General features: G+C 31.5%; 4 protein-coding genes and 2 long non-coding RNA genes across 6 annotated transcripts in view; 4 read left to right on the forward strand and 2 right to left on the reverse strand.

Moving 5' to 3' along the window:
* The window catches only part of LOC128184470 (uncharacterized), a 6,160-nt gene extending 4,638 nt beyond the window's left edge, over window positions 1–1,522 (forward strand). Inside the window, exon 4 of the long non-coding RNA XR_008243736.1 lies at window positions 1–1,522. This exon is cut by the window's left edge and continues 1,588 nt beyond it. This is a non-coding gene — a long non-coding RNA (uncharacterized LOC128184470).
* Window positions 1,523–22,039: 20,517 nt separating this feature from the next.
* LOC128183892 (multiple epidermal growth factor-like domains protein 10) lies at window positions 22,040–23,598 on the reverse strand. The gene is made up of 4 exons (XM_052853112.1): window positions 23,528–23,598; window positions 23,082–23,143; window positions 22,697–22,858; window positions 22,040–22,590 (listed from the first exon to the last, which is right to left on the reverse strand). The coding sequence occupies exons 1-4, from the start codon at window positions 23,596–23,598 to the stop codon at window positions 22,040–22,042; spliced, it is 846 nt and encodes a 281-aa protein (XP_052709072.1).
* A 7,284-nt stretch (window positions 23,599–30,882) lies between these two features.
* On the forward strand, window positions 30,883–34,067 carry LOC128185317 (uncharacterized). The gene is made up of 5 exons (XM_052854944.1): window positions 30,883–30,933; window positions 33,257–33,488; window positions 33,639–33,755; window positions 33,871–33,961; window positions 34,052–34,067. The coding sequence occupies exons 1-5, from the start codon at window positions 30,883–30,885 to the stop codon at window positions 34,065–34,067; spliced, it is 507 nt and encodes a 168-aa protein (XP_052710904.1).
* An 8,678-nt stretch (window positions 34,068–42,745) lies between these two features.
* LOC128185318 (uncharacterized) lies at window positions 42,746–44,915 on the reverse strand. Its single transcript, XM_052854945.1, has 3 exons — window positions 44,843–44,915; window positions 43,543–43,714; window positions 42,746–43,430 (listed from the first exon to the last, which is right to left on the reverse strand). Exons 1-3 carry the CDS (start codon window positions 44,913–44,915, stop codon window positions 42,746–42,748), a joined length of 930 nt encoding a protein of 309 aa, XP_052710905.1.
* A 6,747-nt stretch (window positions 44,916–51,662) lies between these two features.
* On the forward strand, window positions 51,663–56,458 carry LOC128185319 (uncharacterized). Its single transcript, XM_052854946.1, has 8 exons — window positions 51,663–51,731; window positions 51,858–52,092; window positions 52,174–52,290; window positions 52,622–52,724; window positions 52,837–52,916; window positions 53,004–53,078; window positions 53,495–53,557; window positions 56,382–56,458. Exons 1-8 carry the CDS (start codon window positions 51,681–51,683, stop codon window positions 56,456–56,458), a joined length of 801 nt encoding a protein of 266 aa, XP_052710906.1. The 5' UTR covers window positions 51,663–51,680.
* A 1,157-nt stretch (window positions 56,459–57,615) lies between these two features.
* On the forward strand, window positions 57,616–60,680 carry LOC128185769 (uncharacterized). Its single transcript, XR_008243840.1, has 2 exons — window positions 57,616–57,678; window positions 58,969–60,680. It is a non-coding gene; the product is annotated as an uncharacterized LOC128185769 (long non-coding RNA).
* The last annotated feature ends 6,136 nt before the right edge of the window (window positions 60,681–66,816 follow it).

Here is a 66,816-nt window from a genome sequence, read left to right on the forward strand (position 1 = left end):
GACTTGATAAGACATTTCTGAGTAAAATAATGGGGAACTGTTTTCTTTTTATGATAAGTAAGATTGAGTTGAATATTTATAGTGTCATAACTATATTTTACATTCTGTACATGCATATGCCAGGTCTTATTTCAGACCTTAATAGGATAGACTAGAAGAATTTTTATTGAAAGTGAATTTTAAGCAGGAGACAATGAAAGAGTATTTTGAAAGGGCTTTGCTGGCAGTAAGTTGCAGATCTTGATACCCAAGTAAGAGAAAGGTGGTGTCTCTGACCGATCCTTTTGCTCTTGCTTGTGGGCGAGTGAGGCTTCCCTGTCAGTTTCTTACAGATGCAAGAAAGAAATAAGACTTGATAAGACATTTCTGAGTAAAATATTGGGGAAACTGTTTTCTTTTTATGATAAGTAAGATTGAGTTGAATTTTTATAGTGTCATAACTTTTTTAAATTTTGTACATGCATATGCTTGATCTTATTCCAGACCTTATTAGGATAGACTAGAAGAATTTTATTGAATTTCCATGATTTAAATTTACCATTTTGCCAAATTTTGATAATCAATTATTGTTTGCATTGAAAGTTTGTGTAAATTAAAATTACTTTAGATACGTTCCAAAATGTTAACTGAATAGTCTGGTCATTAGAATATGTATTTTTCTTTTCTGTATAATAAATTTTCAATATTATAATGTAAAACCTAAGGAATTTTTTTTAAAATCACATGAAGTGTTTAAAATTAGAGATGCACATGTACATCCTATTATTGAACAATTTGTTCATTCAATTTAGTATAATTTGGTATTTGTATGCATCATATATATAAATATATAGGGTTTTTTTCAATGCTATTACATATAATATGATTGTTAATATATATCTTCTCTTAAATGGTTTTCATGGAAACTCTTATCTATTTGCAGTTATGAACTATAGAGTATGTATATAGTATGTATGTTTCTATGAAAACATGCTATTTTCAAAATACATGTACTAGGAAAGAGAATTTGTGTGTGCGTGTGTATGTATTTTAGTGACCAGTAAATAAGTAAAAAAAAATTGATTACTTCAGTATTGTCAACTTTCAACAATTGCTTTTCTTTATCCACATGCATTATATAGAAAAACTGACTTTGTGTTGTAATTTATGTTGTATATGAAAATACGCAAGTTAAGCTAGAATTTGTTATTTGCAGACCATGCAGCAATTTTTATGGGTCTGTTTCAGTTGTGTTTTTTTTTCCTACTAGTCCATATAGAATCCATTATTTCCATTTAATGTGTATTAGCCTGCATTTGCTTAAGTCAAATGTGCATTTCACAATTCCAAATTTGGACATTTTACCTAAGTATTTTTTAAGAACTATATCAGAAATTGTAATGGCATCCATTCCATATGTATCTGATCATGACGTACGTATATATTGTAATTTTCTAAATTGTGACTTTTATGCTTAAAACTTTCCAATGTTTTGCTCTGTAAGAATACATGTATTTATTTGTTTACATCATTGAGACTTTGACATGCAATAAAATCGAATCTTAAGTGGACTTGTGTGTGATTTTAATTTTCAAAAATGATAGCAAAAACAATTTCAAAGAAAACAACTGGATGTTTGAAGTTATATAAAGATGTATGCGGTGGTATAAATATTTAATTAAACGAAAATAATACTGACGTAAAATATATACAATTCCAGTTTATATTGGCAGGTTTAATCAAAATATTATCGTCGCATAAACAAGAGGTATAATGTAAGTTGATAAAAGCGTTTATTTGAATGTTTTAGGAAGTTTAAGATATCCGTATATAATTTAATTTTTGACAGTTTATAATGTAAAATGTAAATTAAACGAGAACAAATAATGAATTAAAATTCTACATTAAATGCTAATTATTTTTAAACGTTTTCGGGCACACAATATGTAATACTACATACTTAAATTTTAAATAATCGTAACGTTTAAATTGCATTTAAGGTGAAATTAAACGCGACTTTTCGTGCAGTGAGAAGTAAATGCATATTAGATTTTACAGTACAGTTTGTTATTTAACGTTTTATATTTAAAGACTATCAATTTCTAAGAATACCAGGAAAATAAATTACCTTATTATAGTTTATTTAAGACATTTTTTAGAATTTGGGATTAAGCATTAAACATGTGTAATGTATATCAAGATTTGTACATGCACACAAATATTATACAAGTATATTTAAATTGAAAAATTAAATTAAAAAAAAATAATAATAATAATGAGAAGCAAACACATTTGATAGCAAGTTCAATATTTATTAGAATAATCTTTATCACTTTGTTTAACAATGTTTGATGAAAAAAATAGCAATTTGATGGAATGATTTTAAAATGGAAATAAAAAGTTTTATTAAGAGCAATGGATTTGTAGATTTGTGAATTTTCTTGTAAATAAAGTGACAATGAATGGTAAAAATTAATGAATTAGCACAAAGTTACAATTTCTCTATTAATTATTCATTTTTTCCACAAAGTAAATACAATTTCCTAATTAATGTAGGTGTAAAAAATGCAAGATCCACCACTGCAACTTTGTTAGAGTTGTCCCCCTTGCAGATATTTAGAATAGTGCATTTAATTCTTTATGTACGACATTTATTTATAATAACTAGCTAAAACTATTTAACAACAATGACTATTGATAATATTAAATCACCTTTCAAAATAATAAAACTACCTATCTTTTCTCAAAGTAGTTTTATTCTACGTGTTTCAACTACATATTCCTTAAACACCCAATGAAAGACTTTCAAGTCGAATTCTCCGATTGTAAACAAAGTGTGTACAATGTACAAATTCTATCTATGAAAGTAAAAATCACTTTTGATTTTAATGAGCACGTATTTTTTATCATTTGCTCGTTTTATATGCTTACTGTACATTAGAAACGTCATACAGTTGCAGTACCCTTGACATTTTCTCATAAACTAGGTCCCTACTTGTTTGCATGGTTGTTAAAAAGTTGGCGTTTTAAAACTGTAGAAAAAGAGATACAAGAGTGAAAAAGATGTTTAAACTAAAGTTTTGTATATACTTACACATGATATTATAGCGAAATGATATCAGGATATCTCATATGCAGACATCAACACTCATCATGCTGATCAGTTCATCACAAGCTGACAGACGACAATTTCTCCTCTTCCCGCGATAAGTCAAACGGTATTATTTCGATGACAGCGCATTCCTCGCTGATAATTATTTTCGTTGGAAAAACTTTCTTTTGACTTTTTCTTTTAATTACACTTAAAATATTTATCAGCGAGGAATGTGCTGTATAAGAAAAAATGCATCTAATATTGAAAAAAGCCGAAATTTCCGGGAAAACTACTAACATGTATCGATTTGACTTTTGTAATGTACGTCTTATGTCCGGTTTGACCAAAAGTTAATACACATGCGATTAGGGTAAGTGTCAGAGTTGACAATGGGTGGTAGATTTTTGTTATAAAATTAATGTACTTCATTTTTCACCCAGTGAATAGGCCATATTTGGTAGAAAGTGGTTTTAGTTCTTTGACCTTTTTGTTTTCGTATAAAGGTCAGGTCAAGGTCACTACCTTTTTCTTCAACGTAAAGGATGATAAAATAAGTGTAGCTCTTTGTAGTTCTGTAGACATTTGTTCAAGATTTGAAGATTCTATTCTTCAATGAAATGATAGAATATCAGAATGTCTATCAGCTTATAATACTAAATTGGAATAAATATTTATACTAAAATTGATATTGCTTAGCCCGCATTTCCTCTAATTTTCTTAAATTTTGAAGGATTTTTGATTATTTTTTTTATGCTTCCAATAATAAAATATTTCTGATTTTTATGTATTATGAAGAATTTTTATAAAGACATAAATTGACAGAAAAGCTAATATTTTGACCATTTAATAAGAGAGAAAAACTAATTTTAGTGATTTTTTTCACAAAAATCAATGTGTAGAAAGGGCGCTTTAAAAAACTTATAAAAATGTAATTTGAGAGGCAAATCATATTTTAAAAATATATTCTGAAACCCAAGTATCATATAATTATTTCAAATTAGTAAAAAAAATCCAACAATAATGTTATTGCTTTTTAAATGCTAAAACAGACTCAGTAATCTGCAGCAATTCTGAATTGCGAAACATGTGATATTTTCCTACGCCAATATTACGCCAAAAATATAGTCCTTGTTAGATTCTAAACATTGATTACTTTTTCTATGCCAAGTTGTATGATAGTAAAAAAGGAAGATAAATACACTATTTTAATTTCTGTTCATCTTGATTTAATGAACAATTAATCAAATTTACGTTTGACAAGTCAAAAACCAGAAAAGACTCCTTCCTTAAGCACCCTTAACAAAAGATATCTAAAAACTCGTTTAATAACAGATTTCCAAATGACCTTGACCTTTATGTCATTTTGTTTGCCAAGGTAGATGCTTCCATCCAAAGTGGTCCGAAGTCTCTATGATAAGTAATGAAAAACTTTGAAGTGATTCTATGGAAATTTAGATACTTTCAGTGACAATAACTGCTAGAAGGGGGCCTCAGATCCTTTCGGTATGAATAGATTGGACAACCCTCTAATTGTACTAAAGACATTGGTTAAAGTTCCAAGTCTCTTTCTCTTATGGTTTTAGAGGAGTAGCTATAACAAGGATTTCCTTTTCAAAGGGCAATAACTCTGTAAGTTCTGGGAGTTTTTTGACACAGGGTCAATATGTACCAAAACTTCTAATGAGCAATTACATAAAGTTTGAATTGTTTTGATAACCCTAAAACAAAAAAGTTATCCGAGGTAAATAGAAAAAAACAAGACGAGGAATAAAAAACATAAAGAAACAAGAGGTCTTTCACCTGAAAGGTAGAAACACAGGGGCCAAGCCCGTTTTAACATTAATTTCAATGTAACCATAAATAAAGAAAGGGGTCGAACTCTGACACAGATAAAAAAAAACTAACAGCTCGCTTCAAAAGACTAATAAATCAATTATTTTTATAACACTTGCAATATGCATGTATTATTCAGAAAGGTAATGTCTGAGATACACTCATGCCGAATTTCAAGTTGATGGGTCTTAAAATAGCGGAGATATACGTCATTATTCTCTCGAATTCGCCAGGTTTTTTTTTACTCGGACATTTACCGGTCCAGGGCTCACGATGGGATTTTGCCTATGGCAACAGCAGCATTGCAACAAGTCGAGAAACATTCGCACTAATCTTTTAAAATCTCACATTAAACTCACGCTACTAACAACCTTACATTCCGATAAAATTCCTTAAAAACTCTCAGAACTGAACTTTTATTCTGCACCCACATCGACTTCTGACAAAGCCGGCCATTTTGACGGTCCCAAAGGCTTCGAGAAAGAAGTACTTTGATTGGATAAAAATTATCCAATGAAAAAGAGGTTTTCCGTGAAATTCATTTGGCGGACTATTTTGACTGCAGACATGTGTCTCCTGCCATGGTAAATACATGTACGAAACAGAAACATTAATACATATATAAGTATTTATACTTTATTATGGGTAGCAAATACAGAAGACTTGTTATTTATTCACATATTATTTAACTTACAAAAAAGGCACGTAGCATTGTTTTTCGGGGGGGGGGGGGGGGGGTCTTACATTGGTTTAAACTTAACATGCAATGATAATAATGTTAAACATCTAAAAAAATCTGTTAAATCTTCAAAATCATAATTTGAACGATATGTTGGGTAACAAAACTTTTTTTAAAGAAAAATGACGGCAGCTTTTGGGTGGGCGGTTCATATTCTATAGTTTCATTCCTATTTACAGTCTAAATATATACTGAAAAAAATGGGCGTCCCCAATGCTCGTTGCCCACAAAAGGATGTACAATCTATATAGCCGCATCTATTCATATATATATGCTTGAATGTCAGTGACATTAGATGAAATCCATACTGTTCAACACACACAAATAGCTAATTTGAACAGCGTACTGTCCTTGTTTTCAGAGGGTGAGAGTGGGTTGTAATACATGTAGTAGTAGAGATGTTGAAATACAGCTCATCCGGATCTAAAGTTTTTAAATACATAAATTCATGTGGAAAACAACAGTGTTCGCATTGAACAAAAATGCTACCTACATGCCAAACACTGAGTCAGACCCAAAATGTATATACACTTCAATTTGTAATTATCCATGCACTCTTATTATAAAAATAAACAAGTAAACAATTTGGACTGACCATTTTGAGTGTATAAAAAAATTATAACTTTTCAGTCAGTCTGCATTAGTAAACAATATACAACACAGCACTTTTAAGAAGTATAAGTAACAAGATGTGAAGGACAACTAGCAGAATAAATGACATTCATTAGCTACAGATCTTTTGATTTGTTCAATAATTCTGACATTGAATTGATTCAACACTTCCAATAACTAAGTTAAGCTTCGCAACAATTTCATTTTTCAAATCTCTGGACTTAATTTGGCAATTGTATGCTTTACAAAACAATACTAGATCTTTTTTTACCAAAGCATTCCATGTATCCTTTGTTTTTTTGAAATGATAGACTTGAGCAAATTGTGTGAAATAACTTTTTCCTTAGAGTCATCATCTAAAATAAAAGCCATGTCAACCTTTACTTCTTTAGGATTTTTTTGTGATCTAACAAGAATTTGCTTTCTATGTGCCATTTTTTCTCCACACTTTAACACAAGAGAAAATCTTTACGAAACTGATTGAACATAACCAACAAACATTTATCAGTCAATTCTTTATACAACTGCTCAATTGCACCAACTGTATCTATCATTTCTGCTACCAACATTGGTATTAGGACTTGTTCTTTATTTAAGTCTTCAGGCATAGACTTTGTGCAGACACATTTAACAAATTCCTCAAACAACTGTCAATTTTTGCGAATCACAGAACTACAAAACTGAAACGATTTTTCACAATGAATGTTTACATTGTTACATACTAACAAATTAAGGCACATTTTACAGGTAGAAACAAAAAACTCAAAAAGTTAGTCAGATATATTTGTGAGACCTCGAGTTACACTCTGCTTTCGACATGTTTCAATTAGAAACTGGGGAAATTGAGATAGAGATACAATGTTTTCATTTACAGACATGTTATCAAGAATTTCTAATATCAGACAATATTCTTTATATTTCACCTGGTTTTCAAATTTCAACTTGTAGCAATGTGAGCGTAAGTGCTTGGTATACTTTTGCAACACAGTATCCTCCTACATATCGTATTTTCCCATAACTCTCTTCTGTTACATTTCTTTGAACCCTTTGATTACTCACTGTGGTACATTTTGTACTTGATATTTTCTAGCTGTTTTAAATTTCACTTAATATGAACTTTCTGATGCTAGCTGTCAGATTAAATGAAATATGCGACATAACTTGTTGAGATAAAGTTCTTTATAATCAAAAAACATCAACAAAAGTTTGGTGATCATGACGAGCCCTATAAAGTTCAGCAAGTTTGTCTGACTTTATGGCTTGTTGATTTTTATCTATCTGAAGTGTTTGAACAATGTCCATTAGAATAGAAAATCCCTCTTCACAAAAACTTGTAACATTATAAAAAACACTCTCTGAAATGCCAAGAAGATTGAGAACCTCATTTGTTTCCTTTTGAATCGGTGTTACTGGGTTTTTCACCACCAACTGTACATGTCTTACTGTATCTGTGGTGTTGAAAGAAGCAGGTAATGCAATGGCGGTTTGTGTCTCAGATTGATGGGCACTTGCTGAATCCGCATGTAACATGTCTAGGACGGTATCATTGTACAAATCCATATCCTCAAATTCAAACTCCAACTCAGGAGGTGTTGCATCCATAGGCACTGAGGTTTCTTCTGAAGAGTTGGAAACATTCAATCTGAAAGCAGTAAAATAAAGCATTAATATCACTGTTCTGTATAGCAAATCGCACATTTTGCACCTTTCAAAATACATAATACACCATTCAATTTCTACAAGTAATTGGAATCACAAAACAAAGCTGCATTATTTGCAAACTTTAAATTGTCATATCTTGAATATTCACAGAAAGAACCTTCAAATTATATTTTTAATTTATTACATACTCCGTAATAAATACAGGTTTTAGCATAGGTGATACAGATGACATCACACAACTTGTATTGGCCTTTGGGGCTGATGCATATCCATATCACACCCCTTGCAAAACTGGTCTGCCTTTTTCGTGTTGGCATTTGTGCATGTTTACAGACAAAAAATAAAACATTTGTTACATTCGACATTTTTATGTGCTGTTGAAAACTAGCAATGTTGTGGAGCAGTTAAATTTTAAAACCTGAGGAAATTCCATTTCTGTGGCTACATGTTTATAAAAACAATTAGATCTCATATTTTTATTTCGTACATGTACAGACTACTTTCATATAATTTTAAAAATCAACTTGTTAAAACTGATGTTTTAAAACAAATTTTAATATTACTAAGTATGTAATAAATATAATAATAGATACCGTGAGCTTTTTTTCCATATCACAGCCTGTATCAGCCCGAGACTCAAATATCAGCCCATGGGCCCTAGGCCCGAGGAATGATATTAGAGTCTCGGGCTGATACAGGCTGTGATATGGAAAAGAGTATTATATTCTCTCTCTCTCTCTCTCTCTCTCTCTCTCTCTCTCTAGTATGTAGTCGATCATCAGTAATTATATCATAAATCTATATTTAAATATTTACTTTTAAAAACACACATTTACATTCCTTAACTGAGAAGGAATTCTAATATCAAGAAACCAAAGTAACATCCTGGGTCTGTTTATTGTAATTTCTTTCACGTCACCACTGACATTCTTCCCATGTATCTAAAGTACAGAATTGCTAATAAGAAACCAAATTCTCAGTGATCATTTCTTTTACAGGATAATTATGCGACCGAAAGAAGAATCTGATGAACCTATCCATCTAGAAAAACTGTTTACTATGTATCAGTTTGAGAGTGTAGAATACTTTGGCGTAAAGGATTCCATAAATATTGAGTGGTTTTCAAAGAATCTCCAGTCGGTTTTCAAAAATGTTAAAATTCTAAGGAAAACAGAAAAAAAAATCAGATATGTGAAAGGCCTTACCCTTCAAGACCTTCCCTTTTTAAATAAGAACACTATAGACTTTTCAAATATTCCAAAAAATATACCACCTGAAATAGTTTCCAATGTCATGTCAGAAAATGATATTACATGTATATCCAAGACACCTTATAAGTGCAATAACCATGTTGTAAACAAGATCATCTCTTTTCATAGAAATGGAGTTTGGGGATTAGAATGTGCAAAAAAGGGTCAGAATAGATTTATCATCTTTGAAGATTTATCCGAAGTACATTTCCTCTAAGACAGGAATTGAAACTATTTTGAAAATAACATTTTTTCTTAAAATGTGTGAAGGAGTAAAAATAAATACACTTAAATCAGTAGCATGCAGTAGATTTCAAACAATAGAGAAGTTCGAATATACCACAGATGATGACGAAAAGGAAAATTGTTTAACTATTAACAGAATTATACGCTCAACTTTGTGCAGCAGATTCTTGCCCGCCACATCTAGTAGCAACATATGCAGAACTTGGCCAAAAGATGACTTTATCAGATAAAAAAAGTCAGACGTCCTCAAATGCTTAGCTAGAGAAATTTGTTACAGCAGATCAATCTATAACAGAGGTTGACATAAAAAAGATATTACCCTCTGCATCTGAAAGCATGATAACACTGCTTCTGAGCCAGCTAAAAAATTAAGACGCAATCCAAAGGGCAGAAGATGGCCTAACAAAATTATTTCAGTATGTCTGGATTTGTATAATTTAAGTCCACGTTTAGAGGTTCCTAAAGAAGGCTTTGTAGGTGGGATTGTGCTTGATGAAATGTCTAAACAAGAAGATTTACATATAGAGAAAACCAGAAGTGGGATAGAGTTAATTGGTTTTGTGAATAAAGGAGATGAGGGTAATACTTGTGCAACAATGAGGGCGGGCATGTCAGAGAAAAAACTAGGAAATCATGTCCTTCAATTTGATTTTTTAGGACTGACTGGTTTTCGGTTTCCATTTGCACATTTTATAAGTGACCAAATACAAGGATATGATCTTCATAGGCTTTTTTAGGAGGCAGTTCACAGACTCCAAATGTTTGGTTTTCTATGTTCTTTTACCTTCATGGATGGGGCAGCGAATAATCGTTCTTTTATGAACATAAATGTTGCAGACAAGAATAGCAGAATGGTGAAGAATGTTTGCAACTTTGAAGAAAAAGTTGCATTCCTCATGGACTATTCACATGTTGTAAAAAAGATTAGAAATAATATATTGGCCAGTGGCATTAAAAAGGGTTGCACACGGAACCTGAAAATAGTATCAGGAGAACCCATTCAGTGGCAAATGTTCCAAGACTGCTACACTTGGGATAAAAAGAAATGCCCTTCAGATACATAAAAGACTTACAAATGAACATTTATATCCATCACAGCAATCAATCAAAGTACTGAAGAACTGACGGGAGTTGATTTTGTCGATGTTTATTTATTTTAAAATCAATGATATGTTATTTTGCATGACAAGTACATGTATACGTAGTTTCTAATTTGAATTACGCATATTTTTATAATATGAATTTTAAAACTTGTTCGACTAGAATGTCGAGAAACCTCCATATGAATCATGTTAAATAATATTTAAAGATAAAATTATTTCAATCAAAATATGTATCAAATGTAGAAATATTTTTCGAAAATTGTATGGATCCAAGCAATATTGAACTCTAGTCTCGTTCAACCAAACGTTCGGCTGACACCGTAAATCTCCGACAAGGGTTTATGGAGACAGCCGAGCGTCGAGTTGAACGAGACTATATTGAACTCTGGCGTAGGAATACATACGACTACAAAAAATATTTAAAATGTTCGTACCATTTAAAATCTGACTATTTTTAAGGTATTTGTAAATAAGTTTCCTTGAAAAACAATGCTTTAGCATACATTACATCGAATTCATCAATTATTTTCAAGAACTAAGTCATTTCAGGAGCAATGATTTGTGCTGAGGTCCAAACACTGTTTCACTTTCGGTTTGTCCGAGTGACTGCATACATGTAGGAGAGTTGATTAAAAACCAACTCCCAAAAATGAGAATCCATCTACAGAGGAGGTTCTTAATAAAGAAATGCTTCACCTATTCCTAGAATATCAAAGTACATTGGGAAAAAACGGATTTATTTTAAATGGACCCATCAAACTTCTGCAACAAACATCAAAGTTAGTAAGAATTTTCCGTGATAGGAGACTAGTAATGAGCCTTGATGATGAAAGACTAAGAGATCTCCAACATGTTCTTGCTTGGTTCCAAGAATGGAGGGAAGGGATACAGAAAGAGTCTTCACCAAACAGCTGTCTGATGTCTTACCAGTGCATGGATGACATAGAATCCTGCATCATTGGTTTTCTTGAGCTTTGTTCTGTTCTATAAGGGAGAATAGACTTGGACATTATTATTACTCCTGCACTGATAAACTCTGACATTGTAGAAAACATATTCTGCCAGCAGCGTTCTACATACAATGGGGCAAATTCGAACCCAAATGCTCTGCATTACCAAAAAACTCTTTACAGTGTTATTTTAGGACAATCAACTATTTCAAAAAAGCAAATTATTCAAAATCTGGAGAAAGAACTTTGTCCCTGACTCTCAACAAACCCAAAACTATCAAACGGCAAAAACATACAGCTTCAATTGATGTACCTACAGTACCCATAAAAGTTATTCGTCTATGAATGTTAAATAATTAACTGTATTATGATCAGTGACCAGTTTGTTAAATTGTGCTGATAATTGAAATTTGATAATTTTTTAAAATTTTATCAATGAAAACTGTGTATATTGTATTTATCGATGAAGTAAGATAGACATGTAGTTTTACCTGCTAAACCGACAGCAAGTGAAGTCATCAATTTGAGTATGACAGGGAGATTCCAGAAAGCCATGAATTATGCTTGGATGTGGGATACAAGTATTGGCGTTGAAATTGATGACCCTCACATATTTCGGTGACCTAACTCTGCTGATCGCAACCCCCAACTGTCCCGGCGCAAACATTTTACGGCAGTCCACCTCTACACTAAAAAGAATTTGCACAATAAATATGCATGTAGTGGTACATATGTTTTGCTAAAAAAACTAAAACATGCTATCACTTTGACAAGATAAAAGTATGTATGTGAAACATTCATTGCCTTATAGTGTTTAAAATTCTGAATTAAATGGAATTATTGAACAGAAAAGTTCATAAAAAAAGGTTGTAATATTAAGGTAATGGCAAGAACTTAGAGATTAAATAAAGCTAAAACTAATTGAGAAATTGTTTCTTTTTCCAAGTTGCTTTATAATAAACAGATGTTTTACTACTATGTTTAACAGAACTGAAAAAGGTGAGAACTACAGAAAGACATGGAGTTATCATTATGATACTAAATCATTATGGTAATTATCTTAATTGTTCCAATATTCATGCTATTCTCTACAAATTTTTAATAATAATATTCTGTTTATTGTGAGTCTTTTCAAAACAACATATGCTTACTGTACATTTCTATATACATGAATAATAATTTTACATGTACCTATCTAAAGTCATGCCTTGAGCCTTGTGAACTGTCACGGCGAATGCTAATTTCAGAGGAATTTGGACTCTTTCTGCCACATTTTTCTTCAAATCTGGACTGTAAACTGCCAAATTGTAGTTAAAGAATTAATTAATAATAACAAATATATGTGCATTACTTTAAAAAATAAGGCTCATGGGAAAGATTTGGAAATATTCAGCATTAAATTAAGGAAAATCTAGTTTTTTTTATCAAATGACATATTATATTTTAAAATTGTAATACCTGAAATGTTTCTTTAGTGAATTTTCTGGTAATGTTGACAGATTGAAATTGAACAGTTGGTCAATCACTGTCGCATGAAATAGCTCTGCCCTGCAGTCCATTATACAGTTTATCTGAAATGTTTTGCAACAAGATAACTGGACATCCTTTCCTAAGCCAAAGTACTGGAGGTGCTAATAGCCTATGAAGAGATTCAAGTTTACCATTGTCGGTACGTATGTTCATATGTTTCTCCGGGCCAACTTAAAATTGAATCCCTATTATGTTTTTCAACAAGATCATTTGTAGCATATAGTTTAAGAGAATCACATGCTTCAGAACAAAAGTCTTGTTAATAAACTGGGGATCATTTTGTCTGATAACATCATCTAAAACAATCTTATGTGGGATGGCTTGTTGAGATATAGTACTTTCAAAACAGAATTTTCCCTCATCATGGTACAAAAGATTTTGCACGGGTGGAAGTTGGTAGAAGTCACCACAGAGAATCACTTGCATACCTCCAAAAGGCAAGTTCTTATTTTTTGTAGCACAACATTCATCAACAATAAGTACATCAGTCTCAGAAATTATTCTGTGTGTCTCCTTCTTATTGTTTTCAACTACACTTTGTATCTTGGTTATATCATACCTAAAAAGTAAGAAATAGTATCTTGTGATCAAGTAAAAACACATATTTTAAACTGTGTACAGATTATATATCAATTATTACACACAAGTACTTAATATAAAGTTTCAATACATAAGAGTCTGATTTAAAAAAAAAAATAACAGTTATAACATTGCAGAGTTTAAATGAAGAATATAAAACTCTTTACACACTACCCATAGTTCAAGGGTGTTATAATATCATTTTATTTTATCAAAAATTGAAGAAAAAACTGCGATCTGGGCATGTGTGTATGTAGGTATATATACACACATGATGTATAGTATGTATAGTATATTGATTATATTATATTTATACTACATTGCATTACACATGTTACATGCGTACATGTTTGTAATCACATCCTCCAAAACACACCCACCCAGCTTAGCTCCGACCACACACTGCTAAATATGCACATTAGACAGATAATATGTAAAAATAAGAATAAACCAATGCATCTGCCCAATGCTTATCTGCCATCGTCAATTCCACTCCAGCTGTGGACAGTCTGCGCTTTACATACAGCTCCAAAGTTAGAGCAGGCAATGCCTGTCGTGCACGTAACATGTACATTCTTAATTTGGCTTGAAGTCGTGTAAATTCTCTGAAGAAGCCATGTCTTGCCCGTCCCTGCTTGACCCCCGATGTACAAATTGTGTCCAGAAAACGCTCGCTGTTGTGCTTCATTCATCGTTATACTGTCAATGGATTTTTGTTTATGTTGTTATGTATATTTTTAGAGCTATTTCCGAAAAGTCCGCCAAAATCAAAAGGTCATGGTCAGATATAGCCAAAAATACACACCAATGAAATTGAGTTTAACATTGGCTATCAAAATGGCCGGCTTTGTCAGAAGTCGATGTGGGTGCAGAATAAAAGTTCAGTTCTGAGAGTATTTAAGGATTTTTTTCGGAATTTAAGGATGTAAGTAGCGTGAGTTTGATGTGAGATTTTAAAAGATTAGTGCGAATGTTTCTCGACTTGTTGCAATGCTGCTGTTGTCATAGGCAAAATCACATCGTGAGCCCTGGACTGGTAAATGTCCGAGTAAAAATAAATGGCGAATTCGAGAGAATATTGACGTATATCTCCGCTATTTGAAGACCCATCAGCTTGAAATTCGGCATGATTGTATCTTAGACATTACTTATCGGAAAAATATATGCATAATGCAAGTGTTATAAAAAATAATTGATTTATTAGGCTTTTGAAGCGAGCTGGTAGTTTTTTTTCTGGGTCAGAGTTCGACTCCTTTCTTTATTTATGGTTACATTGAAATTAATGTTAAAACGGGCTTGGCCCCTGTGGGTAGAAAGACCTAATAAAAACATAAAGAAAACAAATGATTTCTGTAACTTAAGAGTAAGTACATGTTAAACAATAAAGAGGAATGTTCAAATACAATATCTTGAAGTAAACATTTGGTTAACGATCAAAATCTTCCAGAGACGCTGTCAATTACACACTACTAAAGCAATGTCATTAAAACAAGGAAATTAGAATGAATATATAAATGTCTATTTATTACCATCAATAGATAGTGTTAATACGGTAAAAACAGTACGTTTAATGATTGTGTCATCAGTCCGTAAGTTGTTTTCTAATGTATTTGATTTGCGTGTATTGTTTTTAAAAATATTAAATAAAAGTTTGTATAGTTGATTGTTTTTGCTCTTGAAAGTACAACGAGTTAACTATAATTGTCTTTGTTGATGATAGTGATCCAGTAACAACAAACTTTTAAAATATGTTCATGTACCACGGCCCTTCATCAATGTAATGCGTAAAAAATCATAGAAAATATTTGTAAAGGAATAACATATCAATATTTAATTCGATGTTATTATTAAAAATCATCAAAACAGGATTTTCCTGCAGAGGTATTAATGTATATTGTTGAAATCATTTTCACTGTATTATTTTTTAATTTCCTTTTTATGTGTGTGTTCATGTCATTCGATGGTATATGTTTTCATCAGATGGCATACAAATAGATCATTCACCCTTTGCGTGTTTTAACATCCGATATTTTTCAATATTGGGATATTTATAGTTTTTCAAATTCTACGAACGTGTTACTATTCAGTATTGACCACCTTTGGTACATGTAAGATATGTACCATTTTTAAAAGCTTTTCTTTAAGTTTGAAAATGCAACGCTTTATGCTATAAATCATTGCGTACATATTTAACATATACAACCCCTGATGCAAACATTCTGTATTGTGCATGCATAACTTGACTTTATACATGTAGTAGTCCTAATACTTATTATTACCCAGTTTGTACCTACATATTCAATACTCAGCTAGATCTATTTTTGCATAGTATACAAAGGATTTAATTAGCGTAAGCATACTATGCCGAAATAGAGCACATCAAATGTTTTCAACGAAAAACTTCATTGCTCCGATGGTGGGTACCGAACTCTCAACCCTTCTATCATTACTTCGAAAGGCACAAAGCGCTACTGTTACACTACAATAGCCGATGGTATAAAAGCTGTTTTTATATATAAAACGTAGATACATACGATTGACACAAAACAGTTAAAATTAATAATCTTTCCAAAAACACATCAACATTGATAGGAATTTCAAGTTAAAGTTTTTGATAATCTTTTAAACCAATTAATTAAACATTTTTTAAGGATATTGTACATGAAAATCACGAAAACGCATTTTTTAAATGATGCTTGATAATAATTGCATAAAAAATATCATTTCTTGAAAAGAACATAAAACGTTTGCTTTTTTTATTGTACAGCAACTTGTTGATTAAATAATTAATCAAATCAATTAATTTATTTCACAGAATAAAGGCTTCCTTATCCGGTAATTATTTTAGGGACTATAACTTTACATCACATCTAACCTATAGCAAAGCACGTCGGTACAACAGTCGGCATAATGATAACAATAGTGTTGTGTTGTGCATGCACTATGCCTAAATTGAGGTCAGGGTTTGATAAATAGTTAACTCGCCTCCGGCTCGTGCACTGTGCATCAAACCCTGATTACTCTTTGGCATACATGTAGTACATGCACAACACAACATTATTATAGAAATGAGACGAGCCAATATTTTTATAGTAAGCCATTTATAATCCAAACTTTTTTTTATTATTAACTGTTGCAGTCGCACAGTTTAATGATTAAAAATAATTCAGAAATATATGATCAAATGACACATTTTATATAACAAGAGGCCAAGGGGCCACATCGCTCACCTGAGCAACAATGGGCATTCAAAAGATATTGTGCCATGTGGCCCTCGGTAGAATAACAAAAAAATAAATATTGTAAAGTATTCGAATTTCACACTTATTTTTGCATACACGTAATCTTTGACATTGTACCTTCATGAAATACTGTTTTTACACAGAATGAGAAAATCCTACGCAAGATATAGAACTTAATACTTGGTAGGGGTACACTGTTATATAACTTCTAATTCCCTGTATTTTCGTTCTCCCCCCCCCCCCTCCCCCACTTAATAAAGCGATCAAAATATATAATAGTTATTGTATTTTATCAAAACAATCCTACATGTATATATGTGAAGAAGAAAATTGCACCTCAATGCGCTCAATTTCTTAAATTAAAAATATTCAACAATTTCATTTGTCTTCTCCATTATAATTAAATGACTGTTGTTTACCTCGCGTAAACTCGTGACTTTTATAACTTTACTCACACTTGATTTATGAATACACTGGAATGAAAAATGTTGTCACGTGACATGTTAAAGAGCTATAATAATCAATGTTACCGTATTGACAGGCACAACACTCTAATTTACTATTGCCCACCCATTATTTTCATTTTTATTCAAAAATAACAAATGGCTACACACAAAGATAATTTTTCGCTGTAATATTTTCTTAGGAATAGCGATAATTCTTTTATCCCCGCAACAGAATGTGTCAAAACTATGGAAGCTGTTTTAACGTTGTCGTTTTTATTTACTCACATTTAACATTATTCATTGTATAAAGAGGGGGCCCCAGAGAGTAGTTATATACAGCATACCATTCTTTAATTTTTTTGTGTACAAGTATTTAACATACTCTAATTCATATAGAATTTCTAACGATCAACCAACATTTCAGCGTCAATCGTAGAATTATAAGCAAGATGAGCTCAAAATTTGCTAGGTTTGAGTCATATTTTGATCACATGAGTTTATTACATTCAGCTTACGATTTTTAAGTTGGTATTTCCTATTCGGCATTTAAAATGGAAAAAAATGAATGGCCTCAGATTCTGTGTATCAACATAGAATTGTGAGCAAATCTCTGTATATTGCTTATAATTCGAAGCTTAACACTCCAAAATGGTATATAAATATAAATTGTAGAACAATTAAACACAAGAAACATGCACTATAACAATAAAGAACACAATTTATTTTTCAAAATATATCATATACATATATATACCTACATATTTCCGTCAGCGATATCAAACTCTATTTAAACTGAATAAACTCGAGAAAATGCCGAGCATCTCAACAAAACATATTGCATTATTCTACCAATACGCAAAATATGACACTGAATTACCGATAGCCAGCTGAATGAATTGCAATTTAGTGCTTTCTTAATACATCAGATGTTGCTTAATTTGCGCAGATAAACAGTAAACTGTTTGATTTACCGAAGTCTCTGTTTGATTTGATACGTAAAAATCAGGAAATACAAGCGACAGTTCCCAGGTTAACGCAAAGCATAAATGAAAACGAAACGCAAATCACAACAAGCTACATGTAACACCACTGTCATATGTGAAAACTGTCAACGCATTGACATAGTTAGTCTCAATTTACTTCGCAAAATCGGCACCAATGTATTTTGCATGTTTCAAAGATTCCCCTCGTACATGTACACGAACTGTTGCACAACAAACAAATTCATCATTGTCAGATCGACCCGTTTATCATATAGTGTTATGGCTGCTTTAAACAAAGAACCTCGTTTTAGAATTATGGAATACGAGTCTTGGTAAAATGGGTAAGCAAACCCGGGCCGGGGCAAAATAAAAGCCGGGGCAGATCGGCAATCGTCAATTCCAATTACGCATTATTTTGCAGCAATATTTACAACGAATACAAATATACTGGTCAGTAAATATCTTGAAATTTTAATGAGATTGGCAGATTAATAACTGTCAATCTTTTGTTTTGCCCTGGCCCGGTCATGCCTACCCATTTCATAAGACCGATGGATGCTATAAATTGTTTGAAACACGCCTTTTCTTTCTTATTATTTTCGTAATAACTCCGATTTGAAACAGAATTAGCCCATAATTTTTGCAATTTATATGTTCCTTCCCATAAGGAGTATTCATGCTAAATTACGTTGAATTTGCCTCAGTAGTTCTTGAGAAAAAGATTTTTTAGAATGGATCCCTGACAGACAGACGGACGACGGACAAAATGTGATCAGAATAGCTCACTTGAGCATTCAGCTCAGATGAGCTAATTAAAACAATAATTGTTTTTCAAACCGTTTCTTTTATCACATGATGAATGACCATCTTTAAGTTCTCCTTAAAGATAGCTTAAAGATGCTTAAAGGTAGCTTAAAGACGATCTTTAAGCCACCTTTAAGCTACCTTTAAGCTATATGTGTTGCTTAAAGATGGCTTAAAGAAAGCGTAAAGATGGCTTAAAGGCAGCTTAAAGACTATCTTTAAGCCACCTTTAAGCCACCTTTAAGGACAACTTATAGGTCCTTAATGTCCAAACCTCTTTAAGCCACCTTTAAGCCACCTTTAAGCTACCTTTAAGACACCTTAAAGCCATTAAAAAAAAATTTATTTCAATATTGTGCTTAATTTCCAACAAAATGTATTAACTTTATGAAAGAAAAGGTATTAAAACGGTTTTTGTTCTAGAAAGAAAAATGAAAAAAAAAAACACAAAAAAAAACCGGCCACGGCGAGAATTGAACCCGAGACCCTTAGTGTACTAGCATCACCACACTTCCTCTTCGCCACGGCAACTTACATATATATGAGCGTTTTTATATCCTATATATCAGTGGATATTGAATCACTGTATTGAATGTGTTTACTTGAAAAGATTTTGACAAACCATTCAGTTTGTAACAATCAATTATATCTAATTTATAAATTACATGTATGCGTGTATTTAGAATGAAATACGGAACTTGGTCTTCAGTGAACAGAAATATATTATACCTAAATGGAAACCGTTAGGTTCACTATAGAAGGCTTTCTTAGTTAATAAATTTAAACCGAGTAGATATACGTTCATCTAATTTATAGCTATAAAAATGTAAGAAAGAAAATGAAATCATTTCTTTTATGAAATGCATTGATACTATTAGGGTATTTGTTCAATTTCCCGCAATTTCCGGGTTTTCATGATCGCGGCGCCGTTCCAATATGTTTAAATATTTACATGTAATTGTATGTACATGATTTTTAAACTTTCAATTCTATAACAAACAAAATTACCAATTACCGGTGACGTATTTACTGCATGTGGCAATTGCAAATGACTTGTATATACAATTGTATGATGTGCCAGGCCGGGTATATTTGACATATTTACCCTTATACATATATTTAAATAATCAACCCCTATTTATGACCACCGGTACATTAATTAATTAGCCTCAAGATTTTACTCTTACATACATGTATCGTTAATTTGTAGACGTAACATCTTTGAAACCCAGAGCTAGGAAATAATACTTTGAAAATGAATTACAAATGTAAATTAACTTTTATTCACTTGACTTATCGTATACTCGTACATACTAAGATTCAACGCCTTTAGAAACCCTGACGTGCACCTGGGCACACGACACACCTGTTGTGTATATCTTGTATATTCTGTGTTAGTTCCAGGGGTTTTCTTAAGTTGGACAAACAATAGACTTTAATTAGATATACACAAACATGCACCTGGGCACACGACACAACTGTTGTGTATATCTTGTATATTCTGTGTTAGTTCCAGGGGTTTTCTTAAGTTGGACAAACAATAGACTCTAATTAGATATACACAAACGAACAAAACTATGTCTAGACAAAAAAAGCAGTAATATCCTGCCCGATATAACAAAGGCAGTTGAGAGTCTTTTCATCTTTAACATGTATCTAGCAGATCTAGAATTAGAAATAATGAAAATTGAAAAAAAATACAAACCTTAAACCGATTAACAAATTAAATCATGCATTTTTGGTTCATTATCTTTATTTTGTTTAATAACCGGAGGAACAGAGAGAGAGAGAGAGAGAGAGAGAGAGAGAGAGAGAGAGAGAGAGAGAGAGAGATTTTTTTCACCGATTAATTTATAATAGGAAACAAACATACTTTAATTAGTTTTTTGCACATATTAAGATACAGAGACTGCGCTCATCCCTACAATAATTTTGAAACCCCCAAAAAATTATAAAGAATTTTATAACGGCAATCTGTGTCCATCGGAGCGGTGCTGATGATAGCGATCTGTGTTTAATGGAGCGACGATTAAAACCGCCTGGAACACCCCCCCCCCCTTCCTTGGAAATTATATTATCACTAGGATGACCCCCTCCCATCTCTATAAAAGAGCTTTTGCATTTAATATATGTTTTTATTGTTCAGCTTGATCAATATTGACTTAAAGGCCACTTAAAGACGGTGTAAAGGCAGTGTAAAGAGAGCGTAAATGCCACTTAAAGATGCTTAAAGATGGCTTAAAGGTGGCTTAAAGGTGGCTTAAAGAAGTTTGGACATTAAGGACCTATAAGCACTTGCTTAAAGGTGACTTAAAGGCGGCTTAAAGGTTGTATAGCCTTTAAGCTCCTTTAAGTCACCTTTAAGCCACCTTTAAGGACTTGCTTAAAGATGGTTTTTCGCCCTGTGTATTTTGATTCCAAATGATCGCATTTCACTCGTTCTTAATTTTTAGTTTCAAACTCGTGTTCGCATTGCTGCATTTCCTTGATGTTATCGATGTACTTTGATATCGAATAACAATCATTTATTAATGACATTTAAGCTATCATATTTCCTGATTTATTAATGTATATAAAAGCAACATGTTTGCACACAAAATCAATAGTTACACCTTCGATTTGAACAATTGTATAGGAATCACAATGCCGCAAGTATAATCACTTTCAAAACCGGCGCAGTGTATTATTTAGTCTCAAAACCTTCACATAATTTCACTAATTTTTTTTTAATTCAAGGTTTCATGTATTCATCAAAAACTCTATTATTCTAGTCTTTGGTTTCAACAATTAATTTACCATATTGTTCACACATTAAATTTAGTATCAATGGTTTTCACCTAAAGTAAATCGCTTATTATATTACAATGCTGTGACGTATCATTGAATTTTACGCCATTCTGTTTTATAATGAAGTTCAAATTTTCTCCTCGGTAATGCTGCCAAAATATCAATTTTAATATTGATCAACTCAAATTCAGTTTAAACATTTATATGCTGCTTCTTGTAATCTCAAGATAGACATGTTTTGTTTCATCGTCTCGAATAATGTTCGTTTCATTGTCTCTATTAGTAGGTTCTTCATCGGTATTTAAATTCGCATAGTTTTCAATCCTTATATCAATTTCACTGAGCCTTTGTGTGTCATCATGATCGTTAGTATTTCTGAAGACGGGGGAGAGATATGAAGATTCGGTATCTAATTGTACATCTAGGTCTCTATATGCAGTGTTATCATTTTCCTCTGCTTCGATCTTTTCCAATTCGTTTTGAGCTTGTTTCTCGCTCTCTCTTGTTCCGTTAGCATGTGTTGTTTTGCGGAAACATTTAAAAAATATATAAGCTAGAACAAAAATGGTGAAAGAAATAGCAAAAACACCGATAAAGCTGTTAACAACATTGTTTTTGAACAAGTCAAAATTTGTAGGGATATCAGATAGTGTTGTATCGTCGAAGTAACTAGTGTCTTTGGTAAAGACCCGGGGAAGGGTAGGGTTGTGAATCCTGTTATTTGATGATGTAAATACTACTATATATGAATCTGAAAAGTATATAAAAGTAAACATGATAAATAAAACTATGTTAAAAGGAACATTTTTTTCGAACATATTCTATGCTCAAGCTGTTATATAACCTATAATATATACTATATCTCTGGTCGTCGGTTGATGTTTTGAGCTGATTAGAACACCCATGTAAAAAGTGACAATCCGTTTTTGGACAGTCGCATAGTGCCTGACAACCTTCTCCATATGTAGGGGGCCTGCATTTCAATGAGCAATTTTTGCCATGGTAGCCAGTGGAACACTCTAAAATACATAATGCACTACACTTGATTTTTGTTACGTGGGTATTACCAGATGCTTTCGCGAATTTTAAATATTCATGTAGTCTTTATTAGAATCACATATTACAATTTGGATTTAGTTATTCAACGATAACAGACTTATTGAACGTTTTTAAATCCCTATACATCACCTCAAATTTTTCGGCATAACACCAAAAAAAATCATATACATTCGAAACGCTTACTTTCACATTTTCCTGAGAGTTTGTTCATCGCAAATCCATAACAACAACCAACTCCTTGAGCACTACAACAAAACTACTTTAACAGTATCCGGTAGCAAATATAAAATAAAAATGAAAAAAGTGGAAACCCCAAAAAAACCAAAAAACAAAACAAAAAACAAAACAAAAACAAACAAACAAAATACTTACTGTAAAACTTTAGTGCTTTCATTTCATATATTAAAAAACGTCTGAAGGTTTGAATTGAAAGGGTAACATTTTACAACTAGTGTTGCTTTAAATATATATATATATATATATATATATATATATATATATATATATATATATATATATATATATATATATATATATATATATATATATATATATATATATATTTAAAGCAACACTATATATATATATATATATATATATATATATATATATATATATATAATACTTACTCAGAACAAATACGATTTTCTTCACACGCTATGAGGTCAAAGAAAACAAAAAGCATAAATCCTGTTAACATTATTAATCTGAGAACTCAAAATATACAATTAAATGTGTCGTCAACGTTTTACAATGTAGCCATTTCTTCCTGTTCTCATTAAATTTTGTCACAATCAGTCGTAATAACTTGTGTTTGGTTTTTTTTAATTCACATCCGTCTAATACATACTGTTGGTATTATACAGGTGCAGGCGAACATGATGATTTTTTATGCTATTTAAATCCAGTTTAAAACGAATTGAAAGTTAGCCACGTTTTCCCAGGCAATACAAATCGTGATTTAAAAATTGCATTTCTTAATGGGCAATGTTTTTTGCACACGTCATTGTTTAGTCCTCTTGAAATTCACTCAGTCTGTTAAAACAGTTAAAAGTTAAAACAAACTGAAAATCAATTTCTACATGTTACATAATTTGTTTTGTTTAGTTTGTCCCTCAGGTTATCGTTTCCATAACTTTTTCTTGATTTTTTTAAAAATTAATTCTAACAGCTTTCTTTGGGAGCAGTTGATATCACAGCAATACTTCAAAGATACATGTATCTTCTTTCATAGTTCTCTCTATATACCCGGGGAAATTGACACAAATGTTTAAACATTCCTTGCGGAGGTTTATCATTAATTATGACAAAATGGAGATCTTTTATCCATTTGTAATAATTCTCGTTACTCATCGCACTTTGTTTCATAGTTATTATCCAGGTACATGTACGTTTCATGTCGTTTGCAATGCACAATTTATAATGGGCTCTGTATCGAAACCTGAAGTATGGCACAGAAGTGTTTTATTGTCCGTTCATTTATGTCGTTTGTACGACCTACTGGTATATTGTACGTACGATAAATCATTTCGTTATTGCAAATATGTATTTTTTATATCGGACTTAGTTCCCCGTGCATGCTCATAAAAAAAATTAAACTGGCAGTAATACGCTTCCGTACTGAGTTGACAGGTAGTTGTATAGCATTCTGTTTAGATATTTTTTTCGTCTAGAAAGGTCATATGCTTTTAACACTCAAATATTACTTTTCGGCAGATTTAAAAAATGATGTCAATAGAAAAAGAGCGTCTTTAAAATCGACCTAAAATAAAAAAGTGATTGTACATACACATGTGACACCCAACAATGAGGGGTAATTCATACATAGTCAAATCTTAGGGTAAACTTGGCTCGCAGCTGCGCACTAGGATCTACCCACCATCGTGCAGGTATGTAAACGAATGGACAATTATGAAATATTGGGAAAAAAAATCTTTGCATGGTATTTGTTTTTCCTATTTTAGAGTCAATGAGTATGTTTACGTGTAGATTACAAAACTCATAGGTGTGAAATATTGGACGTTTGATGAATAATAAATCAAGTTTACCCTGTTAAGCAAGCAATATAAGTTTAGAAAATATTGTTCAAATATTTCACATCCAATGTTTAAGAGGTTGTTTATAAAAGTTTGGTAACAATTAAAAAATCATACTTTCAGTTCGGTTTGGAAGTACTTGTCGGCACTTGTTTGCGTGTGTAATGTTTATGCAGGCAAACCCGGTAACAATGAAGAATCCTACTTTAAGTTCGGTTTTGAAGTACTTGTCGGCACTTGTTTGCGTGTGTAATGATTATACAAGCTAACCTAATGAGTTATGTCAAAAAAATACAATCAATGAAAGTAAACCGCACTTATGAAAATCTCAAATAGCATGCATTTTGCAAACATATTTCTACACATAATACATAAAATCTACTTTCGGTTTGATTATCAATGAATTGTCTACATAATCAATAACAGTCAACAGAAAAGTTTGATTTTCAGAAGTTAAACACATTATATGGGGAAAAGGATGTTTTGTGAAATTCGTAAATTGTCATGCTATTTTGCAACAACCCCTTAATTTATTGCTACAGTCCTTTATAATAGTTTGTATTTAGGGGCTTAACTGTTAGAAACACTGACCAGATTTCTAAATCTGTTAGTGTGTTTCTGAATATTGCACAGAAATTAAAAATCGATTACATAGTTGAATTTTGTGTAATCGATTATTAATCGATTCAACTCATTTTTGTCCCGTAATTGATTTTAATCGATTACTTTAAAACAAGTAATCGATTAATAATCGATTTCTTCTATTATTTATCACGAAAATGTAAAATTGATACCTCTTGAAACTATATAATTAAGATATTATTGGTAATATGCAAAAATAATTGGGGGAACAAAATATTTGCTTCTTGATTTGGATTAATTGTTTTAATATGTAGAGCTTGTAATTGTTCCAATTAAAATCTAAATCCGTATTGGGGCTATAGTTTAACTGTTATCTAAACAATAGGGTGGTCCCACTTCATTAAGTGCATTGTGGATTCCTTAACTGACCAGAACAAACACCATTAGTGAAACATAAACATCCCTTTGTCTCTTTCTCTGACACAAAATATATGTATACACACTCCCCCTCTTTGTTTATCTCTCAATAATGGTCAATCATAAGAAGTTCTACTGAGTAATATCTCTCTCTCTCCCTCTCTCTCTCTCTCTCTCTCTCTCTCTCTCTCTCTCTCTCTCTCTCTCTCTCTCTCTCTCTCTCTCTCTCTCTCTCAATAAAGATCAATCAATAGGTAGGTCTAGTGGTTTTTCTAATAAGATATTTTTTTTATGGGCATACAAAAAAACCCCGATTCATGAGATTATTTAGAAAAGGGAACGTTTGGTCCCAACCTCCCAAAGATTAGGTTTATTCAACTCGCATGTTATGCAACAATTGTAAATAAAGCAAACTTTTAAAAATATTAGTGAACAAAATGTACACATGTTTATTTTGATTTGCTAAAACATTATGACCTTTATTTATAGTGATGTCAAAGTCGTAATACAATCACAGCTGCCCCGACAACAGAGGCAAATTTTAATATGAGGCGAAAAAAGCGGTACCCTTATATGCCGTTTGTTTTTAAAACATATTTTACATCAATTTTACATTGAAATATAACTTAATTGACCGGGAAAACTATTGCAATGTCCTTTATTATACACATATTTAGCACAACCATCATGTAAATGCGGTCATAAAATCTGATAAAAAATAGAACTTATTAGCTTTAATTAATTAGTTCCCACAATGGAAATTTTAAACTCAATTGATATTCTTGCACAGTTTTACCCTCCATAAACGATTTGGATACGTATTGTTAACAAAGGGTTTACGCAACTGAAACTTACTTAAACTTAAAGTTTCTGCATAGTTTTAACCTTCATAAGCTGTTGGGATATATATATATATATATATATATATATATATATATATATATATATATATATATATATATATATATATATATATATATATATATATATATATATATATATTGTTTACAAATAGGTTTTGCTACTGAAACCTATTATATCTTTAATTTTTGCTTAGACAAAAATTCAGCAAGTGTTTTCATGTTCGTACAAACAACACAATTTCCAACAGTTCCAAAATTTATTTTGATCACAAAACAGTATAATATTTCCAAAAATAAATAAAATACAGCTAAGATACATTAACGAAGAAACATTACTATAAATCCTACTTGTTTAAAATATGAATGCAATTTACAAAATAACTACATGTAAATGTATTAAAAAAAACCCTGCTGTTATGGTGCATGAACATGATAAACTTTTCCCAAATTGTCTTCAACCACAATGAATATGTACACCATCAAATAATTTTTTTAAAGGCTTAAGTGTCATCTTTTGTGGAAAAAACATTCACTTCACGATAGTAATTGACAATAGAGGTTTGCCCCAGATATAATTTGTATATGTATGTCAATAAATTCCAAACTGAGGCCACAGTGACGTACTTATGACCAAGAGTGAGACATGAAAACCTTGCAGACAGATAAAAAGCTAAACACTAGAGCAATCTGTTAAATAATGTGCAGAAATATGATGTACAAATGTACACATTCAAATAATTATGGAACACTCTTCATTTCCTTTGAATATTGTCTTGACACAAAGTATACTTTCCTACTATTCACTAATCTACCTACTTGTACATTGAATATTTTAAAGTCCAAGATATGTTTACATTGATTAGCTGTATCAAGTGCTACATGTACTACATGTACTACAAAAAAAACCAAAGATAAAGAAAAACCAACATGGAAATATTAATGTTATTGTAAAGAACTTTCCGTACAAGTCATTCTTATATACACTTCTAATAAATGGGGATATAATATATATTATTATCTTGATATAGTTTCATCATTGAATATAGTTTGGTATGTCTGACTGTATCTCAGACACATATTCATCTCCTGATGATGTGCATCAATTCAAAATTGGTTACTTAATCTATTTTTATGAATCTCTGCTAATAAGAACTTTCAAAAGTACCTATCCATACACAAACTTGTCAAAAAGTTTCATGTGGGGTATGCATTTCAATAAGTTTCATTCTGGAGTAATGATTCTAATATTGTTATGACGACTACCTCCCTGTCGAAACTTTTTCAAAAAGGACTATGAAACCTATAATGTTAGCGAAAATCTACATGTAACTATCATAAAAAAGTTTATGACCTGACATTGTAAAAGTGTAAGACTCTGATATAAAATTATTTTCTTCTATTTTTTATCCGTCAAGATATGTTTTGGCATAAATGTTTTATTTGAAACAACTTCCCATCCCCAATCCTGAGGGACAGACAGAAACTCTTCCATTTAAATTTAAACAAAAAAAACTTTAAAACCTCATTTCTCCTGTTCCATCTTTTGAATATTAAACCCTCATTGACACTCAATCACCATCTGGCATTTATATCAGGATCATTTTACATTTGGTCAGACAATTATTATTTTACTGTAAACAAGTCTATATGTTTTTTTAAGGTAAAAAAAGATTTAAGTTATCATTGATAAATACTTGCACTACTCTTTTGATCATACAACTTTTTAATTTAATTATATTCCGTGAATAATAATTGAATATGAAAAAGCAAAGGAGGATAACACCATTATGAAGAAGCACAGGACTCCATATAGTGGTACATGAGCAACACCCCTCCCCCTAAAAAGTCCAAATGCTTCTATAAAATCTTTCATTAGATAGCTTCATCTTTTATTCTTTCCTAACTATGTGTATTTACACATTTTTTTCATTGAAATTCCTGAGCAGAATAATATATGCCCACTCCCAGCCAAAACCTTTGCTTTACATGAAGGTGACATGAAATATTTGTAAAGATGAAAGCGTTATGTTGTTTGTTTCTAAATATGTAAAAAATTTATAAATTGAAAATTGTTAATGCGCGAGGCGCAAACGCACACGGATAGACGAAGACCAATTTCAATAAGTCACCTGAGTAACTCAGGTAACCTAAAATGTACTATATATATATATATATATATATATATATATATATATATATATATATATATATATATATATATATATATATATATTGAAACACAATAAAATCCACAGTGGTCGGCGAGTTATAGATAAAAATTAAATAAGAAAACACGAAAAACGTTCAATATAGCTTAAGCGCTTTCATTTTAAAATCTTCAGAAGCTGCCAAAACCTTTGCTTTACATGAAGGTGACATTAAATATATTTGTAAAGATGAAAGCGTTATGTTGTTTGTTTCTAAATATGGAAAATTGTTAATGCGCGACGCGCAAACGCACACCGACAGACGAAGACCAATTGCAATAAGTCACATTATTCTTTTTTTTTAATTCAAGATATCGATTATTCTGTTCGTACATGATTTAACTCTGTTAGAGAACTGAAGGATGATTTTAGCTTCTTGTCCCTATCTTTTAGGCTTTTATGCTTATAAGCTGCAGATTTTATATTTGTTTAGAAAAATTGACAAACGTCTGGGGAACAAATGAACTCGAAAAAGAAAAAAATGATAAATGAATTTCACTCAGTTTGTACATGTACGTGGTGATTTTTAAATGTATTTTCTGGGCACGCACTCGCAGCGAATGTAGGGGGTGCTGTCAACAACTACTCTTATCAATGAATTCGCAACATTAAATGAATCTGAGAAATTTTAGACGGTCAATACATATATATTACATAGGCGTCGGAAGCAAATTGAAAGTGGGAGGGGGGGGGGGCTAGACTAATCCTCAGAAATATTGAGAAAAAAGTAATTCCAAAAATCATGGAAATCCTAATCCGTGGGGGGGGGGGGGGGGGGGGGGGGGGGGTGGGAAGGATACCTATACTTCCAAAAACAAAAAAATTACTTACCCAAATTTTTTTTCCAAAATCATGGAATTCCTAATTATACTAGTATACTTCTGAATCTAACACTTCTCAATCTTTCAAGGTAAATTTAGGAACAATAATCTTTCCTACGACAAAAAGTGGGGGGGGGGGGGGGGGGGCTGAACCCTCTATCATGCTATGTTTGTAATGGTTAGGTATAACTTTGCAAAAAAAGTGGGGGGGTCTAAGCCCCCCCTAGCCCCCCCCCCGTTCCGACGCCTATGTATTATTTAGATATAATATTTGAAACCCAAAACTCAAACGTAAACTAAATGATATGATTGTACACACAGCACGGGTAATAACATACACGTTCTGAACATTTTATATATTTTATAAGAGAAAGGTATCAAAGAAACTTAAGTTTCAAATAAAAATACATTTGAATAATATTGTGTCATTTAAATGCATGAAATGGCCTTTGATTTTTGAAATGCATATTTTCTTGAAAAGTTGTTACTAGGGGTTACTATACATAAACAAAACTCATAAAAAATTATCCGTTTATCATCATACGTTAATACATAAAAACGTATGCTGTTCAATACATAATACTGCAATCAGGCGTTCAACTGCACCATGAATCTCTCAGAATTTAGTGAATTTCTTTTGTTTAGAAAATTTATATGTATTGATATTATATGTCAAATCAAAGAAGGGATATAATAACGTATCACAAAGAGGTAATATTCTATTTTTAACTTATTACGTCACTTTCCCCATAGCTGAAAGTGCAAATATGTAAATCAGCGGTAAAAAATGATCGATAAAGCTCATTTTTAAAACATATTCAAGAAAGTTTTCAAGCAGACTTACTTTTCTTTATTAGAAACAGATGACTGAATTAAAAAATCTCGGATATTCGCGTGCTATAGACCCGAACCCTCAGTTTAGCCGATAACTGGTCTTAGCCGATAACTGGTACAGTACCAGTATACAATAAATAGAAAATCAATTCATAACTTTTTAAGACATTCTGCTATAAATAGGCCTAATGCTATGTTTTTCTTTTAATTATAGGGTATTAAAGATGGATTCTTGGATCCGTATTTTCCTTATCGTGCATCAGCTGCTAATTCAAGTATTTACGATTATCTTTTTTTTTTTTTTTACCTTTTTTTACAAAACATCTCAATTCTTTTCAAGTATGTTTTATTAGGTCAAAACTATGTAAAATCTTTTTACAAACTCGTTAGGACATACTCTATGGATCTGTATTCTTTGTATTCTATTTGCTAGATACATGTAGTTTTCCAATTAGATCAAAATTGTTTCAAATAACAGTATCATTTTTTTGTGATATCATCGATTTTGTTCTACATACATGTACTCTTGTATTTAATGACCTCTATGTAAGTAGAGTAAGGCATGTTATTGTAATAGTTATTATTATGAATAAATGTGTTACTGCTAAACGAACATATGTTAAATGTTCAAGTAAATTAAAAATACTTTCCTATTTTTACCATGCCATTCTTCTAAAAGCTTGTAGGAATATTTATGCCACATTAGAGTTTTTAAATTTACCTGCAGCAATTAAACTTGCAAGATCATTTAAAACGTTTGACATAACTCGATCACTGAAACACCTGAGGAATACACCTACCTTCTTCTTTTTATTTATTACATTTAATTATGCATATTGCAAATGCATATTGAGAAAAAAAATGGTTTCTTGTTTACAAGACCGCGTTTGAGAAAATTACAAGTACCACAATGAGGAATTAGAATAAAATATTCAAATGAAATGATATGTTCTGTGTAATAACAAAAACCTATTTTCATATATTTGTTAAAACTATTAAATAAGTAACTTTTTGTAAGGGATAGACAAGAGTGGGTTTAATTTTTCAATTGGCTTTAATAAAAAGAGACCACACATTGTAATGAAATGTTCCAATAAGATATTATTATTTTCAGATCTTTAGCACTGTAATACTGTCTTGTAATTTAAAATCTATTCATACATTTCCTTCAACTCTTTTGTAATCAAACTTGTTTATTGATAAACTGAAAAAGGAAAATTCCACAGACTTTTCTATTCATTTTAGTGAAAAAAAGTAAAAAAATGATTTCGATGTTGTATTTAAGTAATGTATTGAACAAAGGGTTTTTGATTTGATATTTTTACGATAGTCTTATAAATCATTTTCATAGCTATGTTTTGGTATTTTAATCATTAACCGTATATTTTCATGATCATTAAAGGGATTCATTGTCTCGAGAGCTCCTTATACATACAATATATTCTTAATACAATAGTGATTAAAATCCCAGTGTTAACACTATATATTTGAAGTCACAAAATCTCACTGTGAAGATATCCAAAATTATACTGTAAACGATATTACTAAGTATGTTCAATAAATTTTTTTTTTGCCTTGCAATTTTCATAGAAGTAAATTTACACATATAATAGAAAATTAAATTTCTTTTTTGCAAAGAAGTGTTCAAAAGATTCTTTCTTTACCTCAACAATGGAAAAGAGATACAATAATAGAAAATATTCGCAATGCATTTTTGTTTTAGCAATGTAGTAATTTTTTTTAAAGCCATTATGAAATCTAAGTCTACTGGCACTGTACCAGTTATCGGCTAAAATTTAATGTTTTCTTTTCGTATTTTTTTATTTCTTGATATTTTTGGATAAAACTTGCCATACTTTAAATAATGAACTCCTTATTTATCCATATGTTAGTTTATATCAGTTTTTTAGAACCGCAAACATCTTGTTTTGTGCTTTTTAGCAGGCCCCAAATTTGCCGAGTTTATACGATCTACTGTACCGGTTATCGGCTTCGTGATAATAACATAGTAAAATCCCAGTACTCTGCATAATATAATTTGAATTACGTCCCTTGTGAGGTCAAACTAAAGTAGTCGAGGTTGTGATACATTATAAACAAAACTCATAAAATTATTCGTTTATTATCATACGGTAACTCACCAAATCGTAGGCTTTTCAATACATAATTGTGCAATCAGGCGTTCAACTGCACTACGAATCTCTCGGAAAATTGTGAATTCCTTTTGTTTATACATGTTATATGGATTGATATTATATGTCAAATCAAAGCAGGGATACAATAACATATCACAAAGAGGTAATATTCTATTTTTAACTTATTACGTCACTACCCCCACTGCTGAAAGTGCAAAGAAGTAAAATCAGCGGTAAACAATGATCGTTTAAGCTCATGTAGAACACATATTCAAGAAAGTTTTCAAGCAAACTTACTTTTCTTTATTCGAAAAAGGCCACTGAATTGAAAAATCTTCGATTGTCGCGTGCTATAAACCCGAACTCTCAGTTTAGCTGATAACTGGTCTTAGCCGATAACTGGTACAGTACCAGTACAGTAATGTGCTAAACACTCAAAATGTAAATTTGCAATTTACAACAGGGTTATATGAATGATAACAGATACTGCAAAGAGGCCGTTCAAACTGTTAAAACAGTGTCGTCATGTCCAACTTCTAAAGAACAATGGGACAAAGCTGCGAGTAAAAAAAAATGCTGGGAAAAGGCACTTAAGCAGAATTGCACAATTCTTGATAATTTTGTGTATCATTGTGTTATTAACGGATATGGCAATACAACCTTAGAGGTGTGCGCACCAAAGAGAATTATACTAGGTAATATTACAATTTCCAGTTTTTTGAAACTTTCTTTCTTTCTTTGTTCCTCTTTCTTTCTTTCTTCCTTTCTTTCTTTCTCTCTGTGTTTGTGTGTATACTCTCTCTGTTTGTGTGTATAGAGACTCAATGAAAGCAAAATATTTATAGGTCATTGCGCAGAGTTCAATGAGGTCGGTGGAGTTATTCAGGATCAACAGTTATCTCCTTGCAGTGACGTATTCCCTAAATGTGATCACTTTTATTGGTCATCAGAAGCTTTCAAATGTAAAGTTTTTGTTTTATTCTTTTAAATGTACCTATAGTATAACATTCTTTAATACATTAAAAAATCTAAATGTTCTTGCTGAAAATTAATATAATTGTATATGTATTCTTCCAGATGAAGATTGTTATAAGCTGGTAGAAGCAAATGAAATAACTACAACATTAACAACTGTAAAACATGTACTATCAAACGAAACAATTGGCGGGTACGACAATAAAAACATATTGTGGCGTATATTGATATTTGCTAAATTATCGTGCAAACTTACATGTTTATGAAAACCTGATTTTGAAAGAATAATCAAGGGTTAATTCTAACATCTAAAAAAAAAAATGTCGAATATTGAAGTATTTATGTCTAGAATGTCATATTCTTAAAACTTTTGTTTTTAATTGGATTTCAGTGATGAAACTACCATGCAAAATACACATCTACTAGAATACGTAGTTGCAGGATTGTCTTTGTCAGTTGTTCTTCTTCTTGCAATTGTTTGCTGTTTAGTGAAATATTTTCGGAACGGTGAGTGTTGATTATCAATTTTGCTAAGCACATACGGTTTTTGTGTTTTCAACCAAACAACGTGCATTATACAAAATTTTGAACATTTCAGGACTACCGATGTTCTCATTTACAACTCTCACATTTACGTGAATGAAAGTTATAATAATTTGTATACATTTTTAGCGATATTATTCAGTGTATATATTTTTAAAAATAACTGTTAATTTCATAGTTAAACGCAACTTTATCATATCAGAAAATTTCAAAATCTGAATGACCTATACAGAATAAACAAACCAAATGCTTTATAATGTTGAAAAAAGCCTTTGAACAAATCGCCAAAGATTATAGGATCTGAGAATTTATCCCTTCTAATCTAACGCAAACATGTACTTTGTGTTTTATATATAATTTGATTGACCACGTCGCCCATGTTAAAACACATTAAGATAAAAAAAAAGGGGGGGGGGGGGGGCAATCAGGTAACGATGTATAAGCTAACATTTATATATTTTGAATGAGAACAAAAACATTCTAGAAAATAAAGCATAGAACGTTCTTAAGCTTTTCAATGAATTGGATATTAAAAAAATCATCATGTAAATGTGATGTTTGTTAAAACAAAGAAAAATATATTTATTAAACATAACAATTGTGTCATTATATCCAATTGCCGTTGTTAGTTATTCTCGTTATTGTCATTACGCTTGTGTTTGATTTGTGTTGTTTTTATTTACAGCTAAACAAATGGACCTGCCGCCCGTAAAATATTATGTTTAAGATAAACCTAAAATATCTAAATTTATTCTATGGGAAACATTATATTTCGTAATTTTTTCCATATCAACTCGTAATGCTGATGTACACCTAGCTCATTACAAAAGGTATTTCCAAAACTGAATTGATTTTAATGTACATTCAAAAAATTCTTACCTGTAATATTGATGAATTTTGTTTGTCCTGTTTTAGCTCATCTGAGCTAAAAGTTCAAGTGAGTTTTTCTGATCATTTTTTGTCCGGTGTGCGTCTGCCTGTTTGTCAGTCTGTCTGTCTGTTCTTAAACTTTCGGAAGCGTTTTATATTTTCGAATTTTTCTCCAGAAACACTGGGCCGAGTTTTACGAGACTTGGCACAAAGCATTCTTAGAGGGAATTCAAATTTATTACAATAAAGGGCTATGCCCTCTTTTAAGGGGAGATTATCAAAAATCATTGAAAATGTGTTGGTATTTTCAAAAATCTTTTTCAAAAAACATTTTGCCAAGAAGCTGTAATTTTTATGGAAACAATTTGTATGGAAACATCCTCAAATAGTGAAGATTCAAGTTTATTCAAATCATGATCTTCTGGGCTAGGGTGTGCCACTATTGGATATCGAGTTTTTACATAGAAATAAATAGAGTAAATGTTTGAAAAATCTTTTTTTCTGAAACCGATCAGCCAGAAAGCTGTAACTTGTGTGGAGGCATCCCCAGAAAGGGTAAAGTCAAGTTTGTTAAGATAATGATCCCCATGTACGGTGGGGCCACAATCTGGGTTGAATTTTTACATAGGAATATAAAGAGTAAATCTTTAAAAATCTTACTCACTGAAACAGATCAGCCAGAATAGCTGTAACTTGTATAGAAGCATCCTCAGGTAGGAAAGTACGGTTCGGGAGGGAGTGGGGGGGTGGTGTTTCAATTTTACATACGAAAACATTAATATTATTCACAAAAACTGAAATGTTATTATGTATGGTTTTACTTATATGCAGGCATGTTGATATATTGTTGATTCTTTATAATTGTTTAGACTATGGCCCCTTGATAAGTCTTTGGCTTCACATGTGGTTCAAATATTGATGTAGGTTTATAATTCATATATAAATAATTTTAGATCTTCTCGAGAATTGCAATGCTCAATATGTGATATGACTATAAAATCATATAGTTACCGAGGGGCTCAATGATAAACATAAGAATATGGAGGGATTTATTTTATGCAAGATCGATTATACTACATTGTTCAGATATGTTGTATATGACCCCATAAAACGGATTTTATTATTTCTATTGTTACTCAGGGAATGATGTGGCCCATGGGCCTCTTGTTTTGTTTTTGTCATCATTTTCTTTAGCATTAAAATGCCTCGAGCTGTATTTAAATCAAGATCCAGTAAATGTTTTCAGGGTGTCACGTTAAGTATGTGTGTATGACAAAAAGTTATACCCCATGAAAAGTGTACAAAAATTATTTATAATGTTTTGAATGAAAATGTAGTTGTTTCAATTGCTGTAACCAAATGGAAAACAGATCTAACGGATTATAATGTTGAAGATCTTACTTTATGTGACATTTGAAAGATTTGTTTTAAAACTACCAAAGATTCTTCTGTACAATGGCTTCAATTTAGAATTTTACACAAAAATCTTCCAGTTGGCTTCTACCTTAAAAAAATTAATGTCAAAACTACTGACAGATGTGGGTTCTGTAAAAGTAATGTTGAAACTATTATACATGTTTTTATTTCTTGTGAGAAAATACATACCTTGTGGAGTGAACTTAGTTTATACATTTACAAAAAGACATCTGAAAGAGTCAGATGTAATATGTCTAATATTAAACTTGGCCAACTTCTATTGTCGTTTCATAACAAAGTCATTAATTTTATAAATCTTTATATGAAACAATATATATTTTGTTGTCTTATGTCAAATAAGATTCCATGCTTAATTGGTTTCCTTTGTCATTTAAAACTAAAATACATTATTGAAAGATATGCTGCAATACAAACTTGTGAAATACAATATTTTGAAAAATAATGGGATAGTTGGAAAGGTATTTTTGTTGCTGACATCTCATTTATTTTCATTATGACTATTTTTTCTATTTCTCTTTTGTCACATAAACTATCTTTTCTTTCTTTTTTCTTTTCATGTAGGCATGTTACCACTAAATAATACATTTAGGTGTTTTTCATAAGTGTGGGTGTGTATGTGTGTGTGTGACTGAATGTCTGTTCTATATGTCTGTTCCTTGAAAAAGAAATAAATTATAAAAAAAAAAAGTATGTGTGTATGAAGTCACAATTGATTTTTTTTTTACCGAAGTTTATGACAGTAAGGTTGTGATGTAGAAATTAAAACAATTTCTTGCGATTCCATTTTAAACCCTATAAAAGGATACCAGATTACATTATTTAATTGATAATTTGAAGAAGATGTAAGAAAAAGAAAAGGACAAAAATGGGACATGCCTATATCATTTTGAAATAAAATATTGTTCAAACTGAAGATGTAAGGAACATAATTATCGTTTTTAGAGAAACATACATTTTGTATATATTTATCATAGTTAATTTACGATAAAATATACGATATTTGTAGCTGATTTTATCCTTTTTCTTTGTACATGAATACGGATTTAACGTGCTACATGTAATTGCATAATCAAGCTTCGACACAATCACGTATTTATTTATTGTAGATTCCGTATTATTCGCTAGTACAGTCATTTCATGTATATCTTTTACAATCTAATGCTATTCTATGGTATGCGATTTTAATAAAATGCTGTAGGATTTCAATACAATGCTATGATATTTGTATGCTTTGCTATGAGAAACTGAAATGACTAGCTTAATGATATGGTATGCTATGGGACTTGAACAAAAACGCATCCGTAGGCAGAAGAGTTTCACACACTTGGAAGTAAAATGATAAAAAAGCCAAAGTTAACCACCTACCTGCAATTTGAGCATTTATTCTTCCAAAATAAAAACATTTAAATCCGAGTTAAAATCATGTTGTGTGCTATGCTATGAGATTTTCAATGCTATGCTATACTATGCTATGCTATGGTGTGTGTCGTAAAAGGTATGCTTGAACTGACTGTACTTGATTCAATCGTTCCATCGCAAATTCATTAGGTCTTCCGTCGTACATTTGTATGGTGCTGGTTTATACCTTTAACTCAGGAGGTCCTTAAATGCCTGCAGCGTCTGATATTATGTGGGGTTTAGAGTCTGGAACCATGTTCCTGCATTTCCCTCCAGCAGGCAGGGAATATAGTCCGGCGCTGTTTTGTATGTTAAGTTGTTGAATTTCTGCCATGCAGTTAATTTTGAAAGCCAGATGCATGGCGACTCACTGCCATTAAATTTGTTAGGTTGGACAATTTACCATAATGTTTGGTTGAAGAAGAGTAACATTTTCTTCAGAAATGTCAACGACTATGCTGTTATTAGATTGTTCGACACTCTGATGAGGATTCTGAGACTCCTCTGAAGGTTCGTTGATGATGTTTTGATGTTTAGAGTGGTATGCCCCCGTTTCTTGAAGAATTCCAGCAGTATTGTTAGACGTAGCAGTCTGTTGATGCTGGGACTCAGCGACAGTAGACTCTGTGTTTGTCGATTCTTGTCCTGTCTCTGATTCCTTTGACGTGTCAACGAAGCTTGGGCTGCGCTGACTCAGGTTGTAGTTAAGAGGTCTGTTCTCTTTCATCCGGGACTATTAGGATGTCTGCACCAACTTATAACCGTGTGATTGGGGTCATGGTGATAACTAAATTCTTTAAACCTGAAATACAGGACAGGATACAATGTAAAATTATATGTTTATTGGTTGATGTCCCTCGCAAAAGTGATCGGACAAACCCCTATAGCGTCCCCTGTCGCGGTGTTGAGTTATTATTGCTATTAATTGTTCTAAAAAGCCGTGAGAGAAAATTAACTCATTCTCGACATCAAAGAAATGGAATGACACGAGGGCTTTGCATTACAATAACTAATACGTAATTAAGAAAACAGGATTCCTTTGACAGATGAATCTAAATATCTTAGTTTTGATTACTTAAAATGGCACTAATTGATTTAACAACTTTTAGCGAAAAATACGGACAAATGGCTAAAGGCTTTTTCTATATGTAACTCCCTGTTGACACGATGTGCAAATAATATATCTTATCTGGTCAATATGATTAAAAATATAAAAGATATTTTGAAATGAGCAAAAATAGAAAAATATATTTGAGGGTCAAAATAACACTATGATCATACGATATATGAGAGACTCAACTTTCGTGTATTGGATAACCGCTGACCACCAGGTAGCCCAGCCGCGACCATGGTGACCGATTCTCTCGGCCGCGGGCAAGGGAGAGTTTCGTTAACTTGGCCAAATTGCCGTGACTACTGATCAACACATATTACTTTTTACACTCACATTGCAATACCCGAACACAAAAACAGTTTTATGAGATAAATATAGTCACAAACAACATTTTTTGCAGCGACGCCCATATCGAAAAATTTACCGTTTTAGAGTTATAAAGCAAAGACTTTTAAGGAATCTAGACGCCTCATTTTAGGGACTAGCCCCTTTTTTATGGTATCAAATGAAAGCTCTTAATATTCTGCACAACTTTTGTTCTATATATGTCTAGAAAAAGTTTTTAAACTAAAATATTATTGAGCAAAGATAAAAGCAAAATTTAACATTTTTTGAAACATAAATTTCGATGTACATGTAGTTTTTTAAGAAGTATACGTGGGTTAATCAAACATGTAAAACTAGGAGGACAACGTTCAAGATGTCTATATTAAAGATTTGTAAATTTAAAGAACTTGCTACGGATCAACTCGGAGCCATTGCAGGTACACGAGACCAACTAAAAATATTCAAAGGGGAATAACTCAAAACCAGAAGTAGCGATTTCACTATATTTTGTGATACATTAAGCTATTGCCATGTCCAATAAACCCTGAAAATTTGAATACAATCTAATGCCAAACAAGCGAGATATAACAGTTTAAAGAAACGTGTAGAAGAAAAAGAAGAAGAACTAGACACGATCTCGTTGCAAGCAACGAGGAGGTCTTCCGTCCGATTTTTATAAGAAATATGACATCATCGACTTTGATTTTCGACAACAAAACATAATATGGATAAAAGATAGAAAATATTTTTCTTCTTTCTCATATCGAATTTCTAAACACTTGTTGAACAAAATGTGTTCAGAATTAAATGGCCTTTTATTTGTTATCAGGAAAAATGGATGGTCCCTAAAATTAGGGGTTCAAAGGGCTCTAAAGTCATATATCTATAGCCCTTTACTGAGGGATATTTTGTGATACGTTATAGAAGCAAATATGTTAATCTTAAATTTATGTATTGAAGAAATGTAATGAGTTTATCATGTGTTATGTAATTAGGTGGTTTTTAGGGGCCAAAAGTCCAAAATTCTGATTACCCATATCTCAAAAAGGAAAAAAGGAAATATGAAATGATATATTGAAGGAAAGTTGTTCAAAATAATGTTTTCAACAATATGCAACCTTCAAAATTTCGTTAAAAGGCCCCTATAAGGAGATAAGGGATCGGCCCCTAAAACGTTCTTTCCTTTTTATCTAAAAAACGGTGATGAATTTCTAAACACTTATTGACAAAATGTATTCAGAATTAAATGACTTCTGATTTGTTTTCAAAAAAGGGACTGTGCCATTAAATAAGGGGATATAAGGACTTTGAGGTCTTTTATCTATAGCCGTTTACTGAGTGCTATTTTATCAACGGCTATTAAAGCTGAATTAGGTACTGTGGTTTCATTAATTTTCGTGGGTACCAATTTTCGTGGATTTTCTGAAAACCACAGTTTCAAGGATACGTAAATTCGTGGCCAATGATCCTATCAATACAAAACGTTAGTTGAAATTGAACTTCAATGAACATTTAATTTCGTGGATCAACTTTAGAACGAAATCCACGAAAATTGGTATTCAACGAATATTGATGAAACCACAGTATAATATGTTTTTACATCCTGTCAATATAATGATTTTCTCTTGTGTTACCTAATTAGGGTTTTTTAGGGGCCAGAGGATACCAAGTAAAATCTTTTCTATCATTTATCCATATTATGTTTTGTTGTTGAAAATCAAAGTCGATGATGTCATATTTCTTATAAAAATCGGACGGAAGACCTCCTCGTTGCTCGCAACGGGATCGTGTTTAGTTCTTCTTCTTTTTCTTCTTCACGTTTCTTTAAACTGTTATATCTCGTTTGTTTGGCATTAGATTGTATTCAAATGTTTAGGGTTTATTGGAAATGACAATAGCTTAATATAGCATAAAATATTGTGAAATCGCTACTTCCGGTTTTGATTTATTCTCCTTTGAATATTTTTTAGTGGGTCTCGTTTTCCTGCAAAGGCTCCGAGTTGATCCGTAGCAAGTAGTTTTAATTTACAAATCTTTCATGTAGACATCTTGAACAAATCATCGTCTGTTAATTTACGTCAAAATATTCAGATTTTTCCTTCTCCTTGGAAGTCTAAAATGTCATTTAAACGGTATCCGTGCCCTTCCCGGAACTGTGGACTTCTATACTTTGCGTTAAAAAATTCATCATCTAAATCAATGTCTGCTCAGTACAGTTGAATGGTTTTCTTCAACATGAGCACATGTTTACTCGTCCATGATTAAAAGGTGTGTTTGGTAAGACTATTGTGTATAGTACTGTTGGAATTATAAATAAGCTAGGTGCTTTTGTATTACAGCACAGTTGGATATATGAATGGATCCTTGCTTCTTCGAGGTCCAGTGGGGGAATTTTTTAAGTAAGATAAATAACTCGATAGTGTAGAATAGTTTAGAGAAAACATCCCCTTTTCGGGCTTTCGGCCATCGGTGAGAATGTTTTCTCTAAACTATTCAACACCATCTCTATATTTATCCATTACATATACATGAAGTACACTCATACTGCCCAGCAATTAAAAAAAACATAAAAGTGAAGATTCTAAACGTTACTTTAAGCTATGGACACACGCCACTCCAGCTTTCCATATCGCCCCTCAATATACTTTCACCGAACGCCGAACCGATGCGTAGTATTTTAATGTTAATCTTCCAATATATGTTGGTGTAATACATTTACGAGTACATTGATAATAATTTTCAACTGGTTTGGAATAAGTGGTAAAAATTGATAAATATAAATCCGACGTCAAATCAGATAAATAGTACACCGCCAAATAAGGCAAACTATCAATAATTGAGGGCTTAAGGAGAGGCTCTAGGGATAGCGGCAAGGTGAGAAAAAACAATGTACAAAGTCGTATTCAACCTCAATTTGGTATTCAAGAAAAAAACATAAACAGCAATATAAAAAGGTCCTTTGAATTTGAATTGGCTGGCCATGTGATAAAATCATGTGAAGTCCGAAGATTTTTCAGAATATTTGATTCTCGGAGAAAATTTCAAAATTTGCTACGTGTATAAAATATTTATAAATACGTATTTTATGTTTATAATTATGTAACCTTAAAGCTTCCAACCGATAACCGTGCACGGTGATATTTTTTTTTATGTCAAAACATGAACGTTTGAGCCGTTAGGTTAAAAAGTTTTACAAGAAATGTAAGTTTTTGCTTTTATAAAAAAAGAAAGATAATGTAAATACTGGTTGATAATAATAATAATAATAATAATATTCGGTTTACTGGTTCATGTATACAACCGATTCGTCCAAAGAAGCTCTTTTTTGTTATTGCTAATGACATTAGATTCACAGCCATAATGAACCGCAAAATTTAAATTTTCTTCGCTACTGTCTGTTATTTCGATGTAGACATGATCTGCTCGATTAGCCAGAGTAACGTTGAATTCATTTTTTGCATACGGAAAGTCATGAATGAATCTTTGTCTGCCTAAAGCTTGTTCTTCTGAAACTACGTTGGGTCCAGGTATTATATCATGTCCCTGCAAGTCACTGGTATTGCCATTTACGTTTTGATTAAAACCTGGCGACAAGTACGTAGAATCTGCATTTGATTGTTCGCGTGATACAGGATATGGTGTACTTTGAATCCCTACTGTTTCAAGATGCAGCGATTGATATGGAGCCTTCCACTCACTCTCTTTTATTTCAATCGAATTTGGGTTCTTTCGGAAAAGTATGAGATAAATAAAAGCAACAACAAATACAATGAAATACAACACGAAAACCCCCAAAAATCCTACAAAAAAAAATTTGTTATATAGCACATTAGTGTTATTAGGGAAATAATTCACTGTAGTATTACTCCGTTTATGGGTACATAAGGAAGAGTCTTCTGTATCCACTGGATATGAGAACGTTTTCTTTAAAAACAAAACAGTTGTTAGTTGTTGTAGATTTGGAAGAATATTGCTGTATTGAATTTTGCTGAACCAGTTAAAAATTGTTAATTTTTTATTTAGATCTGCGTTATTTTCAAAACTGAACCATTAATACAGTGCCCTTAAGAATCACTATTCCAGACCTATAACTACTTGAAATTTGGTAGCGATTAAAGGTTGCCGTTTTCTTGAGACATCCATGTGAAAAGTGGCTTTTAGGTTTGATACATTGGCAGTAATATTGGCAGTCTTCTCCATATTTTGTAAACATGCATTCCGTGGAGCAATCGCTGCCAAAGTAGCCATTGGAGCACTCTAAAGCAAAATATGAGATGATAGCTCACATTTTTTTTTTTTTATTCACGCTTTTACGTGAGAACATCATGTGTGATTATAGAATTGTGATAAAATATGAACTAAGGTAGTTATACATGCATCTATTTTTTTAAAGGTACCAGTATAATGTTAATTACGTAAATTATAAATAATGATGGCCTTTCTGGATCCGTTTGATTTTCGATTTTTTTTGGCTAATTGCTTTGTACTCCAAACAAACGTGCCCTACACGATGATCATACGCATAAAATCCGGTGTCTTATTTTTAAACATTCGGGTTTAACTTCAGTAAAAACATTAAGACATTTTATATCATTTAGAAATCATATTTTGAATTTTAATACAGGAAGAGATTTGGTATCATGAGTTTTCAATTATTACACATTTTGAAAGAAATATTATTGTTTAATTTGCAAAGGTATTCTACTTGGGTCGATGATGCTTCAGTTTGCAACGTTGTTAACGTTGAATTTATTTCAGTATATTGAAAATCGTACATGTTCAGGGTCAGTGCTCTGAAACACTTTTTCATTTATACTTTGAATGTATCTGAAGATATCTCCAGAATAATAATTCGCTTAAGATTAATGGAAAAGATGAATGCTATTGTGGTTTTCATTGAATAGAACAACTGGGAAGTGCAAAAGTAAGCCTTAAGGTTTTTGAATACCGTCATTTAAATCATCATTAATAATTTACGTAATGAACATTTACTGGTAGCTTTCAAATAAGATAGATGCAACTACTTTAGTTCATTTTATATCATCATTCTGGCAGCACATATGGTGTTTTCACGTAAAAGAGTGAATGAAATGATGGACTAAGTTAGCTATTATCTCACAGTAAAGTATTTCGCTCAAGAGTGCTCCAATGGCTACTTTGAGAGCAATTGCTCCATGAAATGCATTTTTCCAAACTATAGAGAAGACTGCCAATATTAGTCAAAGTATCCAACCTAAATGCCACTTTTCACATGGATGTACCAAATTTCAAGTATGTATAAATCTAAAGGGCACTGTATTCAGTTCTGAAAATTTCGTTGATCTAAAAAGAATTTTGAACAATTTTGAACAGGTTCAACAAAATTCAATACCGCAATATTCTTACTCAAACCTACAACTTCCTTTTTGTTTTTAAAGAAAACGTTATCATATCCAGTAGCTTTTGAAGACTTTTCCATAAGTACCCATAAACCAAGTGATACATGTACTTCTTTCCCTAATAACACTAATTTGCTAAATAACAATGCTTTCAAGTTATGACAACTTACTATTTCATTATAAGTTCATTCATGTGAAACCAGGTATTTATAAGTGTCTATGTGATGTGTCAAGTGTTGTCATCAAGTCGAGGACTTGGTATATATACTAAATGTATAAGCAAAGGAACAAGTTGCGATTTAATGCAAAAATCATTGGTTTAATCGCAAAAATCATTGCATTTAATCTCAAACTTATTGCCTTTAATCGCATTACCTTTTGCGTTTTATCGCCATTTTTTGCCTTAAAACGCAAAATACATTGCGAATAAACGCAAAAGATTGTATTGAAACGCCATAATTATTGCGATTTAACGCATTATCAATATTATTTTATTGAACTGGTCTCAATGAGCTTCCGTACGATAGCACAAGTAATACTAATTTACAGGTAACTGCACAACGTATTATGACACAAATGTATTTAAAGAATTAAAAAACCCTATCTTTATTCTACTCGGTCAAGGACTGTTTATATAACACGAATCCCTTCTCAGAATTTTTTTGGACAAAGTAGTGCGGCGTTATTCACTCTACTCGGTCAAGGACTGTTTACATTATGCACTCTGTAAGAATGGTGCACGCGTACGATGCACAAGCGAATGGAGGCAGCATTATTTGCACATGATAATGCGGATGCTTTAACAAATCTTTCAAATAGCTTATATTGATTAAAGTTTTTTTTTTATTTTCTTCTTTTTCAATCCTGTAGTTCATGCAATAGAAAGCCTGTGCAACGTTTACTTCTCGATCGGAAGCAATGGATCGAAATTTTCTTTACCGATACACATACCAATTAACAGGTGTGAAGCTATAGAAAATAATCCGACCAAATACACTTAAGAAATCACATAACATTTGAAAATTTTTATAAAGACAACTAGCTGTTTTATTTGTTTTATTGTTTATCACTTAATAAAGTGAGCATGTTTAATAAATTGTTGTGTTATAAGGGTCTAAACGCAAAAAATCGGTGCACGCCGGGAATCGAATTCTAATGATTAAGTTGTATCCAGATTTGAAGTGCACCGCTCACTCTAAAAATATAACAGTTTAGTTTATCATACATGCGTATTTTTGCCAATTCTCAATACATTTGTAGTGTTCAAACTTAAATATTGATGTTATGATTATTGAATTTCAGATGCCTACATAACTACGTAACAAAACATATTTGAAAATTAAACAAAATTACAGTTCACATATAGCATAAGCAATATCTATTTTACAGATAACTGCTAAACCTATTGCGTAACATAAGTTTTTACAGAGTTAATGCCCTATATTTATTTTACAAGGTCAAGGACTGTTTACATTGGATGACTCACTGTGTAATATTTACATTTGAACAAAGGTATGCAACAAAACCAAATATTTTTGTGGATTTTAAACCCAAATGACCTGGGTCGATTTACCATGATTGCAGGAGAATTGATAATACACACTTGAAATATACAAAAATAATAGGAACGTTTAAATAATTAGTGATTTAGGCAATATTTATTTAAATTGTCTATGCGTTTTATATAGTTGGCATTTTGAAATTGATTTTTAAACGATTTCCATATACATAACTTGAAACAAAAACCAACATTTTACACATTTTAGAAAAGTTTACAACTTCAAATATATCTTCTTAAATTGACCTTCACTGCGATTGAATTAAGAGTAAAGTGTACATTTCCTTTAATCTATAAAAATGTAGAAATCTACTATAAAATGTGCAAACAATTAGCCTTTTTTTTTAAAAAAAAAGAGTAAGAAGAATGTGCATTAATATTGATAAAATGGCTATAACGTATATGAAGAACAGACACTAACGTGGATAAAAATGATTGATCACCCTTTTACTCAGCTGATTTGATCACAAATGAAAGAAGCATGCTAATAGTCTCCCAAATTAAAGACATAAAATTCATGTGTATATAGGATGAATAACCCTTGACACGAAATAGTTTAATTTCCAGGTACCAGGGTGTGCATTTTGCATCATCTTTGATTAATATTGATAAAATGGCTATAACGTATATGAAGAACAGACACTAACGTGGATAAAAATGATAGATCACCCTTTTACTCAGCTGATTTGATCAAAAATGAAAGGACAATGCTAATAGTCTCCCAAATTAAAGACATAAAATACATGTGTATATAGGATGAATAACCCTTGACACGAAATAGTTTAATTTCCAGGTACCAGGGGGCACAACGTTAACGTTGGACTTTAATGCCGTTGTTTATTTAATTAAAAGCCAAAGGAATGTTCGCATACATGAAACCTTCATTCTAAACTGTTCATTAGGTTTTACGCATTTGAGAAAAAAATATCGAGAAAGGTACGTATGAATACTAAGTTAAGAAGTTTTATTTTACATATTAAGATATGTAATATTAATATTTCAATTAGAAATGCGAAGAACATTACTGTAATTCTTCATTTAGAAGTGAAAGTAATTTAATTCTTTTTGTGCATAAAAATGCATTTTATAATGTTAAAAATATGTTATACATGTAATGCTGTTTAATTTGAATCAACACATTTGTGGTGCTTACTTATGGTGCACTGCACAGCTCTTCAACAAACATTTTATCAGCTCTTAATAGCATACTCATGTTTATCATTACCTAGCATTTCCCTGGTGAAAGTACATTGAATATTTAGTGTGTACGCATTGCGTGTTTAAATTGAACGATCAATATTCAACATAATTAAGAGTAAACCCCAATTTGGTTTCTACAAGCGATTGCCATGAGCGGATTCACTCTGGATGAAGAAGGATCAATAACTTTATACACACTTCAATATTCTAGAGAAAGTCTTCTTCCTTTAGCAATTATATCTGACTAAAATTTGTACAGTATAACCCACCTACTTTAACGTCAACATTTATTTTTTAGAGCAATAATCATATTAGCCCTTAAAATGGGGGTAATTATTTTTTTAAATACCTTTGCTATTTGTAGAAACGCATTTTTTAAAAAAAAAAAGACATCTGATGGAGAACGAGAACAAAACAGACTGAAATCCTGCTCAGGAATTCCCCACATTAGAAAAAAAATAATACATGTAAGAAATACTCTTGACACAGTTTACTTTGCAGGTAACTTTGTGCACAACAGTGGGCTTTAAAGCTGTTTAAAATTTAAAAGGTTAGTTTAAAAGTTTAAAAGTTTTATTTTACGCGTTAAGATGTATAATATAAACCCTTCAAGGAAAAACGCGAAGAACAGAACTGGTGTAACACGTTTTAAAAATTTTAAGATAAAGGTAGATTAATTTTATTCGTGCATAAAAATGCATTTTATAATGTTAAGAATATGTTAGACTATTACGCGTCGGATCCGGGGGGGGGGGGGGGGGGCTAGAGGGGCTAGAGGGGCTAGCCCCCACCCTCCAACCTTTTTTGCAAAGTTAGACCTTACCATTTGGCACATAGCATTAGGTTGGTGCCAGCCCCCACTTTTTCTTTTCTTTTTTTTTTTGCTTGTCAAGATTTCTGATGATCACTCTAGCCCCCCACTTTCAATTTACTGCCGACGCCACTGAGACTGTTTGATTTAAAAAAAACAAAACAAGTTTGTGGTGCTTACTTGTGGTGCACTGCACGGGTCTTCAACACACAGTTCACCAAATCTTAATAGCATACTTATGGTTCTCATTACCTAGCATTTCCCTGGTGAAAGTAAATTGCAATGTACAAATAATTAAACGATCAATATTCAACATAATTAAGAGTAAAACTTAATTTGGTTTCTACAACCATGAGCTGATTTAATCTGAATAAAAAAGGATCAATAACTTTATACATGTACACGCTTCAAAATTCTAGTGAAAGGTTACTTTTTTTAGCAAACATCTTTTTATAAAAATTTGATGTATCTGACTAAAATTTGTACAGTGTAACTCACACGTCTTTACGTTGCAAATCATTCTTTAAGGCAATAATCATACTAGCATAAAAACAGGATTAATATTATTTTGTTAAAATACCTTTGCTATTTGTAAAAACGCGTTTTGAAAAAAAAAATGACATCCAATGGAAAAAGAGAACGAAACAGACTGAAATCTTGGCACATCTACTATATTATAATTTTTCTCGATTATTGTATAATGTTATTCTATGTAGCACAATAATATCATTGCACATGTGCACATCATGCAATGCAGTAGATCGTGCAGTGCAGTGACATCATGGACTTTATAAAACGGAGTATCTTTATGAAAACAATAATAAGAAGTATAACATTCAATTTTGGTTTTCATGGCTTTACTTTAGGTAATATACATGTATCTATCCTATGTTGGATATATCCCTTTTTTACCTATATTGATTGTTTTTGTTCCTTTTTTTAAATATTACTAGTAGTGTAGTTAATGAAATAAGAAGTTCGTGGGACCAAAGAGCAATGTTTATTTCACAGGTGACTGCTTTGGGTATTGTGTCACAACATTTTTACCAGATTTAAAACCCTATCTTTATCTAAATCGGTCAAGGACTGTTTACATTAGAGGGCACACTATTCAAACTATTGAAAACAAACATACGCAGTTGAAATATTTTTATTCCACAAAATTGTTTTGTACCCCGTTTTTTAAAAGGAATATTTTTTATCTATTTTTTTACAACCAGGTGATTTGGATTTAAAAAACTTCTATGACGTCACCCATTGTATTTAGTCAACGTTTATTTTTACTATTCAACCAACAGTCGTTGGATATATAAATATCCAACTGATGGGCAGCTGGATATTTTTAATATCCAACCGCCCATCGGTTGGATATTCAAAATATCCAACAGTGCATAAAACAAATAAAAATGACAAAATGTTGAAACGTGTATTTCCAATATAAATCCAACATACACAGAATTCTGTCATCCATAAATGTAAATCCGATAAGCCACGAATGAAATGTCAGCAGAAATATCTCCTTTTCTTAATTTTGATAGATTTGGGATCACATATAAATCACTTCCATAAACACTTGTAGACTTCCTTTTTGAACCTTGAACCATATCACTCCTTTTCCTTAGTTTGAACAATTTAAGGAATATTGTCGCACTACGACTTCATAAGACTCCTATTAAAATTTTTAACGAATAATCGTCTGTTGATTTTCGTCAAATTTCTGATTTGTCCTTTCTCCTTGCAAGTCTAAAATATCATTCAAATGGTATCCGCGTCTTTCCCGGTAGTGTAGACCTCTATATACATTGAATGTACTTTGCGTTAAAAAAAATCATTATCTAAATTTAAGTCTGCTCAGTACAGCGGAATGGTTTACTTTAACATGCGCACCTGTTCACTCGTCCATGAATAAAGGGTGTGTTTGGTTAGGCTATTGTGTATGGTACTATTTGAATCATAAACTTTTGTATTACAGCACAGTTGGATATATGAATGGGTCAATGCTTCTTTGGGGTTCAATGGGGGGATTTTTTTTAAGTAAGATAAATAACTCGATAGTGTTGAATAGTTTAGAGAAAACATCCCCTCCTCGGGCCTTCGGCCCTCGGAGGGAATGTTTTCTCTAAATTATTCAACACTATCTCTTTATTTATCCATTACGGATTGACTGTAAGAGGAATTGTTAATACACACTTCAAATTTATTAAAGAAATAGCTTTTTCATAGCATACACATTTTTCCGAGGCGAAGGCTTTGTAATACCTGGCTTGGTATGATATATGTTTTTTTTTTCTCTATTGTCATTGAGCATTTACATATTAAATTAATATAGCAGTATATTGTTTTCTATGAAGTTTACTTTGATGAAAAGCTTCCTAGTACATCTTGTTTATGTCATAGATTTATACAACGCTATCACACAGCTTATAGCTGATTCAGATCAAATGCATTTTTGTTTATAAGATTCCTTTTTTGAAAAGAATTAGATAAACATCTAGCAGGGGCCGATTTATTCAAAATATGTGATTTAGTTAATTTCTTTATAAACTTATCAATTTTTACTCACTCGATTTGCTAGAATTGTACTTTGATCATGTTGTTAAAATGGTTATTAATATGTTTAATGAGTAACTTTCATGTGTATGATAATTATGTAATACCATGGACTATCGTATAATGAAAATTAATCTGATTATTAATTTATCATACGAGTAGATTTTCTTCATCATGTGTTGCTCTGGTGGTGAAAATGCACGTTTAACTTTATGTGTGTTATTTAGCGAATACAAAACTTTGGAACAGACAATACAGTATTCAGCATTTGCAATGAATGTCTACATAGGTACGACTTCTTATATCCTTCTTCTTGGAAAATCTTATTTATCAGTTACATGTAAAACCGTTTTTATTCTCTTATTTTGGACCTTGGATTGTGATTTATTGGTTCTAATAACAGACATTAAGTAATTTAAAAATGACGCCTTTAAGCGAACGAAAATAGCCAAAGCTTGCAATGTCCTCATCGAAACATTTAATGGCTATACATGTTAACTTTCTTTTCTTTTAAGAGGTCAATTAGTTACAAAAAACCGTATTGATTAGTCTCTATAGAAACTAATGAACATATACTTAAGTTTCCAGTAGTAAATTGGGATGACCCGATGATGGCAAGGTGTTTGAATTAATAAACATTGTTTGTACCTTATTCCATATGTTTCTTTTTTGAGTAATTCGGCTTCACATTTCGTTGCATATAAGAAATTTTTGCAGATAATCAAAATGACATATGGCATCATTGTGTCTCTTGCTCTGGTTTTCTCACAAAGCAAGGTGAGTTCACGTGTAACTGTTTATTGCATGCATTTTTTTAAACAAACATTTGAGTTGGATACTTTATTACGAACATTTACATTAAATATAACGCATATATACACCTATCACACTTCTCTTCAACAGTTGTTTACAAGTCAGAATATTTACTGTGAAGAAGCTGTCAAAAGTGTGAAAATCGTAACATCATGCCCAACTTCGAAAACGGAATGGGACATTGCTGCTTTTAGAAAGAACTGTAGCGGAATAGCATCGCGTCAAAATTGCGTAAAGAAAAACGAAAAGTTTCAATACCATTGTGTGATCAACGGAATGAGAAATAAATTAGTAGAGGTTTGCGCACCCACAAGGATAATTTTCGGTATATCCTTTTTGATAAGTCATTCTTATTTTGTTCAATTATCCGTTTTTTATGAATTTGTTTAAGTTTCTACTTTTTTAGGACATTGTGTTGAATTCAATGTTCGTGGTGGAGTTATTCAAGATCAGAGATCAGCTCCTTGCAACCAAACATTTCCAAAGTGTGACAAGATCTACCCATCTTCAGAAGCTTTCAAATGTAGGGTTTCAATAATTTACAACATTTTGTTAAGACATTCAAATATTTTTAGTTTTAGATATACAATGTACTTAGAAAATTTATTTAACAACATTTACCGTCAATTATTTACATATTTCAATGTGAGAAATCCGTTTAGTTGTAAGACGTTGACTATTATTTACATGTATATCATGATACAGAATAAAGTATGTTCATACAAAAAAGTACATGGAGAAGGCTGAAATAGGCGTTGCCTGCTGCCTAATCCAGTTATGTAAACATATAATTACATAATAAGATATGTTTAAATTAAACAATAAGAGAATAATCATAATGTTACACGTCACAGATCCTGATTGTTATGAACTTGTTTCCATCAGTGAAGATAGATCATCAACAAAAAAAGAACCACCGACAACTTTAAGAACGACAACGAATGAACCATCGTTATTGTAAGATCGCAAGTATTTACAAGTATAAAGGAAAACTAAAAGAGACTTCCCTTATATTTTTGTGAAAACTTTAGTGATGATTTACAATTTTGTTGTGTTTCCTTCCTTTTAGAAAACCCATTGACGTTATTATACCTGTTTTGTCACTGGTTCTTATATCCATATTTGCGGTGATATATTTAAAATTCAGAAGTAAGTCATAAATTTAACATTTTATACAAATGTATGAATACATATTAGGCATAATTATTTACAGAAACACTTCTATTTCATATTTAGGAAGGCGACAGCGCGCTAGAAACAAACTCGATGAAAGCAAAGGAGCAATGCTATGCGAAGACGATAACAATCAAGGTTTGGCGAGACTTAAGTTTTTTCACTCAGACAGAAATTAGCACTTTTCTTGCTTTACACATGATATGTCTATGTAAAAAAGGGAGACCTATCTACCCGACCACAAACCTATCAACGGGAATTTCAAATAATTCATCCTTTTGTTGTGTATTCTACTTTACTGATTAATTGGAAATAATTGATTTACTTTGATTTGTCTTCGACAATTGTTCAATTCTTGACGAGGAGTGTAAAGCTAGATTAGTTTTATCATTATTGCTATTCATGTAAATTGGCTGTTAATAAGTATATTCTAACCTGATTCATAAAATTTAATTCAAGATGAAAACTGAACTTTTTTTAAAGCATCACCATGCTACAAACAAAACTTTAAATGAGATTTCTCTTATTCTCTAATTTATTTTGTTTTCAAATAGATGGAACACGTGAAGTCATAAATATTAAAACAGAAGAGGATCTCAAAGCAGAGTTGAATTCCCGTAAGCTTAGTGAATTCTAATAATACAATTTCTATATTAAGGAGAATATTTTCGAATTAGATTATCGTATCAAATACATGTATATTGCACACTAAGATTCTGTATGTAACTAAAGATTATCTTGTAATATTTACACTTGCAAATGTTTTCCCTTATATAACACTGTTTGCGTAATCCGCTTTTATTTCTGCATAACATTATTATGGGTCAAGAGGTCAAAGTAACGCATGAATAATCTAGGTCACTACGCGGGTAGGTTAAGGCAACTCCGAGTTTAATGACCGTCAAAATTATGATCAATTTAAAAAATGTTTATTTTTATGAAAACAGCGCGGGATAATAATACCAAGTGAAAGAGTTCACCAAGATATTATTTTTCTACTTCGGAATCGACTCAATCTTTGAAGCTGCCGTGACATGGTCTCACGTGACAGTTAAAAATAGATCACTTTTTTACCTTAACAAAAAATCAAAAAGTGTAACACTACCCCGAAGTTCATTTGTATGTTTGCTACAATAATTCGATTGGCAATAAGTTCGTGTTTATTAGTATTACTGCTAGAATCCTATTGTACATCGCATAAAATAAATATTGTAAATATTTATCGGAAATCCTCTCAACTTATAAAATTTCATTGAAAACGTATTTTTCGTTTTAAACAACAAAGCACACGATTCTAGCAGCACTTTTCAGGTAGTTTAGGTCATATACCGCTGGTATTTACCAAAATCATCTTTCCTAATATCCGGGGTAGTGTTACACTTTTGCCATTTTTTGTACACACCGACAGAGGAAAGGCTGGTCAAGCCATATAAATGTCGATCCGCTTACCTTATACATGTAATACTCGCTGATTAAACAAAATATCCATGCCTGTTTTATCCTGATTATATTCTAACTGACACTCATCTAAATCTTAGGTATCTGTATTAAATAAGTCTTATTTCGGCATTGTTTACAATGCATTCCGATAATTTGTCTCCCGACATGATTTTCTCTTTTAAACTTGCCTGTGACGTCATCAATGATAATTATAAGTAAAAGAGAGAAATCGAAGATATATTCAGTTAGAAGAGTTTCTAGTGATATTTTATGTCTGTAGTTTTTATAATTTAAACCAGAGATAAAGTTAAAATCGACATGTTTCTGAGTAAAATATGACATCATGCTGCTTATTGTGACGTCATATCGATCGGAGGAATTTGATCGCTGTGAGTTGCCTTATCATACCCGCGTACTTTTTCTAGTAGTGCACAAACTAATCGACTTGTGCTGAGACACACCATCGGGCTTTTTGGGATTTAATCACGTGACCAACCGGTATTTATATCTCGATATACATCCAAAAATGATACCGTATTTCTTAAATAATACGCCTCTCTTCAAAAATTAAAAGACAATGTGTTATATAAAAGTTTCGTACAAACAGATTAGGTACCTTGTTTTACAATACTCAACTCGTAAAACAATAACGATAATCCTATTTTATACCTCATAAAATGCATTATTTGATGTATTGTAATTTTAATTATGAAAATATTCGAGTTTCTCAATATAAAGAATATTATAAGCATTGTTACTTTAAATGGGCTAGCATTTATAATGAAATCAACGTATAAACATATGTAAATATTAAAAAAAATAAAGATTATGATATATTTTTTCTTAAAATTTTACCACGGCAATCATTTTGCGTAACAGTAGTGCAAATAATTTCCCCTTTTGTTGATCAAACGTACGACTAATAAAATTTAAAAATAAAATATCTTACAGAGTTAAGGCATACTGGCAGTATAATGCATTGATGATTTATATGTGCATATCAAATATAGCTTTCTAAACAAATTCACTCTTGTAATCCTTTGAAAAAATCAATATACAGAGAGAAATAAAAGTCCTTTCGTATTAAATGATCATTACATTCTCTTTCTTTATTTCATTTTATTGTTAATGAAAATGTAATTGGATGTTAAATTTATTTAGAGAAAACATTTCAATTACGAGGACCATGCAGCTAGATTTGGTATTTATTTATGTTAACTAAAGAAACATTTACGCAATAGATCAATGATTAGAATAACTTATCTTATATTAATTATTTGTAATTAATTGTTAATTCAATAAATATTACTTACCATGAATATCTCTAGAATAGTCGAAATACTGAAAGAAAATTAATTGACACATATAAAAATTTGTAAATGTTTTCGTGAAAATTTTCCAAATCTGCTATTTTATAAATAAACATTATCGGTTTTATACCGTACATGTATGGCAAGAATTTGAATTGTCGGTCATTAGCATGTTCGGTATTTTAACAGCGACGCACATAAGTTAACCAACTAGATATTCAAATGTAACAATACAGTCGGCCTCTGAAATCAATTGGTAAAATGAAAAAAAATGTAAATGGTGACAAGCCCTAGTTGTAGGACCATATATCTAAGTGTACCTGTTTTGTTGATTTAATATATATATATATATATATATATATATATATATATATATATATATATATATATATATATATATATATATATATATATATATAAGAAAGTAAATAACACAAAAACTCAAATACGCACATATACATGTATGTATCAACTTGTTCATTTGTGTATCAGTACTATCAACTGTAATATAATTCAATTTTTAAACAAGAAACAAAAATAACCAATTTACTTTTTTTGTGATGCCATGTAATAACTTAACACCTTAACTTGACAAGAAGGGGATAAAACCACTGTATGAGATGATAACACCAAATCATTTAATGTACGTACTCGGTTATAAATCAAATAATACCAATTTTTTTTTCTCCAGAAAAGCACGACATGAATTCTATCTTTAAGCGGTGTTTATCAATGGGTGAAATTTCCACTAACAGTAAGTGTTTGTAAAATAATAAATTAGCAGGCTGAATATAAGCATCATTGTTACATGTTTTCAATGTTTCATACATTTACAAGCCTATTAACTATAAAACGACTTAAAACCACCTAGTGTTTCATATACGGGCAAACGTTAATACTTGAAAAAAAAGTAAAAAAAAAAATTATTACTTATCAATGTGAACAAAATAAATTTAATTGTGCAGTCAATAAAAAAATATTGTAATTATAAAAGTATAAAAATTTACTCGGCATAAATATTTGAATTTTTTTTTTTATTACCTCGTTCTAATTTGAATAAAAATAAATCCGCTATTCTCATTAATAACCGACAATTTCCTATACAAGTTGATACATGAAACACTTCATACGTGATCTTAATCTGCCATATAAAATAAGTTTTTAATGTTGACGAAAATAGAAAAAACAAAAACAATATGCACATACAATTACGAAAGACATAACTCAATTTTATTTCATATCAACGAAACAACTTGAAACATTTTTCTTCAAAATGTGTACCTTTCTGTGTGTTAATAAGTTGCGTGAAATGGCCCAGGTCTAAACATTTGTTTTCGTATTCCGATAAGGAACAGAAACACACTGTTTAAAATTCGTTGAGAGAACAAGTTTGTCTAGATGACCGATATCAAAGCTTGTAGAAAATGCAATTACACTACATATAAAAACTTTTAGTGAGTAAAATGTTAAATATACTTTATAAAGTTGTATGTTCTTCATGTATAAGACGCCCATGGCTAAATTATTGTGACATATAAACACTTTTTTGATAAACTTATATATAAGCAATAATGTTAACAATTTTAGATCAAAGCAGATATCAAACACTTAAAAAACGGAACTTTCACATCGTAGAGCAAATAAAAATTTGATTTTGTATTCACTACTATATTTACTTACTGTTTGTGTACCAAAAATGATATGCATGAAATGAAAATTACGGACTATTCTGTAAATAAGATAAACAAACCAATAAAACAATTATGTAGTTAGGCTGATATACTTAATCCAAAAACGTTGTACTCAAAAGATTTTAAATGTTTTACAATTCCTTAAAACCTAAAAGATGACAAGGTAGAAATAAAATGATAAAAAATACTTGAGTGGAACTAGATATATAAAGTTACTATTTGTGTTTATTACAGTTTGTCCATACAAAATTAGGGAACATTCAGATACTTTTCTGACACCTTCAGTTAAGGATTTTGGTAAGTATGAATATAATATAACTGTTTTTTATGCTTATAATTTCTCTGTAATTCACTCTTCATTCGTAAGACAAAATTGAATTGTGTTTGCACATCCTTATCGTATTTATAACTATGTCAATACTTATATCATTACAGTTTCTGATTTTTAGGGACAAGTATTTGTAATTTTTTTTAATTTACCTGAACGTGAACTTCATCAACATAATAGGAATTTGATGTGAAGTAAAATTATGTCATTTGTTTTTTTTTTCTTCATTAATATGGTTCTCATAATGTGGGGGGCAAGTATTCATCCCCCTTCAAAAGCAATCAAAATGAACTTAATTTGCTGTATTTCATTTTTCACAGCCCTACTTAAACTTATCATTTCATTCAACCAAGAACACTGTGCCGGATAATTATGCCAGTGTCAAGGTGGCAATTTTGCACCCGCTTAAGATGCAGATTCGGAAAAATCCATTTATACCAAATGATAGACCACTGTCTAGAAAGTATATAACCACTTTTGTTTTTAGTGTATTTCACCTGACAGGTGAGATATTTACCTTTAAAAATTAATATCCCATAGGAAAATGATAACTCCCATAGGAGAATTGATTCTCCTACAGGAAACATTGACAATCCTATAGGATTTTTTAAAAGTCCTATAGGAATTATATTTCCTGTAGGAGAATGGTATTTCCTGTAGGAATTTGATTCAGACATGTTGTTTTCCTATAGGATATTAAGTTTTCCTATCGGATTTTATCAAATCCTATCGGAATTAAAATTCCTACAGGAAGTTCTTGTATTCCGATAGGAAATTTCAAACTTCCTATAGGAATAATGTTATCCTATGGGAAAAATTATTTTCCTATAGGAATTTGTTTTTGAAAGGTAAATATCTCACCTGACAGGTGAGATACAATGATAACAAAGGTGGTTGTTAACTCTGTAAGCAATGTTCTATCATATGGCATATTTGAATTTTTCGATATATGCAGCTTAGACGGGTGCAAAAATGCCACCTTGGCACTGGCATAATTATCCGGCACAGTGTTCAAGGCAAGATTATTGATAATCTAACATAATTGTCGTTAAGAACGATTATATATATTCAATGAACGTTTTTAAAAATGCATATTAAATTACACAAACTGAGAAAATTATACAAAGTGATATTCCAATGGCATGAATGGAGCTTAAAACAAATGATATCTGCTATAAAAAGTTCATCACCTAAGAAAAAGTTATCAGTGATTAACCTTGCTCAAAAAATAAAAAATAAAAGTACATTTTTGTTTTCAGAAACGAGATGGAGGAGATATGGACACAGAAGAAATTGCTCTGCTTTATTTTAGAAGTTTTTGTCATCGACCAGATGATTATATTTTAAAAAGACGAGAAGATCAATATCCGTTTGAACTCCGATTTATTTGGATTTTTTGTTGATTTCATAGATTCCGTAGATTTCAAGGTTTTCAACTGCATTAGCTTTAAATGTTTTTGAATATTATCATTTTGTGTGCCAATTAAAAGCATTGGGTGTTTTTACAATGCACGTAATATAAAGAACAATACTTAATATACGATTGGTTCCTACTTTACATGTTAAAAATACTAATTAATGAGTGACTTCAATATTAAATAACAACACTTTTATGTAGTGAGGGCAATGTATCGAGCATTTTTTTAAAAAAAAGAACAATATTGCTTATTTATATTTTGACCAGTTCATGATTAAATATAATGCGCCGCTGTGTTACTTCATAGAAAATGATAGGTACATCGTGTTTTAGTCAGGTTAAAAATATGCACACTCAAGTGTTGATTTTTTTATGCTATGAACAAACACAACATTTTGAAATGTAAATGTAGTTTAAGACCAACACCTTTAAGACATTCAGTCAATCACATATTATTAATTTAAAGCAGTTCTACATAAACAAGGTTTGATTTATCCTTGAGTCGCTTTTAATATAATTTTCCGATGCGTTCCATGGTTTCTTCATTGGAATGGGACCCACACTTATTCATATTAACATACATAATTGACACATCATGTAGGTATTGGCATGTTGAATATCTTGTGTGTTTCATTATGATAATTATTTTTGTTTGAAATTATTTTGCATAAAATCAAAACAGCCGTCCATAATTTGCATCTTCATGTAAAATGTAAATATTTGTTTAAAAAGATGTTATCAAAAATAAATATCTTAATTTTGTTATGATTTGGACCCATTATAAGACAATGAGTTTAAAACTGTTAAGAGTAACATATTATTGTTTTTCACTGTAGATGTTTCAGCAACTACAATCTTCAAAAAGATGAAACGATGCTATGAATTATTCCTTGCAATTAAAAGATATCAGTAGAGTACAGATTACAATTATACGAGTACATGTATAAAGGCCCATTATGCTTAATTCAAAGAAATCAATATCGTAAATACCTGTATAGAAGCTAAACTCTATCACTTTCACTGGAACGAAAGGCACAAAATTGGAGCAATTACCCAATGTATAGTGTAAAATGAAATTCTTCGGAAGAAAAATATGTTCTTTATTATTTATTTATTATTGTATGAGTTTACAGGTAACTTCACACTGCATCCTTGTCTAAAGGGCGTCCAGAGCAAAGAGTAAGCCTCGCTATTCGAAGTTCTTATCCGGATTTTGGTTAGACAACAATGTGCTACTGTAAGATAGTCACTTTTGCAATGTCACTTTTTTAATAAGTCCTAATGAATTCATTTTTAGCTCACCTGAGCTGAAAGCTCAAGTGAGCTATTCTGATCACATTTTGTCCGTCGTCCGTCTGTCCGTCCGTCTGTCCGTCTGTCCGTCTGTAAACTTTTTACATTTTGAACTTCTTCTCTAAAACCGCTTATCCAATTTCAACCAAATTTGGCACAAAGCATCCTTATGGGAGGGCGAATATAAATTGCAGAAATAAAAGTCCGATCTGCATTCAAAGCGGAGAAAACCTTGAAACTGTAGAAAAAGGGGGGTGCATTTTTAAAAATCTTCTTCTCAGGAACTACCGATGCAAATTCAACGCAGTTTAGCATAAATTATCCTTATGGGAAGGAAAATATAAATTGCAAAAATTAAGGTTTAATGTTGTTTCAAATTTGAGTTATTACGAAAATAATAATAAAGGAAAGGCGTGTTTCAATCAGTTTAATAGCTTCGGGTTCGGCATCCGGTAAAATGATTCCATACTTCTAAAACGAGGTTCTTTGTTTCAAGCAGCCATGACATTATACGAAAAAGGGTCGATCGGATTATGATGAAATTGCTTGTTGTGCAACAGTTCGCGTATGAAGGGAAATTTTGAAACGTGCAAAATATATTGGTGCCGATTTTGTGAAGTAAATTGAGGCTAAATATTTCAATGCGTTGACAGTTTTCACACATGACGTTGGTGTTAGCTTGTTCTGATTTTCGTTTCGTTTTCATTATTTATGCTTTGTAACCTGGAAACTATCGTCTGTATTTCGTGATTTTTACGTATCAAATCAAACAGAGACTTCGGTAAATCAAACAGTTAACTGTTTTCCTGCGCAAATTAAGCAAAATCTGATGTAGGGGTACTGAAATACCATTCATTCTATCGGTAATTCGGCATTATCTTTTGCGTAATGGAAGATTAATGCAATAGGTTTTGTTGAGATGCTCGGCATTTTCTCGAGTTTATTCAGTTTAAATAGAGTTTGATATCGCTGACGGAAATATGTAGGTATATACATGTATCATATATATGATTCATTTCGAAAAAATAAATTGTGTTCTTTATTTGTTATACATGTAGTGCATGTTTCTTGTGTTTAATTGTTTACAATTTCTATTTACTAACCATATTTGAGTGTTAAACTTCGAATTATAAGCAAGATACGTAGATTTGCTCACAATTCTATGTTTGTACACAGATCTTAAAAACTAAAGATTAAAAAAGTAAAAAAAATGTCAATATTTATTAAGAAAATTTTCAAAGTCTGTTCTTCCAGAAACCAACTTTAACAACTTATTGTATTGACACTTAAACTTAACACCTTTTTAGCTCACCTGAGGGTGGGCCACAATGGGAGGTCGAAGTTTAACATAGGAATATATAGAGTAAATTTTTAAAAATCTTCTTCTCAGAAACTGATCAGCCAGGAAAGCTGAAACTTGTGTGAAAGCATCATCAGGTAATGTAGATACAAATTTGTGAAATTCATGACCCCCGGAGGTAGGGTGGGGCCACAATGAAGGATCGAAGTTTTACATAGGAATATATAGAGTAAATCTTTAAAAATCTTCTTCTCAGAAACTAATCGGCAAGAAAGGGGGTAGGGTGGGGCCAAAATGGGGGTCGAAATTTAACATTAATATATAAAGTAAATCTTAAAAAATCTTCTTCTCAGAAACTAATCGGCCAGGAAAGCTGACACTTGTGTGGAAGGATCGTCAGGTAGTGTAGATTCAAAGTTGTGTAATTATTACCCCAGGGGTACGGTGGGGCCACAATGGTGGGTCGAAGTTTTACATAGGAATATATAGAGTAAATCTTTAAAAATCTGCTTCTCAGAAACTAATCAGCCAGGAAAGCTGACACTTGTGTGGAAGCATCCTCAGGTAGTGTAAATTTAAGGTTGTGAAAATCATGACCCCCGGGGGTAGGGTGGGGCCACAATGGGGGATCGAAGTTTAACATAGGAATATATAGAGTAAATCTTTAAAAAACTTCTTCTCAGAAACTAATCAGCCGGCAATGCTGAAACTTGTTCGGAAGCATCCTCAGGCAGTGTAGATTCAAAGTTGTTAAAATAATAACCCCTTGGGGTAGAATGGGGCCACAATGGGGGGGGGGTCGAAGTTTTACATAGGAATATATAGAGTAAATCTTTAAAAATCTGCTTCTCAGAAACTAATCGGCAAGGAAAGCTGAAACTTGTGTGGAAGCATCCTCAGGTAGTGTAGATTCAAATTTGTGAAAATCATGACCCCCGGAGGTAGGGTGGGGCCACAATGGGAGGTCGATGTTTTACATAGGAATACACAGAGTTAATCTTAAAAAATCTTCTTCTCAGAAACTAATCAGCCAGGAAAGCTGACACTTGTGTGAAAGCATCCTCAGGTAGTGTAGATTCAAAGTTGTGAAAATCATGATCCCCAGGGGTAGGGTGGGGCCACAATGGGGGGGGGGTCAAAGTTTAACAAAGGAATATATAGGGTAAATCTTTAAAAAATCTTCTCAGAAACTAATCAGCCAGATGATTCTTCATAATTGTTAAGACTTTGGCCCCAGGACAATTCTTTGGCCTCCCGAGAAGGTTCAGAGTTTGATGTACGTTTATATCCCTTATATAAATTATATTGTTAAGGATCTTTTTGAGAACTGCAATACTCAACATATGATATGACTATAAAATCATCCTGTTAGAAAAGGGACTAATGATTATAAACATAAGAATATTCAAAGGAAAAAAGGGTTTTTAATTATACAGGATCTACATGTATTATTGTACATTGTCCAGATAGTTTGTATTATGACTCCATTAAGCTGATTTTATCATACCTATTGTTCCTCAGGTGAGCGATGTGGCCCATGGGCCTCTTGTTGTAAATGATTGATTTCTTAACAATCTTGACGTCTTTTCATACTAAAAATGTTCACAAAACTCATTTTAATAGCAGGCATATTTTGAAACTTGTACTCTCCTCTACTATCTAACTTCTAAACATAATTTAACTACTTTTGTATTGCTGTAATTCTAATTACTGTAATTGTAATTGAAAATAAACACATGAGAAGAAAGAAAGTCATTCAACTTTTCGAGGTTTTGGATATAGGCCTATTCATTAACTTTCTATAATGCATAGATTTCTCAGAAATGGCATCAAATGCCCACAAAACCAATCTAATCATCAATATACTTTTAAAGAAACGTGTTCTATTGACAATATTCATTTGCAAAATGCTACAATATTTGCGATGATTTAATTCCGTCGAAAAGACAATTTGAATCTGTACAACTAAAAGTAAAAACTTATCCGTGATGTTTTAAAATTACTTTAATTTTTATTACAACTTAAGTTTATCCAATTATGTCACAATAAAACTGGTTTCAAGTTCACAGTCATTAGGGTCTTCCGTTTCCAACGGAAGACCCTTTTGTTTTTCTACGGTTTCTTTTTTTTCTTATTAGGGTCTTCCGTTTCCAACGGAAGACCCTCTTGTTATTCTATTGTTTCTTTTTATTATTATTATTATTATTATTCTTTTTCTTTATTTTTCTGACTTTTTTAAAGCTTAATATCTCAAAAAGTTTTCAACGGATTCACATGAAATTTTCAGGGATTATGGAGTATCACTGTCCCTTAAAGGTGTTAAATTTGAAACTACAACCTCACTTCCGTTTTTACGTTACGTCAATTTTTAAATTTAAAAAAAGTGATTTTGTCCAGGGCGTTTTTCAAAAATGCTTCAAGATAGAGACTTGGAATTTTCTGTGTTGAAGCATTGATCGTTTTTATTTGGACATAAGGCTGGAATTTAGTTTCCGTCACTTCCGGTCCAAACCGGAAGTGTTTTAAAATTTTCGAATTTTCGAATTTTTCGTTTTAATTTCAAATGTTCACGAGATTTGTAGAGTTGGTTACGCTAAATACGAAACTGAAATCTGTTTGAAAATCGGTTGATGCATTACTGAGATATCGGGGTTTAAAAATTGATTTTTCCGGAAATTTTAATTCCGCGTCCTTGGTTTAAAAAATAGCGTAATGTTCAATGTAAAGTTAACTCGTACCAAAAATAATTGTTAAGTCGTACTTGAACACATTCGAATTTTTTTTTGTTAAGTCGTTCTTAAAATCGCAAAGGTTTTTGTTAAGTCGTACGTAAAATCATTCGTATTTTGTTAAGTCGTACCAAGAATATTCGATTTTTTCATCTTTTTATTTTAGTTACTCTTGTTATTAATTTAAGAGCTGTGCTTCTTACAGGAACTTCCAGCTTTACTTCCGACATTAACGGAAGACCCACTCGTTGCTTTGCAACGAGCTTTGCTCTAGTTTCTTTTTATTATTATTTTTTTTCTTTTTCTTTATTTTTCTGACTTTTTTAAACCTTAATATCTCCAACAGTTTTCAACGGATTTACATGAAACTTTCAGGGATGATGTAGCATTATTGTGCCTTAAAGATGTTAAATTTTTATTTACAACGTCACATCCGTTTTTACGTTACGTCAAATTTTAAATTTTCAAAAAGTGATTTTGTCCAGGGCGTTTTTCAAAAACGCTTTAAGATAAAGACTGGGAATTTTATGTGTTGAAGCATTGATCGTTTTTATTTGGACATAAGGTTGGAATTTAGTTTCCGTCACTTCCGGACCAAACCGGAAGCGTTTTAAAATTTTTGAATTTTCGAATTTTTCGTTTTAATTTCAAATGTTTACGAGGTTTGTAGAGCTGGTCATGCTGAATACGAAACTGAAATCCGTTTGAAAATCGGACGATGCATTACAGAGATATCGGGGTTTAAAAATTGACTTTTCCGGAAATTTTGATTCCGCGCCCTTGGTTTAAAAAATAGCATAATGTTCAAAGTAAAATTAACTCGTACCAAAAATAATTGCTAAGTCGTACTTGAATACATTCGGATTTTTTTTGTTAAGTCGTTCTTGAAATCGGAAAGGTTTTTGTTAAGTCGTACTTAAATCATTCGGATTTTGGTAATTCGTACCAGGAATGATTCGATATTTTTCATCTTTTTATTTTAGTTTCTCTTGTTATTGGTTTTAGAGGTCTGCTTCTAACAGGAACTTCCAGCATTACTTCCGACATTAACGGAAGACCCACTCGTTGCTTTGCAACGAGCTTTGCTCTAGTTCTTATTATTATTATTCTTTTTATTTTTTTTCCAACTCAAATATTTCAAAAACCCTTGCATCGATTGCTTTGAAATTTTCAGGCTGTATGTGTGTTTGAAAGATCTCTGAGATATGAAAAAAATTTTTGATGACGTCATCAAATTCGTCAGATATTGACGTTTTTCACATTTTAAAAAGTGATTTTGTCCGGAGCCTTTCTCCTTTTTGATTTAAGATAAATCTATGAGATTTTACCAGAAGGTAGAACTACCTTTTTACTTATGACATAAGGCTAGAAACTCAATTCGGACACTTTCGGTCGAAACCGGAAGCAAAACCAATTTTTGTCAATTTTCATGTTTTTCGATTTTAAAAAATATACGAACGTATCTTACGGTAATTTTCATGCTGAGTACGAAACTGAAATCCGTTTAAAAATCGGACGATGCGTTACAGAGATATCGGGGTTTAAAAATTGATTTTTCCGGAAATATTGTTTCCGCGTCCTTGGTTTAAAAAATAGCGTAATGTTTATAGTAAAATTAACTCGTACCAAAAATAATTAAGTCGTACTTGAACACATTCGGATTTTTTTTGTTAAGTCATTCCTGAAATCAAAAAGGTTTTTGTTAATTCGTACTTAAAATCATTCGAATTTTGTTAAGTCGTACCAGGAATAATTCGATTTTTTTCATTTTTTTATTTGAGTAACACTTGTTATTGGTTTAATAGCTCTGCTTCTTACAGGAACTTCGAGCTTTACTTCAGACATTAACGGAAGACCCACTCGTTGCTTTGCAACGAGCTTTGCTCTAGTTATTATTCTTTTTATTTTTTTTCCAACTCAAATATTTCAAAAACGCTTGCATCGATTGTTTTGAAATTTACAAATTTAATGTGTATTTAAAAGATCTCTATGATGTGAAAAAATTATTTGATGACGTCATTAAATTCGTCAGATATTGACGTTTTTCAAGTTTTAAAAAGTGATTTTGTCCGGAGCTTTTCTTATTTTTGATATAAGATAAAGCTATGAGATTTACAGAATAGGTAGAACTACCGTTTTACTTATGACATAAGGCTGGAAACTCAATTCGGACACTTTGTTGATTTTAATGATTTTAAGTACGAATTAACAAAAACCTTTTTGATTTCAGCAAAACCAATTTTTTTGTTTTTTCATGTTTTTCAATTTTAAAAATTTCACATACCTATCTTACAGTAATTTTCATGCTTAGTTCAAAACTGAAATCCGTTTTTAAATCGGACGATGCATTACAGAGATATCGGGGTTT

The sequence above is a fragment of the Crassostrea angulata genome, chromosome 5, assembly GCF_025612915.1.
Source record: "Crassostrea angulata isolate pt1a10 chromosome 5, ASM2561291v2, whole genome shotgun sequence".
NCBI lineage: Eukaryota > Metazoa > Mollusca > Bivalvia > Ostreida > Ostreidae > Magallana > Magallana angulata.

What these genes read in the sequence shown, in the direction of transcription:
- LOC128183892 (XM_052853112.1), bottom strand. Translation starts at nt 23,598, where the DNA reads ATGTTAACAGGATTTATGCTTTTTGTTTTCTTTGACCTCATAGCGTGT. An exon ending in ACTCTCAGGAAAATGTGAAA is followed by an intron (nt 22,859 to 23,081) that starts GTAAGCGTTTCG and finishes TATGTATTTTAG; the next exon opens with AGTGTTCCACTGGCTACCAT. An exon ending in AACCGACGACCAGAGATATA is followed by an intron (nt 22,591 to 22,696) that starts GTATATATTATA and finishes TATACTTTTCAG; the next exon opens with ATTCATATATAGTAGTATTT.
- LOC128185317 (XM_052854944.1), top strand. Translation starts at nt 30,883, where the DNA reads ATGGATTCTTGGATCCGTATTTTCCTTATCGTGCATCAGCTGCTAATT. An exon ending in TGCATCAGCTGCTAATTCAA is followed by an intron (nt 30,934 to 33,256) that starts GTATTTACGATT and finishes AATTTACAACAG; the next exon opens with GGTTATATGAATGATAACAG. An exon ending in GTCATCAGAAGCTTTCAAAT is followed by an intron (nt 33,756 to 33,870) that starts GTAAAGTTTTTG and finishes GTATTCTTCCAG; the next exon opens with ATGAAGATTGTTATAAGCTG.
- LOC128185318 (XM_052854945.1), bottom strand. Translation starts at nt 44,915, where the DNA reads ATGGAAAAGTCTTCAAAAGCTACTGGATATGATAACGTTTTCTTTAAA. An exon ending in AAAGGAAGTTGTAGGTTTGA is followed by an intron (nt 43,715 to 44,842) that starts GTAAGAATATTG and finishes ATTTTGCTTTAG; the next exon opens with AGTGCTCCAATGGCTACTTT. An exon ending in CAAATTTCAAGTAGTTATAG is followed by an intron (nt 43,431 to 43,542) that starts GTCTGGAATAGT and finishes AATTCAATACAG; the next exon opens with CAATATTCTTCCAAATCTAC.
- LOC128185319 (XM_052854946.1), top strand. Translation starts at nt 51,681, where the DNA reads ATGACATATGGCATCATTGTGTCTCTTGCTCTGGTTTTCTCACAAAGC. An exon ending in ATCTTCAGAAGCTTTCAAAT is followed by an intron (nt 52,291 to 52,621) that starts GTAGGGTTTCAA and finishes TACACGTCACAG; the next exon opens with ATCCTGATTGTTATGAACTT. An exon ending in CAAAGCAGAGTTGAATTCCC is followed by an intron (nt 53,558 to 56,381) that starts GTAAGCTTAGTG and finishes TTTTTTCTCCAG; the next exon opens with AAAAGCACGACATGAATTCT.